This window comes from Chenopodium album, chromosome 7, assembly GCF_948465745.1.
Source record: "Chenopodium album chromosome 7, dcCheAlbu1.1, whole genome shotgun sequence".
Classification (NCBI taxonomy): Eukaryota; Viridiplantae; Streptophyta; class Magnoliopsida; order Caryophyllales; family Amaranthaceae; genus Chenopodium; species Chenopodium album.
In genome coordinates this window covers 64,521,092-64,592,818 of record NC_137840.1, presented here as the reverse complement: position 1 = coordinate 64,592,818, position 71,727 = coordinate 64,521,092, and the positions used below count along the sequence as shown (strand labels likewise).

The 71,727-nt window shown below is 35.3% G+C and overlaps 6 protein-coding genes and 1 non-coding gene across 7 annotated transcripts in view; 2 read left to right on the top strand and 5 right to left on the bottom strand.

The window, feature by feature from the left end:
• The window catches only part of LOC145638084 (putative UDP-glucuronate:xylan alpha-glucuronosyltransferase 3), a 5,122-nt gene extending 4,961 nt beyond the window's left edge, over positions 1-161 (bottom strand). The window contains exon 1 of the mRNA XM_081689043.1: positions 1-161. This exon is cut by the window's left edge and continues 144 nt beyond it. The gene's annotated coding sequence lies outside the window, so the exon portion shown is untranslated.
• A 1,787-nt stretch (positions 162-1,948) lies between these two features.
• LOC145638083 (uncharacterized) lies at positions 1,949-2,837 on the bottom strand. Its single transcript, XM_081689042.1, has one exon. The coding sequence runs from the start codon at positions 2,700-2,702 to the stop codon at positions 2,127-2,129; it is 576 nt and encodes a 191-aa protein (XP_081545168.1). The 5' UTR covers positions 2,703-2,837; the 3' UTR covers positions 1,949-2,126.
• An 11,087-nt stretch (positions 2,838-13,924) lies between these two features.
• Positions 13,925-28,359, top strand: LOC145639176 (putative LRR receptor-like serine/threonine-protein kinase At1g56140). Its single transcript, XM_081690346.1, has 24 exons — positions 13,925-14,255; positions 17,258-17,447; positions 17,540-17,611; positions 17,730-17,801; positions 17,903-17,974; positions 18,186-18,257; positions 18,366-18,437; positions 18,568-18,639; positions 18,767-18,838; positions 18,985-19,056; positions 19,171-19,242; positions 20,644-20,715; positions 20,844-20,909; positions 21,122-21,187; positions 21,314-21,358; positions 24,780-24,844; positions 25,120-25,493; positions 25,578-25,776; positions 25,863-26,012; positions 26,383-26,495; positions 26,592-26,799; positions 26,903-27,134; positions 27,229-27,379; positions 27,669-28,359. Exons 1-24 carry the CDS (start codon positions 14,102-14,104, stop codon positions 28,029-28,031), a joined length of 3,096 nt encoding a protein of 1,031 aa, XP_081546472.1. The 5' UTR covers positions 13,925-14,101; the 3' UTR covers positions 28,032-28,359.
• Positions 28,360-29,177: 818 nt separating this feature from the next.
• Positions 29,178-34,246, bottom strand: LOC145638082 (putative UDP-glucuronate:xylan alpha-glucuronosyltransferase 3). Its single transcript, XM_081689041.1, has 4 exons — positions 33,933-34,246; positions 32,408-32,617; positions 31,514-32,148; positions 29,178-30,359 (listed from the first exon to the last, which is right to left on the bottom strand). The coding sequence occupies exons 1-4, from the start codon at positions 33,995-33,997 to the stop codon at positions 29,326-29,328; spliced, it is 1,944 nt and encodes a 647-aa protein (XP_081545167.1). The 5' UTR covers positions 33,998-34,246; the 3' UTR covers positions 29,178-29,325.
• Positions 34,247-36,854: 2,608 nt separating this feature from the next.
• LOC145639175 (putative cinnamyl alcohol dehydrogenase 1) lies at positions 36,855-41,198 on the top strand. Its single transcript, XM_081690345.1, has 7 exons — positions 36,855-37,096; positions 37,842-37,942; positions 38,032-38,145; positions 38,236-38,466; positions 40,096-40,381; positions 40,468-40,618; positions 40,720-41,198. Exons 2-7 carry the CDS (start codon positions 37,854-37,856, stop codon positions 40,914-40,916), a joined length of 1,068 nt encoding a protein of 355 aa, XP_081546471.1. The 5' UTR covers positions 36,855-37,096; positions 37,842-37,853; the 3' UTR covers positions 40,917-41,198.
• Positions 41,199-56,085: 14,887 nt separating this feature from the next.
• Positions 56,086-59,446, bottom strand: LOC145640478 (uncharacterized). Its single transcript, XM_081691749.1, has 6 exons — positions 59,117-59,446; positions 58,025-59,035; positions 57,023-57,531; positions 56,858-56,945; positions 56,544-56,763; positions 56,086-56,459 (listed from the first exon to the last, which is right to left on the bottom strand). The coding sequence occupies exons 1-6, from the start codon at positions 59,444-59,446 to the stop codon at positions 56,086-56,088; spliced, it is 2,532 nt and encodes an 843-aa protein (XP_081547875.1).
• A 9,431-nt stretch (positions 59,447-68,877) lies between these two features.
• Positions 68,878-68,984, bottom strand: LOC145641223 (small nucleolar RNA R71). The gene has a single exon (XR_014115282.1). It is a non-coding gene; the product is annotated as a small nucleolar RNA R71 (small nucleolar RNA).
• Between the last annotated feature and the right edge of the window lie 2,743 nt (positions 68,985-71,727).

Genomic DNA, 71,727 nt, shown 5'->3' with positions numbered 1-71,727 from the left:
TGCAACAAAAAGCAGTTATAGCATAGTAGTAAAATTGAATGCAAAATGGGGAAGATCACAACTGAGAATTGAAGGAGGAGAGAGAAAGTGAGAAGAATGAAATGGAATCTTGGTTTATTTAGTAGGGAAGTAATAAGAAGATGAAGCAGCAGAAATCTGTATGCCGGGAATTTGTCAGTAATTTGTAATTTTTTTAATTTTGACGGCTGAATGACCAAGTTGCTTAAGAGGTGGGTAGTGTTAGAAGCAAGAGGAGAATGGTAGTCAGCCTATAAGCTTTTTGTTTTGCTAACGGCCCGTTCCGATTTATTGAAAATCTCTTAACAAATCTGAACTGATTGGGGCTGAATTAAACTAAATTGAAATTAAATGAATTGTTTATAATAGAGGAAATTATGAGCTGAATTGATTGGAGTTAAACAAAACTAAAATTAAGCTGAACAGAACAGACCCTTAAGTTTTAACCGTCTCTATAGGGCCTATGAGTAGAGGGTGATAATCGGGTCATTTGAAATTTGTACTATTTTGTATCTATTTTTAAATATTTGTTCTATTTCTTTCGGGCACGTATATATCTTTAATTATCAATAAGTATATATTATATTCTTACAATTGAAAATTAATAATCTATTCATTGAGATGATTTCAATAAGTGTTTCCAACACCATCACGACGTGGCCTAACCTTCCCCCTTCTAACACTAAAACCCTGGTGAAAATCATTGTACTATAGCCAAAGATAATTCTCTTAGCTTGATTTGATCTTTGCTGAACTTAGCTTTTTTATTATTCTTGTTTAGTGAGCCTTTTTCTTTTTTGTCTAGCAGCTATTTTTTAAGCGCCAAATTAGAAATAATAATAACATTGAATTTTATTGAATTTTAGTGAGCCTTTTGCTTCTTTGGTTGCAACATATCTATGATATTTGGTTGTAGAAATCGTTTTACAACTTTACAAGTAATGTATCATCAACTGTATTTTGCTTTTTATTATGTTTACAAGTAGTTTGCTTACCCAACTCTTTGTTTAGATTCTTATATGAAACTTGTTCAAAATCGCAATGATCAACGAAAATATAAGCACGAGTTTAGTGATATATATCTTTATCCGTATTACATCTATAAGCAATGTAATAATCAAGAAAAGAAAATTCAACTATTTTTCTAATTGTTTCATTGATTATTTTAAAGCATACAAACGTAATATAAAAAAAACACGAAAATATAAGACCTTTAAAGCTTTAACGCTCCAAAAAATATAATAAGCAAATTCATCATATGTGAATGGAAACTAAATCTTTTGCATTTTGACAATAGAATATTCAAAAATTTATGATACCCCAATAAAGATTATTATTTTCATACTTTTACTTTCTAATGTAACCGGAGAATGGTTTTACAGCTTTTAGACTCCAAGTTTATATTACGGACTACCAAATTTCGTAACATAAAATTGGTTTTTATTGAATATATTTTTTGACGAAAATCATGTATGCCAAACACTTGGGGGCAGTGCCCGGGCTAACAAACCTAGTTTTACCCTAAATTGTTGTAGTTCTTACCTCCCAATATGCATTAAGTTGAATTTGCTTTTACAAAAAACATAGGCGTGCATTACACTTGATTTAATCAGTCATCATGAATTCACGAGTACTATGCAAAACCTAAGTAAAATTCTAATAGCAAACAACACATAATTCATGTACAAAATTAGAAATAATAATAACATCCACTTTTTTAATATTCTTCACATTGAATTTCCAAATTGCCAATAGTTGAGATCATTCAACAGTTTTTTTTTTTACTCATCTGTTTATATTTGCCCAAGTATACAATTAGAGATGATCAATAATAGCCCGGTCCAAACCCGCCCGAAAAAGTAATGAGTTACTAGACTACAATCAACAAGATATTCAAAATTGGTAGAATAGGAGTAATGAGTTACTAGTCTTAGCAATGAATAATGAATGATGTTATTGTTATAACCATAAATTATGGGTTTCCCAAATTACAAAAAGCAGAACAGAGTATTCTGCACTTAATCTGTTACTCCATATCTATCCCCAAAACCAATTAAAGGAAAAATAAAATGAAAACCCCTCAAAATAAAAGAAAACAGATTTCGATTCTAATTACATAAGATTACCCTAGTAAGAGCAACAGCAAGACAAGAAAGAAAGAAGAAGAAAAGCGAAACGAAATCTCTAGCAGACCATTTCCTCACAGCTTTAGCTTCGATCCTCATACTCTTGGCCCTTCGAAGCGCATCAACCTCCTTCAACAAATCAAATTCAATCCCTTTTCTCTTCAACTCTTCAACACATTTCCCAAGCAATTTCCAGTCCTCCTTCTCCCTCTCCAGAAGCTTCTCCAGATGCCCCTCCACATCGGTCTTATATCGGACAGCCCAGATCACTGACATCGAGAACACCAATGAGCAGAGAGACGGCACCCACGATTTCTTACAAGCAGAGGTGATGTTGCTAAAAGAGGTGTTGAATAGTAGAAGCAGTGAGAGTGAGTGGAAGAGGAAGAAGATGGTGTAGAGGTTGGTCATCTCTTTACGGACACCGTCGATTTGGGACTCTTTTAGGGAGATTCGACCGAGTATTAGGTCTTGCTCTTTCAGCCACTGCTTTACGAGGAGTTTGTGAGTTGGGGTTTGTGCTATTTGGTCAAGTGGATGCTGGGGTTTTGAATCCATTACTGGTATTTTGTTGTTTGATCCGCTATTCCGATATTCGAGAGCGAAACAGAGAAAGAGAGAATTGTTGTTTGAAAAATAGTTTTGGGGGAGAATTGTTGAGATCTCAGTTAAAGAATGGAGAAAGGGTGTAGAATGTAGAGAGATGGAGCGGGTTTTGCAACGGTCATGTCAAATTTCGAGTTTTTAAATCTGACTAACGGTCGAATTTTGGTGGTGTAAGTAACGGCTTACTTGCTGCTTTTTTAAATTCAAGTAGATTACCATTTTATCCTTGAAGGGATTTTTGTTTATTAATCGGCTAATAGGTTACTTTTACAATGCTCCCCCTAGAATTGTAGTTGTTGAAGTTCATCAGTTGAACTTTGATTTGGAGAAATTCTCCAGAAAATTAGAGAGGAAAATAAAACTTGACGAAGAAGATAGAAGTTTATTATTATTGAATAATTAGAATTACAGCAGAAGAAAAGCTTTTATACTAGAGTTAGTTACAGACTCTAACAAACTCTAACAACTTTTCTAACAAACTGAAAGCTGAGCTGTAATACTAATTGCTGAGGTGTAAGGCTGTTGCTGATGTAGCTTCATTGTGCTGAGCTGGCTGCTGATTCAAGCTATATGCTCCAACACCCCCCCCCCCCTCAAATTTGGCAGGGGAGAGAAAAACATGCCAAGTTTGTATAACAAATCCTGCTGCTGAGAACAAACAATTGCTTAGTAAAGACATCAGCAAGCTGTTGTCCTGTAGGAAGATAACAAAGCTCAATTAAACCCTCTAGGACCTTGTCTCTGGTAAAATGGCAGTCCACCTCAATGTGTTTAGTTCTTTCGTGGAAGACTGGGTTTTTAGCTATGTGAATAGCAGATTGACTGTCACAATACAGCTTTACAGGCTTCAAGTCAAATAAACCCATTTCAGTGAGAAGTCTGACCAACCAAACAACCTCCCCTGAAGCATGAGACATAGCTCTGTATTTAGCCTCTGCCGAACTCTTAGAAGTAGTACTTTGCTTTTTGGATTTCCAGGAAATAGGAGAGTTACCTAGAAGGAGTACATAACCAGTGACAGACTTCCTTGTGAAAGGGCATGCTGCCCAATCTGAGTCACAAAAAGCTCTTAGAGTTAGCTGGTCTGTAGCTTGAAGTAAAATACCTTGACAAACTGTACTAGCAACATATCTCAATGTATGATGAAGAGCATGAACATGAGGAAGTCTTGGAGAGTGCATAAACTGACTCAAGGATTGAACAGCAAAAACAAGATCAGGTCTTGTATTTGTGAGAAAGTTTAGTTTCCCAACATAACATCTATATAGAGCAGGATTGTCATACAAATCACCTATTGATCAGAATAAAGCTTCAAAACAGAAGGAAATGGAGCACTAGCAGGTTTAGAAAGATCAAACTCACAATCCTGCAGAAGTTCTTTTGTAAATTTATTCTGAGTTAACACATAACCATTGTCACATTTGCAAACCTCAATGCCAAGGAAATAATTCAGCTCTCCCAAATCCTTGATGCTGAATATCTTGTGCAAGTGAGTCTTTAAATCAGAAATTGATTGTTCATTAGATCCTGTGATGATAATATCATCAACATAAACAGCAACCAAAACAATATCATCTGCATCTTTCTTCAGAAAAAGAGAATAATCATTCTTTGATTGAGAAAACCCTTGAAACTGCAATTCTTCCACCAATCTGGCAAACCATTGCCTAGATGCCTGTTTAAGGCCATATAAGGATTTTTTAAGCCTGCAAACATGTCCTGCAGGAGCAGAAACTCCTTCTGGTATCTTCATATAAACTTCTTCATGAAGAGTGCCATGTAGAAAGGCATTATTGATATCTAGCTGAAACAAATCCAACCTAAAAGAGATTGAACCTGCCCTAATAATAGGCCTCTACTTTATTCTGATCGTATTCATGTGCGCTTTCTGGCTAACATGTAATCAATAGGATTAACCCTAAACCTGTTTATCTATGTTGGTTGAATATTAATGAAGAAATAAATCTATTATTGGCGATCACTTGAATTATAATCATAATTAACCCTAACAAGATTATTAATTATCTTATTAAGCGTGATTACAAGTACAAATTCCCTTTAAACATGCATAAAAGGTGTGATCAAGTAATTACAATAAATATCAAGCAACATAATAATAATAAATTATAATTATAATCATAATCATAATTATAATAATCATGTTAAAGCATAATATTAATAGCAAGATCCTAGGCATGATACTAACAAGATTAATAACAAATCCTAGCATGTCACTAAACAATAAAGATCAAAACTTTAACCCTAACATGATACTAACAATGATAAATATTAGGAAGAATATAGGAAGCATCATACTTTTAATCATACTTAATATTAAAGTTACCCTAGACATGATACTAGAAATCATAATAACAATCTAAGCATAATTTCTATATCATAATATCAATTAAACCATTAAAGTACTTACTTGGATGCCTCGTACCTCTTTCTAATAACAAAATACACACGTTAGTAACTTCAAGGAAAATAATAAACAAACAATTAAATTAAATAATTGAAAGAGAGATTAGGGACCAAACCCTCAGAAATTAAACCTTTCACGTCTAGGGCGAAGGCAACTTCGAACAATGCTAGGTGTTTCTAAATCTAATGAATGCGGAATTTTTATATTTGTGAAAAGGCTAGTTTAGAAAAGATAGATAGATAGATAGAGAGAGAGAGAGAGAGAGAGAGAGAGAGAGAGAGAGAGAGAGAGAGAGAGAGAGAGAGAGAGAGAGAAATCAAGAGAATCTTGATGAGAGTTGGTGAGAACTGATGAAAATTGATTATTGCTGATGAGAATTGATGAAAAACTGATTTAAAACGGAGTTTTTAGAACGCTATTTATAAAGAAAATCAGCCAAAAAGATAAAACATCAAAACAGAGTTCTGACGCAGATAAAACAATGTTAGCGCCAACGCTGGCCATTGGCGCCAGACACCAACATTAGCGCCAGGCGCTACAGCTGGCGTTTGGCGTTGACTCAGAAATTCACGCGTTTTCTTAAAATCAGATAGAAATTGCCGTACAGGAGGATAAAATCGTATTTTTCCTCAAAAATATTCTTTGATTTTAATTAAAACTCTAAAAATTCAACAAAAGTCAATTTATCAATGCTAATTGAATTAGGAATGAAAAGAACCTTCTAGAAGAATCTAGAAGACTAAAATCATTCCTAATTGCATTAGGAATGATAAATCCATATTAGGCCCTCCTCTAGATCATTGGGCCGCATATAAGGCTCAAACCGGGCCCAGTTCAGTAATTTGGCCATAACTTCCTCAATATTCATCGGAATTAGGCTTATAATATATCGTTGGAAAGGTCTTTTCAAGCCCTATCCAACTACACTACTATTGGACCCATATCATGGGCCAACCAAACTGGATTGGCTGTTTTCTTAAAATAGGTTTTCAAAAACAGAGAGAAGAGAGAAGAAATTAAAACTTTCCGCAACACTAAACTTTCCACACTTTCACTTCATTCGATTAAGATTCGACGTGAAAGGCACTCATCACTGGGTTTGGTTTTGGGGAGACACAAATGGGTGTCTACACTTAGTTTTTAGATTAGTTTCTCTCTCTTATACTTTGTTCTTAACTCTATTCTTAATTCCAGATTTTCTTTGGTAACAATTTATCTTCTCTTAATCTTAGCTATTTATTTTATTCCTTTGATCATGTCTTGTTTTATTGCTTTGATTAGTTTAGTTTTTATTATGTGTGAGTAGTTCTATTTCTAGGGTTTGTGGGGGATCCATATATAATATGAAAGGGTAATTTATTGTTTTTAATTGTCAATGCTAGATTAATTTCCTATTGATTGATTTAATGCTCTATGACTAGATTTGCGCAGATCTTTTATGCATGATTTTAACAATATTGATTCGAGATTCGACAGATGAGAACTGATGTTTAGGTCTAGTTTCAATAGGCATGTTAATTTATAAATGGTTAAGTCGAGATTCGAGAGATGAGATTTAATACAGGTAAATTAATTGTGTGATTGTAATACGTAGCGAAAGCCCTTTATGATCTAATTAATGTATGCATTGATGATTGATTATTGTGTTTTACCCTGGAATATTATTTATTGGTGAACCTATGCCCTAGATCCTTTTATATATTGTTTTCTCCTTATTCTTAACCTCTGTAGTTTAGTTTTATATCCAAATTTACATATTGGTTACTTTATAATTTAGATTACTTTAATTAATTAGGAATATAAAGACTCGTTTCTCTGTGGATTCGACCCTACTTCCCTATCTACATTAGTTAGAGGATTTAGGAATTACTTTTGATTAGGGGATACGACTTTACCCTGTCACTTACCATTATAAACTTGGATATAAGCCCTTGCCAATGTAACATTGTTATCACAATGTATCACTATTGGTAATATCGGTTTTGGCAACAAAGGAATCTCAAACATGAGATCCTCTAACCATTCGGCTCCTTTACCAGCTGAATGCAAATCAATGAACTCCGATGTCATTATGGAGTCCGCAATACAAGTTTGCTTCTTAGAAGCCCATGAAATGTTACCTCCCCTATATAGGAAAACTCATCCACTTGTGGAGGAATGATCTTTGTTAAAGATTCAACTTGCATCCAAATACCCTTTTACAACCGAAGGATATCCACTATAAGACAAATCAAACTCCTTGGTTTTCTTCAAATACTCCAACAAGCAGGGGCGAAGCCAGGAATAAAAATCTATTGGGGCTAAGAAACGATAAAGTTACCCAAAAAAAAAGCAATAAAAAAATGCTCAAAGTAGGGAATCGAACCTGAGACCTCTCTCTCACCAAGTTATTACAACGAAAAACTCCAACAAACCAATTGGGCTATCACTAACATCATGATATGTAGGACAAATATTAGCTATTTATTAGTTATTCTAGGGGGCCATACTATATATTACATATTTCACTAGTTGGGCCACGGGGGTAGGGCCTCCACTAGCCCCCCCCCCCCTGGGTGGCTCCGCCCATGCCAACAAGCATCTAACTTCTCGCCAATGTAGCATACTAGGATTACTAGTGTATCTGTTTAGTTGACCAACTACATAAGCAATATCTAGTCTAGTACTTGTCATGGCATACATCAAACAACCTATTACTTTAGCATATTCAAGTTGTGAAACTGCATCACCTTCATTAGGTATCAACTTTATAATAGGATCCATAGGTTTTGAATAAAGAGAAGTATAGTCTTCACTCACATTGAATTTCTTGAGCACTTTCTCAATGTAATAAGATTGTGACAAGATTAACTTTTCTTTTTCCCTCTTTATCACTATGTCCAAAATGACATCCGCTCCTCCCATATCTTCCATGGAAAACTTTGAACTAAGGAAACACTTTGTCATTTTAACTTGTGGCAAATCCGTTCCAAAGAACAACATGTCATCTACATATAGACAAATTATGACACATTGACCGCTGTCATCAAATTTGCTGTAATACACTTGTCTGAATTGTTCAACTTAAAACCATTAGACAACACAACCTCATCAAATTTTTGATTCCATTTCTTAGGTGCTTGTTTTAGCCCATACAAAGATTCAATCAACTTGCAAACTTTTCCTTCTTGACCTTCCACAACAAACCCTTCTAGTTGTCACATGTAAACTTCTTCCTCTAGATCTCCATTCAAGAACGCTGTCTTGACAGCCATTTGATGGATCACAAGATTGTGGATTTCCGCAAGTGCAATCAACTACCTTACAGTTGAGATTTTAGCAATAGGTCGGTGCATATGTATCAAAATAATCAATACCAGACTTTTGTGTAAAGCCTTGTGCCACTAAACGCGCTTTGAACTTTTCAACCGTTCCATTTATCCTCAATTTCTCCATCTATACTCAATTTCTTTTTGAAGATCCATTTGCATCATATTGGTTTACATTTTGGTGGTAAATTAGCTAATACCTAACTATTGTTTTCCATGAGGGATTTCATCTTATCATTAATAGCTTCCTTTCAAAATGGAGCATCACGAGACCTTATAGCCTCATCATAGGTTAAAGGATCATCTTCCACATTAAAAATGTATGGAAATTGTGTCGAAATAGAATCCCTTGATCCTTCAACTTAGTACAAATGAAAGTCGGGCCAAAGGATTTTTCATTCTTTCCCTGACCTCTTACTTCTCCTAGCTTAGGCTGCAATGATGATGTAGATGCCTCCTATAAATGAGTTTGGTCATCCACCTCTTGATCAATGACAACTTAATCAAAAAACTTTGAACATTGGTATTTGGAGTTATATCTTTTGGTCTAGGAATTGAAGAAAATTGATTTTCATCAAACAATGCATCCCTTGACTCAATGGTGGTGTGAACCGACCAAAAGTCATTTTTCTCTTTTACATAGAACCTATAGGATTTGCTATGATCTACATATCCTATAAAAATTCATTCAACTCCTCTTTCACCTAACTTTGTACGTTTAGGTTCCGGCACTTTTACAATTGCCCTACAACCCCAAATTTTGTGATGACTCAAGTTTGGTTTCCTTTTGTAACATAGCTCATATGGGGTAATATATTTCCCTTCCACGGGAACACGAATTAACACGTAACAAGCCGTTAAAACGGCTTCACCCCAAAATCCATCACTTAAACCTGAATATGACAACATAAAATTTACCATTTCTTCTAGTGTCCTATTCTTCCTTTCGGCTACTCCATTTTGTTGTAGTGTATATGCTGCAGTCGTTTTATGTACTAAACCTAAAGATTGGAAATAACTTGGGGTCAAAGAATTCACTTCCTTTATCGGTTCTTAACTTTTTAATCTTTCCATTAGTTTGCAAAACTTCACTTTTTTAGATTTTAAACTTGTCAAGGGCTTCATCTTTAGAGAATAACAAATAAATGTAACAAAACCTTGAAAAATCATCAATAAAAGTTACCAAATATTTCTTATTCCTTCCCTAAGGAAGATGTGTTGTGAAAATCACACAAGTCACTATGCACTAAATCAAGCAGTGAAGTATTTTTATCAACACCTTTAGGAAATGGTTTCTTTGTGATTTTGGTTAACATGCATGTCTTACACTTCTCTATTCTTGAATCAAACATGGGTACCAAATAATTCTTAGACATTATATATAACTTTTTATAATTAACATGACCAAGTCGCAAATGCCATAGAGAAGAATTGTCATTAACAACATACACAACATCATTCAAAGTATTAAAAATACTTAAACATACCATTACACAAATAGCCAAGTCCTATAAATTGACCTCCTTTAGACAAAATAAACTTTTCCGACTCAAACACCATTCTAAAACCTAATCAATTCAAGATCGCACCGGATACAAGATTCCTCCTAAGTTTGGGAGCAAACAGAACATCTCTTAAAATAAGATATTTTCCCGAACTAAAGACTAGCTCCACTTATCCTTTGCCAAGCACCTTAGCCGTAGAGTCATTGCCCATATAGAGAATTTCTCCACCATCAACCTCTAAGAAGGTCTTGAACAACGATTTATCCTTACACATATGCCTCGATGCACCCGAATCGATATACCACGAACAATCAGCCTGTACACAATTGATTTCAGAAATCATACACACATAATCCATAAATGAATTTAATGAAATTTGTGCACATGATTTACCTTGTTTGTCTTGGGATTGGCTAGCATTGCCATTCCCACCTTGAGCCCTTTTTTGCTCAATTTCTTCTTCCAGACTGTGCAATTCTTCTTGAAATGTCCGGATTTTCCACAAACCCAACAAGCACATGACTTTGCACCATCACCGCTAAATTTTGGCTTCTTGCCCTTATTTTTGTTCGAGTCATTACCCCTCTTCCTCTCATTTGGCCTGGCTTGGCATCCTCCACTACATTTACTGTAGTGATTTACTGTAGTGGAAGTAGGATGTGCATCCTTATTTCCCTCTTGCACCCGGATTTCTTCCTTAATCCGAATGTGAGAAGCTAAACCCTCAAGATTTACATCATCCTTTATATGCTTTAAACCACTTTTAAAGTCTTTCCAAAAAGAAGACAATTTGTCTATTATAGATGACACCACAAAGGTCTCATCAAGAATTATGTCATGTTGCCTAAGACTTCCTAATATTCTTTGAATCTCATAAAACTACTCCATAATTGGCCTACTATCAACAAACTTGTAATTGTTAAATTTACTAACAAGAAATTTCTTGCTAGAAGCATCTTTAACTATATATTTAGCCTTTAATTCATCTCAAAGAGACTTAAACATCAAAGAGTTCATTAGACATAACAATGAGAATGTGGCCACAACAAATGTACTTGTCATTCTCCCCTTTGTTGCGTTTCCTAGTTTCATCCAATAATGATTCATCCTCCTTCTCCGTAGGCTTCAGAGTTGCGAGAACATAAGCCACTCCAATTGAAGTCAAGAAGAAATGCATCTTCTTCTGTCATCTTCAAAAATCAACTCCCTCAAATTTGTCCAAGTTATGAAAAATGGTCATCAATTCCTTCACATTTTCCATCTTTGTTGAATTTATACTTTTGGATTGTTGGGGATTTTATTTGTGTTTACAAGAGTCAGAAAAAAAAATTGTAAATGAAATTAACAGAAAAATCTTTGAGGCGTGAACGGGATCACTTTCCCAAAAGTATAATTCCAACTCTATACTACAACTGGGTATCACGGAAATTTACTCAGAAGATACAACAAAGAACAATTGCAATCACAAGTAGGATGATTACAATACAATGTAAATAATCTTTTGTGTTTATGATGATGAACAATAACTTGCAAAAGGTTTCAAGAGAAAAAGAAAATAAAACTGATTTCTTAAAGTTTTTTTTTTCATCAATATGAACTCTCATATTTATATCAAGAGCAATAAACCAAGCATAACTGAAGAATATACCGTCAATATTGCCTCCCGCGCCCTTTCGGGCGAGAAAAATCAAGAAACGCAGAAAAACTTGGATGCTCTCGCGCCCTACCGAGTGGAGACGCGCCCGACTGGGCGGTGGCTCTCGCCCTAGCGGCGATGGTTCTATCGGGTGGTGACAACGCTTAATTTTCCTTTGCTCTCGCGCCCTACTGGGCGATGGCTCGCCCTGCCGGGTGCGCCACTGGGCGGACTATAGGGCGGAGGAACACGTCTCTAAACCAAGATACAAATTGCTCTTTTACTTGTTCAATTGAATTATAAAACATAATAGCTCAAAAAAAAAAAAAAAAAGAAGAAGATGACATCATCTTGCATTTCGGCGGAAATTTTTTTATCATAAGAATGACATATTGACAGTGATGACGTCAGCAACTTTTTGTTTTAGTAATAGTTAATAGAATATTATTATTATTATTATTATTATTATTATTATTATTATTAAAAAGTGAAATATAGGGCGAGTTGGTTTTATTATTTTGATATTTTTTAAAAAAATTCTAAGTGGGAGTGGGGAGGGATGAAGTGGAAAATTATAAATTCTTTCTTTTTATTATTTATAATTTTAATTATATAGATATTTAAACACTATTTTTTGTACAAAAATTTCACAAATACTTTTGTTAAAACTGTGCATTGGTGAACTAATCTAATGACTTGAATAAAGGAAAGTAAACATAAGATGCAATAAAGGAAAGTAAACATAAGATGCAATAAAGGAAGGTAAAGGCTTGTTTCCCTCAGCTTATTTAGCTCAGTTGTTCCTTATTTTCTTTTCTTATAAACAATTCATTTCATTTTAGTTGCTTTTAGTTAATGTAAACAACCCTAAGTGCATTGTAATAAAAAAAAATTAAAAAAAAAGAAGAAAAGTGCATCAAGGTAAATTAGCAACTTAACATGTACACCATACCTTTTTTTCTTTTTTCTTTTTTCTTTTTTTTTTTTTCTTTTTTGGAGCAAATGAACAATTAGGCCACGCTAGCTTGTGATGGGGTAACGTATGAAGGGGTAACGTATGAAGGGGTAATAAAAGTCAAACATAAGAAAACTAAGGTAATTAGAGGTGTTAATAAGGGTATAAAGTGATGTTGGAGAGAATAAACGGGTGTTGGCATGCAAGGTATACATGATGGGTATAAATAACAAGAGTTAGTCATATGAGGGGTAATAGTTACCCACCACCACCATAGGGTAATAGTCACCTTTATTTTGGATAATAATTATTCAATATATATCTTTTATTATCACAAAAAAATGTCAATATTTCTTTTTCACCGTTTTAAGTTATATTTTTTCTTATTAGTTTGACTTTTATTAATTACCCACTTATTATTTCTCTCATCTCAAGTGTGACCTTAGGAGCAATGACGATCTTAAGGTTTAGTATCACCTCTAAAAAACCTTAACCAAGTAATTTTACATCCAATAATAAATATCGACATGATTACAGGAATACATAAGGACATACCCACTTTTCATTAACAGCAAAAAAAATAAAAAAAAAATTACCGTTTTAACTTACGTTTTTTCTTATTAGTTTGACCTTTATTAATTACCCACTTAATTATTACCCTCGTAAAGTGTGATCTTAGAACACTCACATCAGTGACCATTTTTTTCCTTGAGCAAAATTAATGAGCAAAAACTAAAAAGGTACTACATCAATGAGCAAATTAGAATATGCTCATAAAATGAACAAATTTAACAATGAACAGTAATAGCGTGGGCCCTACTCATCAAACTAACTTTATAATTGTATTAATTTAAATAATAGTATAATTGTAATTAGTAGCGCTAAAACTTTATTAATCAAAACATAATTAATAATAATATGGTGATGTGTAAAAGAGAGAAACGTTGGTGGGCTATGTGAAAAAGTAGGAGAGAGAATGATGAACATTTTTTTTTTTCACTAGTGGGATAAAATATGCTCACCGTAAAATGCTCATGAGCAAATTAAGGTAGAAAGAGAGAGAAAGTGGCTAGAGACAAAATGAGCAACTCATTTTTTGCTCACTAATGTAAGTGCTCTTAGAAGCAATAATAATTTTAAATTTTAGTACCACGTCTAAAACCTTCACTAAGTAGATAAGTAATGTACTTAAATCCAATAAATATTGACAAATATACATAAGGACATACTCACTTTTCATTAACAGAAACATAACCAAAACACGGCGAACGAAATAGCATACAATTAAAATAGAGTATACTTGCATATAAGAAAAAGGCAATAGGATCTAGATGTTCCAAGACGACTTTTGTACATAATTAGACTACTTTTATAAGAAACACATATTACTTAGTACATATAAAACCCACCACAACACCAACTACATTCATCGGTCCATTTTTGTTTCCCCCTCAAAAATAATGTCATAGCCATCATTTCCTTATACTCTCTTTTCTCTCAAGTGACGATATCTTGTTCAAAAATGGTGGCTGCTGCTTTGAATAGGCTCAGCCTCAGCAACCTTCCTCGGCTACCATGGTGGTGCTGTTACATGGTTCTGGTGTTTATGATTGCCTCGTGCTCATCTGCTCAATCGCAGAATACTATTCGCCGAGCTACCACCGCTCCTATTGAAGGTTCTTTCTCTTCTTGTTTACTCACTATTATTTACTCCACCCTAACTAAGTTATAATTACAATTCATATTTGACGCATTTGAGGAAAATTTGTTAAAAACCATCTTATAATAAATACTGATTTTGTTGAAAAGCCGTTTTTTTTTTTCGTCAAAGCACACCTGTTTTAAAATGTTTTTTGTAAACACCCACCTCTCCTCGGATTCCGACGGTTGACTTGATTTTTTTATGAGAGATTTGAGGGTCTAAAATGAATTGTAGTTATTACTTTGATAGGGTGGTAGTAATATGTAATTGATTTAGTTATAAAATTAATCTGTTTTTCATATGCTTATGGATCACAACTTTAACTATTTCTTCTGTTCTTTTTTATTGCAACATTTTTTGTACTTGAAAATTGCAAATTACTTGAAGTTTCTTTTGGGCAATAAATTGTCTATGTTAATACGTATATCAGTACATGTATATAGTTGGTATAAATAGTGTCAAAAGTCGAATTTAAGAGGAATTATGAATCAATTGTTTTGAGTTTCATCTTGTACGAGCCTATATAAATATTGGATTATTAAATAACATTATTTTGGGTATCTTTTGTCATTATGATGAGTTTGTGATGATTGATTTATTTCCTATCTTTAGTAGTCACATGGACACCACAAAAAGGGCTAAAATGCATTTTGGGTTCGTTATGTAGATCAAATAATAATGCAATTTTATTATACACATATACTAGTATATACATACTTGTATTTGTTAAATGATACTATTAATAGGACGGAGACAACGTTCTAACTTCTAAGTATGGTCCTTCTGTGTTCTTACAATGTTTAGAACTTCATTCTTTTTTATTTTTATTACGTAATATCACAATGTTATAAAGTCTAATTAAGATGGGATTTGTGGAAATAATGTAACGATAATGTTAGTTGATGTGATTGTCAATAATAATTTAATATCACAATGTTGAAAGTTTAATTAAGATGTGATTTGTGGAAGTAATGTAACGATGATGTTAGTTGATGTGATAGTCAGATTTGTCACTAATTAAACATCATTTCATTTCATATTTTGGTCAATGCCTCAGTCATAAATATATTCTCCCACCATCTCAATGACTAACTAGGGCCTGTTCGCTTTGACTTAATTTCAATTCTGTTTAGTTCAGTTTAGCTTAGTTCAGTTCAGCTCTAATCAGTTCAGTTCAGCTCTTAATTTTCTTCTCTCATAAAATATTCATTTCAGCTTAGTTTAGCTCCAAGTAGTTCAGTTCCAATCAGTGCTCAATTCAGTAAATGTAAACAGACCCTCAATCAATTACATTATACTAAAGGCGAATCTGATATAACACTTGTCAGGTTTTGATTAAAAAAACTCCCGCCACTTTTACTTTCCTTTTTTTAACAAATATTTATGAACATTACATTATAGTATCCTATAATATTTAACTTTCAATTTGACAACTATATATCAAGTATATTCTATATGCATTCAATAAAAATATTTTGACATATAATATTTTATAATAGGTATTTTATGGAAAAGAAAATCAAGTATTTGTTTCAATTAAAAATATTGATTTTTATTTTTAATTAATTATTAATTATTGTTAAATTAACATTATAATTTATAAATATGCTAAGTAAAAACCGTGCCATGCACGGGACTTAAATTAGTAACTAACTATAGTTGTTTATGCCCATCATGTATACAATTATGATTTATACGTTATTCATGCATGTTACATACTTACATATTCATCATACAATAAATCAAGTAGGAGCTCATGTTCATCTTTTTCCTTGTATGATTAGTATTGAATTTTTTATCAGCTTTCGATACGGGCTACATACTTTAATACTTTATTCTTATGTGTGACACACCTACACAAGTTGTCATGAGAAACGATATTGGCACTCCAATTGGCACCCCACAAATAATAATTCAATTAAGATAGTACGAGGCCAATAGTGAATTAGAAAGCGACTAGTCCAGCAGTGCCAAAATTACTTGTAGGGACTAGGGAGTACTAGTAGTGATTAGTGAGTAGTGGCTTTTACGTCGAGTACCTGTATTTTTCAACTTAATTTCAATCCAGCTTATAATTTTCCTCTCTTATAAACAGTTCTATTCAGTTTAGTTTAGTAAATCAGGATAGGCCAAAGTCATTTCATATTTATAGGAAAATATATAAAGTAGTATCATATGAGGACACATGAGCAAGACATTGAGATCTGTACTAGATAAGTAATGAGTGGCTGCTCGAGGAAATTAATAATCATATCCATCCATTATTAAAAAGTCTAAACATAGAAGATAGAACAGTTGTATATAGAACTAGATTTAAAATTATGCTTTAACCTTGACAATATTAAGTAGAGACACTTTTAACCTTAACAATATAATAATATGTAAAAAATGTGAACAGTTGTATGTTTAGCCTAACTCATCCATTATTGGGATGCCAGCAGACCGACAAATTAACAACTGTAGCTGTCATATAGCGTAGCAACAAAAATGGATTAAGACTTGGAAATTAATGTACTCCAAAGTCTTCTTCCTTTTGGCTTTGTTCGAGGACTCATACTATCTTATAATTGTAAATAGTCAAGTCAAGTCAATGTGATAATCTTACTCAATATCTTTATTATTAAGACTTATAAATGTGTGGATATATAGGGTGTACAGAAGGCCGACACATATCCATGGTGCGTTAGATATCTAAAAATAAATAATACCTCCGTTACATATTAGTTGTAACTTTAAAAAATTTATGTCTCACAAATAATACCCCAAAGTTATAATTAATATATAACAGAGGTACCTTTACAGAGCTCAAACAATATAATATTGTCCGCTTTGGGTACCTTTACTAACGGTCTCATACTTGAAACAAAGCAATCTTTAATTTTCTTTTTTTTTGGTTCTTGATCCAAGTCCAACTAACTGTTTTGCTATATATGAACTTACACTAGAATATGAATCCATATTATTTTGAATGTGCAGTCCAAGCTTTGAATACAATTCTAGAGCAGTGGCAAACTCCTGCAAACACTGACCAGTGGAATACAACAGGAGATCCTTGTTCGGGTGCAGCCCTTGATGGGTCTATTACTATTGATGACACTAACTACAACCCCTTCATCAAATGTGATTGTACTTATAATCGTAACACTACCTGCCACATTACTGCTTTGTAAGTTGTTGCTGCTCCTCGTACGGTTCAACTCATATATATATGCTCCATATACAAAGGATCAACTGATATATTGGGTCAAATTATGACAGCAAGGTATATGCACAAGATGCAAAAGGCGTGCTACCAGACGAGCTCTGGAATTTAGTCTACCTCACTAACTTGTATGGCTTCTCTATATAATTTGGCACTATCAGCTCTGTTTAAACTTTTAAAGAAAGCGTCGTCTCTTTGCCTAAGAAAACCCATCATAAATAATGCATATGTCTTCCTGTCATGTAGGAGGCTGGGACTAAATTACTTGACAGGCCCTATTTCTTCAGGCATTGGAAACTTAACTCGGATGCAATGGCTGTATGTACATCAGAAAATTTTCAAGTTTTGTGAAAGTCTACCCTTTATTTGTTTAGTTTTTCTTTCTCTATCTTTTCTAATCCAATTTATATTGATTCTAGAGATTTCGGTACTAATGCATTCTCTGGACCAATTCCGAAAGAACTTGGTAAACTTACTGATCTGCGATCACTGTAAGTTTTCTGTATCCAACATGCTCACTTTACATTCCTTACCAGTAGTTTTAAAAGGAGTCTTTAAATGAAAATGTCTCCCTATAATTAGCATCATATTTGAATTAATAGGGACTATGACCGCTAATTTCTATTCATAAACGTGTGTGGATTCCTGTGTCGATTCTTTGAAGTGCAATAGATGTGTTACGTAGTATGCTTACTTTTGCAGGGGTATTGGTGCAAACAATTTTTCTGGTTCCTTGCCATCAGAGATTGGAAACCTGAAAAAATTGCAACAATTGTAAGTCCTAAGTCTTGTTTATTGAGTGATGCATATTGAGATTGTTTGTGGCACAAAAAATTGCAACAATTGTAAGTCCTAAGCTATAACCTTTTTTTTCCTTAACAGGTACATTGACAGTTCTGGTGCAACTGGTGTAATCCCATCAACATTTGCAAATTTAATAGACCTGCAGACTGTGTAAGAGCTCACAGTGACTTGACCCTCCCATCCTGAACTCATTTCCAAATACTTACTTAAAAGAGTTCCTTACGGAGTTATATGCAGTGTTTTTATCGCTTTTACTAAGTGGCAACTTTTGATCATTCAGGTGGGCATCAGACATGGACTTAACGGGTCCTATACCTGACTTCATAGGGAACTGGAGCCAACTAACAGAACTGTGAGTAATTCACTCAGAAAATTCCGATTTTACATTTTACCTGTTCTTCTTGTCAATTCAATAATAAATATTTTTTTACTTTGTATTAATATCTGGTGTTGTATGACACTATAAATGTTTCATGTAGGAGGCTTGAAGGAAACTCATTCCGGGGACCAATACCATCATCATTTTCCAAACTAACCTCATTGCAGCAGTTGTGAGTTGCTCCCTTAGTTGTTTTTATTCTGTCTTTCTTTCTAGTCTCTCTATGTTTTTGTTTGTGACTTGTTAATATAAAGGCGCATCTGCATTCTCAAGAAGACATTCAGGCAATTAAGTTTTTCAGCTGTATCTGTCATGCAGGAGAATAAGTGGCTTGTTAAATGGGAGCTCTTCTCTGGATTTTGTAACGAGTCTTACATCCTTAAACATCTTGTAAGATCACATGATTCTAGCGTACATATGAGCTTTTCTTAGCTCTCATTTTACTATGCCTTTTTTATTTTTTTTTATTTTGATATTTTGAAAACTTTTTTTGTTTTCTTGCAGAGTTCTGAAAAATAACAACATCACAGGCCCCATACCTCGTGGTATAGGAGCACTGGAAAGTTTGACACAATTGTAAGTTGTTATTCAACTAATTCTAAATCAATGTTGTTGGATTACTTTATGTAACTGGATGTGTAGAGCCAAAGATATTATTACAGTATGAAATTTGCAGTGGAAAGTTATCTTTTTTGAAATAAAATTGATTCATAAATAAGTCATACGACATCTACAAAGAGATTTAGATCTAACAAATACATAATAATTAAATCAAATAAAAACATTCCATAAGCAAAGCTACGATCGTTGTTGCAAATCGTACGTTCTAAATACCCTCTTTCATATCGCTGTGATTTACAGCCTTCTTTGGCGAGGGGGTCTATCGATCTGTTGTAGCCGTACAGAAAATTTCCGTCTGATTCGCTCAATTGTTGTTGAAATATTAATCTCTTTTTCAATCCCGCACAAAATTTTACCCATGAAACAACACTATAGCAATCCATGAAATAAAAAAGCGATTCCTCCCTCAAAAGAGAGAAGAAAAACCCGGTCTTTCGAAGGAGCCAAATCCTTCTAAAGAGGAAGAAAAACCCTGTCTTTCGAGGGAGAAATATTCCTCCTAGAAGAGGAAGAATTATTATAAACCTAAAACAAGAGAAAAAGCACAAAATAAACGAGAAATTAAGTTTGGAATTTATAAATAAACAAGAGAATAAGATTCTTTGGATGCATGCGGATCTAGGGTAATACATTAAGGCTGTATTGATTTACTGAGCTGAGCTGAGCTGAACTGAACTGAACTAATTGGAGCTGAATTGAACTGGACTAAACTGAACTGAATAGAGCTGAAATGAATTGTTTATGAGAGAAGGAAATTAGGAGCTGAACTGAATTGATTAGAGCTGAACTGAACTGAAAAATGCCGAAGAGAACAAGCCATAAGTCAAACTAAGAAAAATTCTCATTTTCCCTTCTAATCACATCATCACTCCATCATCCCTTTGTACCACCTTAATTCACCTTCATTTTCCGAAATGCGAATCCAAGCACGCCTTGAGTCTTAAACAAGTACCAAATGGAGCTCCTACATAGATAAGACTTCCTAATGGTCTTTGTACTTTTATAGTAGGCTGGGGACAACGAAAATAGTTGTCCTTATGACCACACGGAATGATCGCTTTTGGTTCATGCACAATCATGGGACTAAGGCTTGGATTGATTGATTAAAGGAATAACATGAATTTGGACCGACCTATTAAAGTAATGTCCTTAGTATCCATTGAAGTGTTCAGAAGTGGTAGGTTGGTAGCACTTTGCTTCACTCTATTGCAGTAGCTAGAATCATTGAAAATGTTGATGTCGATTTTATCTACATGGACATAAAGACTTACTTTCTTTAGTGACTATTGTTCATATTTATTGTCTGTTGGCTTCTATTTTATTTCCTTTGGCATTGACGAAAGCGAATGACATCAGGGACCTAAGCTTCAACAGCTTAACAGGACAAATTCCAGACTCTATCTTCAGTCTCAGCACTCTTGCTTACTTGTGAGTATTGTGCCTTGTTACTCTTCTGGCAATATCTACTGTTAATAGTTTGGGCTGTCGTTTCGTTCTCTTATCTCTGCAAAACACATAATTCAGAAATTTAATGAGGTTTCTTTCTTTGTGCTCAGGTTTCTTGGAAATAATAGGCTTACCGGGGCTCTTCCTTCTCAGAAAAGCTCATCTTTGACTACTATGTAAGCTATGTTACCATGCTGAAATCATTATCTATTACAATCTTGTAATTACTTCTGACAACTCTGAATTGTGCAAAATGTTTCCTACAACTGTAGGATTTCGAATATCTATTACAATTTTTTCCCACTTTTCTATTGTCTTTTTTATTAGATAATACTTTGACAAATTTTCTTTGTATATAGTAACAATATCTTGTCTTTTTTTAATACAGAGATTTGTCCTACAATCATCTATCTGGGAGCTTCCCTTCTTGGGTCAGCCAACCGAAACTACAACTGTATGTTTTGTCTAATCTTCTATGAATTGCAAAATTGCCATTAGTATCATGTTTCATATGCTGTATACTTTGTTCTGTTTCGTGCTTCACCTTTTTCTTATCAAAGTTGTTTGTTTGTGAATGCAGTAACTTAGTTGCAAATAATTTCTCGGTACAAGGCTCAAACAGCAGGTTAGAATTTTTGCTAAACTCAGAAAATTTTCTAGATAATTGCTTGACTGATGATTTTCTTTGAATCCAAAATATGTTTACCTTTATTAATAATGATTTTTTGGAAGTACAAGTTTTTTAGAGTACTAGTACAAACGATCCTTATCCTTCCAGATTCTAGGATCAGAAGGCTTTACATTTGATTTTTATTACCCAGTGTCGATAACTTTAGCCTCGAAGAGTGCATGCTGCTCTAGAAGCATGTTAAATTCTCACGTATTTCATTATCTTATGAGAAAGAATTGTAGCAGCATTCCAGCATCCTTACAATGATTATTTGGGAATTGGCCAACAATGTCTGGTGTTCCTGTAGTATTTCTGTTGTTTCAGAATCATGGTGAACAGTTACTGTTATAAAAGTTACTTGAAAATTGAAATTAAAAATAAGCCAACTTTGTTTCAATGCATTAGATGTGGCTCACACCTAGACATGGCTTCAAGTTGTGTTGTGGCTTAATTCATGGTCTTGTGGAGTTTAAAAAGGCGTATACTATGCAGTCACGTGTAACACCCCAATAATTCTCTCTTAAAACCTGTAAATACCCTGAAGAAAATCCAAGAGAATTACTGGCGTGCTACCGCCACGTGTTCAAACGTTAAGACTTTATCAGAAAATAGCAGCGGAAAAACTAACTCAGTTATAAATAAGTTTCAAAACCAATAACCAAAACCAAATTAAATCATACAACTTGGAACCATTAAGGCCCTTATTCAAAACCTCACAAAAGTAGTAAATAAATAAAACCAGAGTTTAAATAAATTCAAACTTATGAAAAGAAATAAACTGCGAATAATAACCAACTCTCCACTCAAAATCCCACAACCATGATGCGAATGCTGCATATGTAAGAACCTGTGGTTAATCTGCTCCCCAATATTACAAGTGTAAAAATTGGATCGTCACATGGTCATTGAAAGACGAAGGTCATGACCAAAGAAAGAGACACACTAAAGCACGCAATCAGCAAAGCTGAGTACATACTAGCTGCAAAACATAAAAGAAATCCCTAACATGCTACTAATAATCAACCATTACGCATCATTAGTTTATAGACTCGGCACATGACTCAACCATCAAATTTATTAAGACTTCACTAGTTAATATCAACTAACTTATTTATTTATTTCATTGGATTTAGCAATAGACAAGGTTGTCCAACCATGTCCCATTTGGAACATCAATAAAAGAAAAACCCCATGCCTCCTTTCGGAAACATCAATAAACATCCAATGACCACGGGCGCGACTCCGTGACCGTAGTTAGTATGAGATCTCACCTAACTCCTAGTTTTAAAAAAATATATTTGAAATAAGAGACTCGTAGATCAGACGGCCTCGAGAAAAGTACACGGCTAATACCCTGTGTACCCCAACCCCTATTGTCATTACTCCAGAAGTGCACCAATCCAGAGTTTTATTGCTCATCCATCTTGCACTTTACGTGATTTACAGGTTTAGACTTGGTGATGACTCATATACATAACAATACAAACATTCTAAACACAATTCAATCAAACAAGACAAGTTTCCAATTTCAATTCTTGATTTATTAGTGACAAACAATACTTATTATTTAATCCTTTACTACGTCGGTATATAAACACCTTGAGTGCATAAGGCACCCCAAAACCTTAACCTCGTCTTATAAGACTTAAATCCTTCCTTTACTCATCCTGTTTGCATAATCATGGATGAGTAATAAATTAATCTTTACACCAATCACATACCTTTGCCTCTAAACGCACCTTGCATAATTAGAGCACAAATAATACTTGCATTATAAAATAGTGCACATCATTTGAAATTCACAATGTATAACCAAACAATTTAACCCAGTCAATCCTATACATGATACTAAGTTCTCGATCCGTCGTCCTTAAACATGCACCTAAAAGAAAGGTTTCGTAACTTGTACGTACCTTGAATAATAAACGAATTGGTATGCCACTTTACTATCTAGAAATCACCTTCAATAAACTCCTCTCCTAAACCAAACAATAACATCTCAATCAATACCCAATCAATCAAATTTACAGCAATACTAACTTACTTTAAAACATTCAAAATCCAAATCAAACAACACTTTAAAACCTTCCCTTTAGTTAAAATTAAAGGCTTATATATAGTTCTTTAAATTTTCTTCATAAAAACCTTAAAATACACTCTTATATATGAAATTACAGCAAGTTTAAAGTTTAATAAAAATCTTTAAATTATTTAAAAACCCCTAATAATCTCCCTTTTTAATGGGTGATTAAACCCTCTTTATAAAACATCAAAAGTAGTACTTAGAAACTACTTCTAGCACTTAAAACTTCAATAAAAACATATATTTATGCTTAATTAACTTTAAACATAATTAATTTTATCAATCAAACTCAATGATAATATTTTAATTATAAAAAAACTTCGTTAAAATAAAAAAACTGCCCGAAAATCATATTTAGAGGCTGAATTTGGCCACGAGAGGGTGGTACTCACTACCAAAGGTAATGAGTTTTTCTTAAAACGTTGTTTCCCCATGGAAAACACTACTTTTTCATCAAAATTGGATGAGTTCAGAATCTGATCGGAATTTAAAGGGGATTAATATTAACGAACGAAAATCTAAAAATTAAAACAGGAATCTACGTGTTCAAAATAATCTGGAATTAAGTTAAACTAATCAGTAGTTATAATCACCAAAATTTCAAAACATCATTACTATAAAAGCCTTAAATCAATTGTTCATAAAAACCCTAAAATAATGATTTTCAATAAATTGAAACCCTAGGTTTATAATTCATAAAATATGAAATTTATAACATAAATATAATCTGAAATTTATAATCTTTATACCATTAAAATATAATTTGATACTAAAAATATAATCTTTATACTAAAATCAAAACCCAAAAAACAAAGGAGGATGAAAATAAGACTAACCTTTTTGTGTGGGAAATTTTTGGAGATTCATGGGGTATTTATGGGAGAGAATTATTGTACGGTTAAAAGAAAGATTGGGCCTCATAAAAATAATGGGTCGATTAAGTAAACAAATGGGTTAGGATTGTGTGATTGGACATAAATTATAAATTGTAGAATAAAGGTGCATAAAATAATTTGTTCAAATAATTTTCGACGCAGATTAATAATTTGAAACTTTTGAAATTAAATTATGAAAAATAAAAAATAAATATTATAAATAAAATAAATTTTCATTTATAAAATATTTAAAAATACGGGGATTACATCACGATGCAGCAAATATTTAACACCCTGCATCTACTACAAAAATCAACCATGAAGTTGTACTAATTTGTAGCTTGCAATATAATTCGTCGTTGTCTTAGTTGTAATGTAATAGCTTGTTTATGCTTAGCATCTAATATTTTGATTGCAGATCTTTGCCATCAGGGTTGAACTGTTTGCAGAACGGATTCCCTTGCAATGCTGGTGCTGGACGTTGTAAGTATATATTTTTACTTCCTTTTTGGCCTTTGGTTTACCTGTTGTTGGGAAATTTCAAAAACTTTATGTAGTGACTAAAGCTTATCAAACATATAGACACTAGACTGTAAGACGAAACATTTCTAATTCAGTTGGCGGTCACAAATTTATCTGTTTTCACTTATTATTACTGTCTTAGGCATCAATGAGATATCCAGGTAGCAGCTGCTCTTGATATATTTCTACTTATCTGTAAGAAGAAACATTTCTAATTCAGCTGCTCTTTTGTGCAGTTTCTGACTTTGCAGTTAACTGTGGTGGTCCACAAATTAGAGCATCAAATCAAGTTGTATATGAAAGTGGATCGCAGACGCTTGGTCCTGCTACTTATTTTGTGCCAAGCAGTGATAAGTGGGCTGTCAGCAATGTTGGATTGCCAGCATCAAACAACAATGTCACTTATACATTTGACAGTCCGCGCCAATTTATTAGCCAAGACTCTGAATTATTTCAAACAGCTAGACTGTCAGCTGGATCCCTACGGTACTATGGACTTGGGCTTCAGAATGGTAATTACAGCGTGCTCCTACAGTTTGCAGAGAATCAAATTGAAGACAGTGGTACATGGAAAAGTCTTGGAAGGCGTGTGTTTGATATTCTTATTCAGGTAACAGTTATAACTTGTGTTGTTTAAGAGATTGTTCTGATTACATTGTTTCTTGTAGCCTAACTTATTGTTATTGTAAACCAGGGAAATCGGGTGGAAAGAGATTTTGACATACGCAAGGCGGCAGGGGGTCGTTCATATAGACCTGTTCAGAGAAACTATACTGCTCGGGTGACTGCAAATTTTCTTGAAATACATCTTTTCTGGGCTGGAAAAGGAACATGCTGCATACCTGTCCAGGGAGCTTATGGACCTATGATATCAGCTGTCAGCGTAACTCCATGTAATTTAATGTTTATTTAGTAGGATAGTATTTCTATCTGTTTATTTCAATTTTCATGAAGTAATCAACTACATTCTGATTTTCAGTGTTTCAACCAAGACCTATAAGCTCATCAACAAGTCATACAGCTGCTATAATTGTCGGAATAGTTGTTCCTGTTATTTTCCTTGTGCTTCTTTCTTTGGGTGCGTGTTGGTTTTTTAAAAGAAGAGAGAGATTGCGTGCAGCACAAGATGGTATGTCGAGTATAATTTCTATTTTACTAATCTATCTCTTTATAATAATGCTACTATCATATGAACCTTGAAGTAGTAAGTTATTACTCTAAACTTTCTAAGCTAAGGGCATGTGCTCTTCAGCTTAATTTCATTTCAGTTCAGTTCAGCTCCAATCAGTTCAGTTCAGCTCCAATCAGTTCAGTTACTAATTTCCTTCTCTCATAAAATATTCAGTTCAGCTCAGTTCAGTAAATCAGAACAGGCCCTGAGAGTCCAAAATAATGTCATGCCTTACTGAATTTTATGATTTTATATAACTTGCATTGGCCAAAACATCTGCAGTCACTTCTCTTTGGTGCCATTTTAATTTTTTCTGTTATATTTGCAGAGTTGGCAGGCATTGATGCGAAAGCATATAGTTATGCTGAACTGAAGTCAGCAACTGGAGATTTCGACCCTTCAAACAAGCTTGGTGAAGGAGGCTTTGGATCTGTCTATAAGGTAAACTGTTAATAATGAACATGGGGCGCTTCATCTTCTGTTATAAGGTAAACTAATGTAGCTGTTAATAAACTTGTGCTATGTCTGTAATTACAGGGAGTCCTGAATGGAAATGTAGTTGCAGTCAAACAGCTGGCTGTAACATCTCATCAAGGGAAAGACCAATTTATAACAGAAATAGCTACGATATCTGCAGTACAGCACCGAAACCTTGTAAAGTTAAATGGATGTTGCATTGATGGGCAAAAGCGTTTGCTTGTTTATGAGTACCTAGAGAACAAGAGTCTTGATAAAGTCTTGTTCGGTATAACTCTTTCTTAATAAGCTTCTGTATGTAGAATATGCAACGAACTCATGATGCAGGACTCGTTTTAATTATCTGCATTCATCTTTTATTCAAATGACAGGAGAGAATAAATTGGAACTTAATTGGGCTAAGCGCTTTGAGGTGTGCCTGGGGGTGGCAAGAGGTTTGTCTTACCTTCATCTAGAATCACGCCTTCGAATTGTGCACAGGGATGTTAAATCCAGTAACATCCTGCTCGATTCAGATCTGAATCCCAAAATTTCAGACTTTGGTCTAGCCAAACTTTATGATGAGAAAAAGACTCACATGAGCACTGGTGTTGCTGGCACAGTGTAAGATCCTCGTACCAAGCTAACTTACTTTGATTGTTAATAATGCACTTCTATTTACATGCTCTAATACAAGAGCGCGTACAATCTCTTACAGTGGATACCTTGCACCGGAGTATGCCATGCGTGGCCATCTTACAGAAAAGGTCGATGTGTTTGCTTTTGGTGTTGTTGCTCTAGAAATAGTCAGCGGGAGATCCAATCATGTGCCCACCTTACCCAAGGAAGAGATGTACCTTCTTGATTGGGTATGATTGATGATACTTCTTTTGTGTGTTTTGACCAGAGGATGCCCCGGTTTCTCACATGACATTTTTGTAAATAAACCAACAACTTTATTCAATTGTGGAGCCCGCCGTAATGAAAAAGTTGTTGATTTATTCACAAAAATGCCCTCATGAGAAACAAATTTCGTTTCTCAATATGAGAAACAGGGAATTTCCCTTTTGACCATCTATTGTATGTAAAATGTAATAAATTAAATGACAGTAACATGCCATTGACAACTGATTTCTTGTATATACCTTGCTAATGTAGGCATGGCATCTATATGAGAGCGGATTAGACATACAGCTTGTTGACAAGAGATTGAAAGTATACAACAAGGACGAGGTGAAAAGAGTGATCGAAATAGCATTCTTATGCACCCAAACATCACCAGGGCAACGCCCTACAATGGCTCGTGTGTTGGCGATGCTATCTGGGGATGTTGAAGTGGGAACTATTCCATCAAAGCCAACATACTTGACTGATTGGGCATTTGATGATGACTCTAGTTATGTTACCAGTGAAGCTTCAGAGTATTCAAGACCTGCATATTCTTCTACAACTACAAGTAATTACACAACTAGTCGAGGTCTGAATTCGCCTGCTGATAATGTCAGCCTTGTTCTCGATTGATACTCAAGGACGGATCTATCATTTCAGTTATTTGTATAGCCATTTTAAGTTTGACAATCTCAGCTCAAAGTGTCATATAAAAACAGCTTTCTTATATGTAAACCTCAGTAATTTTGTTAATGACTGTTTCAGTTTCAAATTTTGGTTTGCTTGTTCAGAAATTTTCAGTCAATAGTCTACATGTATTTTGGTTTGCTTATTCAGAAATTTTCAATCAATAGTTTATCAAGAGTTTGAGTGTGCTCTCTGGTAGTGATCAAAGTTTTGTCAAACTAAAATTTAATTTGATCCATTTTGATATGTATTTGGTTGTTTCTCATTTCTAGTATAGATGTATGACTTGCCATCAACGAATTAACCTTCCCCCGATTCAATAATAAAAATACAAAACAAGCACACAAATAAGTACACTCTCTAAAAATGGGTAGGGGCAACGCCCAGGGCACGTCCTAATCAATAATAATACCCTTTCTTGTAAGTTTTGTGTTTATTAGTTCTTAGCATTTCAAATAGTCTTTACTTGGACATGGCATCATTCATTATATGGTCAAAAATTTACCTTAATTACAAAGAGTCATAAAATGACAATGATGTAGACAAAATTTAATCTAGAGTCTTATGTGACATTGCAAACACAACGAAACACTACATACAGTTTGTTAATGGAAACGATGAGCATTCATGAAGGGCTACGCTAAAGATAATCAGAGAGAAGAGTTTGAAGTAGATATTGTATCGAATTGCAAAATACTATAGAGATGCTAAGCTGTAAGGTGGTTCCTTGTGATTTGTTTTTCAAATTTTCAATGCAAGAAGCTGATTTTTTTTTATTTTTTTAATTTTTTTATTTTAAGTGATCTTCATTTTCCATAAGAGAGGAAAATTGGATTACAGGTGCAATTATAATGTGCAATTGTGGAAGACATTAAAGTGTAATTTGGACGTAAGTATGTAACTAGGTTTTTGCAGCAAGTTCCTAGTTAGTCATAACATTGATCTATCAGATTGAACAGGCCTAATGTTGAATCAGACTCGAGACCACTAGTGATTCAAACTTCAGAGGGTTTAAATGTTGAATCAGACTCGAGACCACTAGTGATTCAAACTTCAGAGGGTTTAAATCGGCATATGCAATCAGCATATTCAGCATACTCTTTAAAATTTTCACAGGAAAAATATGTTGTTTTTGTTTTTTGTTTTTTTTTTTTTAGAGTAAAAAAAAAAATATGTTGTTTCTGTTTGCTATATCTCTGAGTCTTATGTATTTCTGATGGACAAAAATCAGACCCTGAAACTACAAAGAGGGAAGAGAAGCTGTTTTAATCCCTGACACCGGTGAAGATGAAGTAGTTGCATTGTCGGTCCAATTCTTCTCACCCCAGTGCCACAACATGCTTTCCCAAAAGCAGAAGTTTTCAAAGCATGTTTCCAATCTTGGATCCTTGATCTTTATCTTCCAGTGGCCGTCAGTGAAATTCGCTTTCTCAGCCTGCCTTCTATCCCATTCCAATGATGCCTTCTGCTTAGACCTAAGCAAACAGTATTTATGCAAGTTTTCAGGCATCGCATCATGCACCTTCCACCAAGTTTTATGAGCAATATCGCTGGCAAACTCATGCAATAATTCATTATTCCAGTTGCAATCATAATCACGAAAGCACAGCCATGGTTTCAAGCCTAGGTAATGGATCACATAAAGTATTGGTGGATCTGCACCAAATAACCTGGTTTTCATTTCTTTCTTTTCAGGCTCGTCACCCTCCCAGTAATGCTTTAAGAAATTCATTCTCTTGGGAATCCGATGCCACCAGGTGAAGATCTCATTCAAATAGCCTTGGTCCCCACCATTGTACGATTCAATCTCATTAATGTGGTCCATTAGTAATTGAAATGTACAATTAGATGGCTCAATTACCATAACCCCAGAGTTGAAAAGAGTAGCATTGTTCCCTATGGCAGAAATCTCTGGCAACCCAAATAGGAAGTCGAGATTTCGGAGTATAAGAAGGTCTGCATCTATGAAAATGATCTTGTCATAATCAGTTAGCTGCCAGAGACGGAATTTGCTGTAGTTCCACTCATTATAGGCTTCTGGTTCAGCTTTTGGGTTCCTGATTCTTTGGATGGTATGAATTTTCCAACCTGCAGCCTCAAGGCCACCTCGGTGATAATCACTGATTGTGTCATCAACAAGTATGACTAAATCACGAGTTGAACCAGACATTCTAATGCTTTGTGCTGCTGCAATAGCTCCACATACATACACGTGTGCTGAATGAAGGATAGTAGCATAAGCTTCTCGATGTGCAGTTCCAGAAGATAGATAGGCTGATATAAAAGTTCAAGTTAAAATTTTAATCGTTAGTAAATATCATGCAGCATACAGAGCATTTGGTCATGCGCACAACCATACTAGGAGGTTGAAAAGTATGAAATAACAATAGATGACGTAATGACACCATTATTCACAGGTAATTCAGGGCTGAAGGAAAGTGCATTTAATAATAAACTATTGGTACTCGTTAAAAGGAAAGGCATATAAACAAGCTAAAATAGTACATGACTATCATTCATGGAAATTTGGACATCTTATTCTAAAATTGTCCAAAAAATTGTTCAGTACTTCAGTTAGCTCTGAAGGATTTAACCCCCTCACCCTCCCCAAGTAAAGGGGAAAAATTCAATGGTTTCTCCTTGCATAATTTTATTTGGTCATAATTAAGAATTGTGAAAAAAATTTATAACTTATTCACTACATTAATCCAGCTTTACATAATTGTATATAAACTTTTAAATCAAATAAACGATAAAATGACAGGAAATGATTTGCAGGGGCATAAGTGCACTCTGCACACTTCCCAGATCCAGCATTTTGCCAGCATTTTTTTTTTTTCTATTTCAATATTTTGTTCCGATAGAATGTTTTTCAAAATGCAAAAATCATATTAAGAAACTTTTATCACCTCAGTCAATGAAATACATTTATCAAAATGGAATTGCAGGTACTTATGTATAAGTCTAACTGAGCTTTTATCAATATCTTGGCTTGTAGCTTTTCTTTCTCATTCATAAGAGCGATACATCTGTGTGTCTGACTGTCTGTGTTAAAGTTGTCAGCACAGGAAAAAAAAAATTACCAGTATGAAATTTAATCGCCAAGCAATTTATTGTTTAACAGCATGCACCCTTCCACACATCTTGTGCACATGCTAAAGTGGGCCAACAAGGACTAACAGCATCCTCACCAAATTGAGTGGTGTTCTGGTGCAATAGATTCTTGTAGGCTGAACTAAGTATAAGCAATGCAGCTAAGAGTCTAAGATTACCCCATACGAATGCCACAACATAAATTCAAATAGAACCACATACACATCCAGAGTTAAAACAAAACATTTCAGCACAACAAATATATATCTTTTAGATCTTAAAAACACAAAAGCCAGACATGCACCAATAGAATAACATCTACAAAGACATAATACCTTTTGGATTGAGAGGGAGCGCAAGTTCACATGATCCAACAGGAAGCTGAATCTTTTCTCTTAGGGTATTGAGATTGGGCTTGTACAGCCATGCATTCCCAGCACGCGACACAAGTTCCTTACAGGGGAAGAGATTTGGGATAGGAAAGCAATCAGAAATCAACAGTATATGCAGATCATAAGACCCCTTAGTAGATGCAGCAAGCTTTGCTGCAGCAAGCTGTAAGTGCAGCCGTGCAACATCTCTCCACCATTTTCCTAGCTTGTTGCAAGGCAACTTCACAGCAATAAGATCCATACGTGCATTTCTAGGAGCCTGAATACTGGGAAGGGAAGGACAACTAGGTATCTCAAAGTCTTCTTCCTCATCAATCCACTCAGGATACAGCGTTTCCCAAGTCAAACTTTTAGGAACATGGTCCAGATGCAAAATCATATGCTCAGGGGAAGGTAACATTTCCTGCCAACTATCAACTTCATTTTCTTTGAAATTTAACAGGCCTATAGCCTTATAGTCATTCTTATCAATAAGAGTTTCCATGACTTCTGAGATTTGATTCCAATCAATAGCTAGATCGGATACATAGCGCTTGTCAACATGACTATCCCCTCTCCATCTATCTACAATGCTCATCCTGCATTCATAAAAAAATCCGTATTAAGCAAATTGCATAGGATAAATGATAGTCACTACTATAAAACTCAGAAATTAAACACAGGAAATGCGTAAATTTAAAAGAAGAAACCGGCAGAAGTGGTCACTGATTCAGGTAATGCAAAATATAGCAGGAAATTTGAAACCTTGAATTAATTTGGTATAACAAGCTATAAATTGAAATAAATAGAGCTAAAACCTCAGGAATAGCTCAAAGAACAGTGAAAGATGAAACTTACTGAGAATTGGATTTCGATATATGTTCTGTATGCTTAAGGGATGGAGAGTGAAGAAGTGTCAAAAATGTTACAATCAAAACGACAACTAGGATGAACTTTAATGGGGTAAACTTGCAGTTATAACTTCTATCTTGGAAGGGAGTATATGATGCCTTTTCTACATCTCTACTATCTCGATGTCTTACAGACCTTCTTTTGCTTGATTCTTCGCTGAAAGAAATCAAAGAGACGGAGAAACATTAGCAAGCAAACTATTTAGACTGGCAAGGGCAGTGTTGAGCCCAATTTTACTAACAGTGCTCACATTCCCTTATACTGAGAATTAAAATGTAAGGAATAAGATAAACAGGCTGCTAACATGTGTGATCAAAGAAGATAAATGCTAGATCCTAACTGTCAGAATTTCTTTCTATATCTATAGAACATATTATTGCTCAATAAACTGGTTCAATGAATCCTACTTATACTAAACTTTATTACCAAAATTATGAAAAGTATACTAGCTCCTACACCCCATTGTTTTGGAGCTAAAAGTGAAGTTAAATTAGCTTCAAAAGTTAGTTAATGACCGGAAAGCATTTATATACTATTACTGGGTCGTAATTTGTATACTATTAAACTTCATAAATGACTAATTGCAGCTTCTCTCCCAATTCCCCACAGCCCCACCTCCACCTCAAACAGACACATAAACAGTCACAAGAAGTAGAGCAGCTTATCTCACTAAATACAAGAAATATAAATGACTGCTTTGTTTTGTTCGGTATAAGTCCTACATCATCCCCATATTCAATACCTATGTTACTTGGACTCTTCACTAGTTCATTGCACCTCAAGTACCCGTGTCAAATCCTCAACACTCCAGCTTGGGAATGGATTCTTCAAACCTTCATTTTAGTCCAAAACCATGGATTACTTGCAGATAATAGCCGAGTCAAACAATGGGAGCACAAACCTATACCTGACATGAGTATCCGAGTCGTAATAACTTAGCAATCCTTCACCAAATAGTTAGGTTAGGAACCTAAATGGGGAAGCCAACATCCCTCTGCACAACCCCCCCCCCCCCCTCCCCCTCAACTCTCCACCTTTGCCTAACTTTCAAGTCCAAGCCTAAAATCTCATTAAAAATGACTCCCCAAAATCCCATCTACCCTTGATGAACAAGGTTAAATGACTACCCCCATCATCATAGAACATTCATATACATTGTAAAATAATTCGAAACCTCGAAAAGCCAAAACCATGAAAATTCAAATGCCAATTTAATCAACATCAAACAACACAAAATTATAGCATTCTTCACATCAAAAACCCACAAAAATGAGCATTGTAAGAACCCACAAAAATGAGCATTGTAAGAACCCACAAAAACAATGAAATACCCATTAAAATTAAACACCCCAAAAATTGAACTTATACTTAATGATCAAACAATGGTAAATTCCACCGACAAATAACACACATTCAAAATCATACTACTCTAAGAGCAAAACAGAAAGTTAGAGAGAGAAAGAAGACGAACACTGAAGCAGAAATACGATGACGGGCTTCTGGGGCTTTTGGGGATGAAGCAATTGAACCTCTCATCTTCTACGTTTCTTGGGATTTTGATGAAAATCTCCCAGCAAAAAAAAAACTTACATCTGATCAAATAAAACCCAGAAAATTGCAACAAAAAGCAGTTATAGCATAGTAGTAAAATTGAATGCAAAATGGGGAAGATCACAACTGAGAATTGAAGGAGGAGAGAGAAAGTGAGAAGAAGGAAATGGGATCTTGGTTAATTTAGTAGGGGAGTAGTAGGAAGATGAAGCAGCAGAAATATGTATGCCGGGAATTTTGTCAGTAAATTTTTTAATTTTGACGGCTCAAGGACCAACTAGCTTAAGAGGTGGGTAGCGTTAGAGCATCATTTTTTGTGGTCCCATTGAAAATGATGTCATCAAATTCTTGTTAAAACTCACTAAGATTTACAGAAATTTATCACTTTAGCCCTAAGATTTAAATATTTGACATATTATATGTAGAAAAGTGTAAAAAAAATAATAATAATAATAAAAATAAAAATGAAGTGGGTCCCAATCTCAAGTCTTAAGTTGAGTCTTGAAATTTCAAGACTCAACTTGAGACTTGCTTGAGATTTTTGAAGAAAAATGGGAAAAGTATTAAGTACAAATCTTAAGACTCAAAATGATGATGTCATCCCAAGTCTTAAGACTTGGGGCTAAACTTGCTCTTAGAAGCAGGAGACGAAAATAGTGAAGTCAGCCTATAGGCGTTTTGTTTGTTTTAAGTTTTAACAGTTCTTTATGGGGCCTACGAGTAGAGGCCTAGAGGGTGACAATCGGGTCTTTTGGAATCTAATACGGTATTAGATTCAGAATTATGGGTTTATTAAAGTCGGGATCAATTTGAAAAATGTTTTTTTTTTTTTTTTAAATAAAATCTTTTAAAAAAAATTAGTTTGGTTTGGAATAATTTAGGTCTATTTGAAACTAATGTCAATTTGCTCTTAATGCATTATATAACTCTAAAATTTTCAAATTTGACTCTTTGAGGGGTTTCAAAGGTATTGCAGTAACAATTGGTTAATTGAAGCAATTTAGGAAACCTTAAGATGAAAATTTTTGGGGTTAAACATAAAACAAAGCCACAAAGTGTAAACATAAAAGATTTGAGAGTAATTTCCATACAAAATGCGCAAAGTTATCAAAATTCCTTAATTAGTCTCTATTTTTACAAAATTTCCAATTTTCTGTTCACATAAGGAAAAAAAAAAGGGGCTTTTTTAACAATTTAATACCGCAAAAGTTAAAAAAAAAAAATTGATATTTGTAATTGTTGACATGGATAATAGATTGAGATTTTAAATTTGAAAAAAGGAGGGGCATAATTGAGGAATTTTGATACATTTGGACATTTTCTATGGAAATTGCTCAAGATTTGATCTCAATTCAGTAATTTTCTGTGTTGTTGTTCACAATATCTTTAAATATTTATCTCTCAAATCAAGATACGAAGTAATTGAATTTGTAAAAACTTGTATGTACTCTTTACAAAATATTTAGTGGTTTTATGGTTTTTAATGATAAAAAGTGATTTGACTTGATTCCAAGCACACGCATAACTGCTTAAACAATAGAGAAACATCATTATGTTACACTAATACTCACTCAATGGACACCACAACTAAAATCTGCATAACCAACAATGGTAAATTGGCAATCGATCTAAATTCGATTTTAGTATATGTAGGCAATAAGTATTCCATTTACCATCTGTATCAAATTAGATAGCTTTCAAATCTATTGATAATTATGAAGTATAATCATGCAAAATGCATCAATTTCTTTCATATTTGACATCAAGTAGGGTCAATTCAAATAATCTAACATTGAATAAGAGACATATATGAATAGGATAACTCCACTTGCCTCCAAAAATTAATTTAAATCGAGTTGGTTTTACCCGGTCCATGCCTAGAGATGAAAATGGGTCGGGCCAATATGAGGGTTGGTTAGACACGACATGAAAATAGCCCAACCCAATACAACACAATAGGCACACTGGTGAGTTGTGACATGTAGGGTGTGAAGAAAAAAAAAACCGTAACCGTTAACCGGTATAACCGACTAATTTTATAAGTCAATCAATCGTACAGTTAAAAATAAACAGCTACAGTTAACCGAACCGTTAAATATAGCGGTTAACTATTATGGTTACCATTATACTTTTGAGTAAACGGTTAATCATCGGTTAACCGTTAAAATAAAAATATATATTTTATATAATATTCTATTTATTTTTTTAGGAAAAAGATATATAATTAAGTTAACTTTAAAAGAACCTTTATTGATTTATAATCAACTAATTCGAACTTATAATTGTTTATATCAAAATATGTATTAAACTTCAAACTCTGAAAAAGGCAAAAAAAATACCGAGTTATAATTATTTTATTGTTTAGCGGTTAATCGGTAACTGTACCGCTAAGAAATGGTTAACCGTTGTGGTAAACTGTTCCTTAACGGTACGGTTACGGTTTGTGTTTTTAAGTAATCGGTCTAGCTGTTAACCGTACTGTTAAAGCACGATTAACCTAATGTGAACAACCCTAGTTGCATGAGCTTCAATATCAAATTGTTGCACGATCACAACATGCCGATTTGACCAATTTACCCAAAAAATATTAAGTGCCCCATAAACATGACATGACATGACATACAATCCGGACTGTACATGGGCCTTGTTTATAAAAACCAGCATAAACTCACCCTTAGCATGACATAAGGTTTTTATAACTTATAAGCATAACCTGCTTGAGCACAAGATAATGTAGTATTGACCCGGAGACCTATACGGCACAACCCGTGCCCATCTTTACCCGAACCTAATTTTAGATCTAGCCAATCCCAACGAAGTATCTAATTCGTTGATATTTCTCGTAACTCGTAAGAGCTGAGCACATCAAATCAAATCCAGAAGAGTTGAAAAGTCTTTCTATTGACGAACAGAGTAAGCGACTGAAGCACGACAAAATTGAACCATTGACGCCATTGATGATTAATCGAATGCTCTTTCTCACCAACCCCATCTCTATAATTATCAAGAATTAATCAATTCATTTCATAATTATATAATTTATCTCTGTAACTTCTCACTTCACTCAACCCCACTAAAATTCAGGTTCGTTTCAATTTGTATTTTTGTTAGCAATTCATTCATATTTTCTGGTGATAATGTGGTCAATTACTTTTTTTTTTTTCTTTTTTTTGGGCTTGTGATTCTGTATAGTTTTCTTCATTTGATTGAAATTTCATGTTTCAAAATTGTATATGAAGTATTAATTAGTTGATTCAATTTTACTTAAACTTTCAATTGTATTGTCCTGTTCTTTTTTAATTAGGAAATTATTTTTGCTGGGCATATTTTAATATCATGGTATAGGAGTAATATTGAATTCTCTGTTAAATTTAAATTCTTGATTATATTTCTCATGATATCAAAAGTGTGGAATCAAATTAACTATAGAATTAGAATATGTAATTTAGATTTTGTAACCAAATATAAATAAAAGTCTGAATTTCTCATTTAGATTGTATTACAGCAAAATGACAATAATAAAACTAAAAAAAAAATCTCATTGTAGGGAGAAAGTTTTTTGATTAGGTACATGTTGATGTTTTACTGGAATTATACATAACATATTAGGATTGAGGGAGCTTAAATTCGTCGAATTTATAGTATCGTGTGAAAAGAGAGGTGCCGAGTCAGTAGGATCCTTTTTGGTCATCCTTACCTACCTTAAGTAATGTGTATTGCATTGTGAATGTGACCCTCCTTGTTAAATAGGGAGGTGAGCTCAATTCATAAGCTGTGAAAAAGCTTCTCATAAACTTGACATTCATTTACTACTTATTGCCATTTACAGAATCAGCTGAGTATGGCTTCTGAGACTGCACACGCGAATTGCCTAGGATGGGCAGCTAGAGATCCATCAGGGGTTCTATCGCCTTATGAATTTAATCGCAGGTATGATGAAGGGTATTGTACGTGTTTTGCATACTTGGATGCGCCTTTTATGAGGTATTTATGTACTGAATCATAAGTGCACTTATTAGGGCTGTTGCACCGGATGATGTGTCAATTAAAATTACACACTGTGGAGTGTGTTATGCAGATGTGGTTTGGACAAAGAACCTTCATAGAGACTCCAAATATCCTGTGGTGCCTGGGTATGTAGCTTTATAGTGGAATTGTAAATGAAATGTATAATACTGAAACTAGCCTTCTGGATCTGATGAAATTGTGTTTTCTGTGTTAAGCCATGAGATAGTTGGAATAGTGAAAGAGGTTGGGCCGAAGGTTGACCGTTTCAAAGTTGGGGATCATGTTGGAGTGGGAACTTATGTCAACTCATGTCGAGATTGTGAGTATTGTAATGAGGGGATGGAGGTGAATTGTGTGAAAGGTTCAGTCTTCACATTTAATGGAGTAGATGCAGATGGTACAGTGACAAAAGGAGGTTACTCTAGCTCTATTGTTGTTCATGAAAGGTAATTATCATACAATTTAATTTCCTTCTTTCTCATTGAGATCACAGAGACACATTAATAAATATTATACACTTGTACACAAGAGCATTATGGACCTATGGCTATGCCTCATCTTGCTACTTATGTATAGATTAAAGCAATTTTTTTTTTTTTATATTGTAGAGTAGATTTGGATGACTTGTTTAAACTGATTATAATCAGAAGTCTAGACAAAACCTCACTGTAGAATCCTGTGTTAAGTTTCCGTCTTGATGTAACTTTAGTTAGCATCTTTGCAGACTAGAAGAAGATGTTTGATATCTGATTAACATTGCAACCCATATTGACACATTTAGCTATTCTATTTGCTGGATGCAGTAATTGATAGTTTCTATTGCTTTTAAGTCCAACTATTTTTGCTGTTAGCCATTTCTATGCATTTTCATTTCCTTCATTGCTCAGGGGGTTCATTCCTTCCCATTGGATATAATAGAATTAGGTAGCTGATGGCTATTCAACAAAGTGTCTGAGCTTTGTTACAATGTTTTCCATGCGCTAATTATAGCTGGCTTTTTTTCTCTCAACGTGTCTTGAAAGTTTGTTGTATTATATCAAAATGTGTGCAAAAAAACCTTTTCCTTATGCTTACCTTCACTTGTTTTTAGCATGCCAATGTTTGAATATTTTAAGTAAAGAATGATCTAGAAACCAGTATATTGTCATTTCATAGATAGTTGATATGGGGTTCAAAAATCGCTGGTTTAGTAGATGTGTTATTTTTCAGGTACATCATTGTTTCTTCATGCTTATTCTATGTTTAGAATTCAACATGTTATCCTATTATGGTTCAATTCACGGACACTAACACACTTCAGTATATTTGAACATAAAAAGTGATTAAGATAACCGTGAAGATGACTAACAAAGTAACAAGTTGGAGTAGTACACCTGTAAATCTGTAAGGCTGCTATGCATAAATATTAAGGGGTGGGGCACTTTAGGTAGCAGCATAATTATGGCGTTATTAGTGGCTTGTAGAATTGTAGTAGTTTTTTTTACTTAAATAGAAGCTATATAATTACAGCAAGTCTGGGAGAAAGATACAGGTTGAATATCGATAGTAGTTATGTGTTAGATTGTACTCTGTATTAAAAGCTTGCAACTATCCACATTTAACTGTTTTCCAGAAATTAATCAACCAATCTTCATCCTCTTCCCTTAATCACACATAACTTTTCATAGTTCTATCCAAAGCTAAGTCAATTATTAGCAAATGCTTACCTTGTGCTATGCCTTATAAATAGTAGCTTATAACAACAGTCAATGATGATTCATCCCTATTTCCTGATAAAGGACCTGTATTTTGGAAGTGCATAACTTGTGGGAATATGAACCATAGTTTTTATATTGATTAGTATCTCACCACTTTCACTTTAGTTTTTTCTTTTCATTTGGTTGGATGATGACAGAGGACTCAAGACTCCATCCTAAGTCCTGTAATGGTTGCGTTTGTTTCTCCAGTAGTTGACTTGATCAACTGAAAGTAGAGCGAATTCACCAGTGTCATATTGAACAAGAATTTAGTGAATGTGCTATTAAGAAATCTTATACAATGAGGCTACTTTAAAATTTTCCCTGCTGAATTTTCAGATACTGCTATCGGATTCCTGACAATCTTCCCTCGCACTTAGCAGCACCACTATTATGCGCCGGAATTACTGTTTATTCTCCCATGATTCGCCATAATATGAACCAACCTGGTAAAAGTCTTGGGGTGGTTGGGCTAGGTGGTCTTGGACATATGGCCGTTAAGTTTGGTAAGGCTTTTGGACTGAAAGTTACTGTTTTTAGCACCAGTATATCAAAGAAAGAGGAGGCCTTGAGTGTACTCGGGGCAGACAATTTTGTTATTTCATCTGATGAACAGCAAATGAAGGTGATTATTGCTTAACTTATAAGTATTACTATAGCTCTACTCTCTACAGTTTGTTGTTCTTGACTGATCTGATACGTTTCTTCTAGGCCCTCACTGGATCATTGGACTTTATAGTAGATACTGCATCAGGAGATCACCAGTTTGAGCCATATTTGTGGCTTCTAAAGACATTTGGTGCTTACGTTCTGGTGGGCTTCCCAAGTGAAGTGAAATTTAGTCCTGCGAGTCTTTTATTAGGTTTGTCTACTAATTGAACTGGACTGCTGAATTTCATGCAAATTAGATCCTATATATGCAGCTTCCATCACTTTTCTCTATATCTTGTGATTTTCTGGCAGGTATGAAGACTTTCTCTGGTAGTATAACCGGTGGTACTAAAGTCACTCAAGAGATGTTGGAGTTCTGCGCTGCAAATAAAGTATACCCGAATGTAGAAGTTGTTCCAATTGAATATGCAAATGAAGCTATTGAGAGGCTCATTAAGAGGGATGTGAAATATCGTTTTGTGATCGACATTGAGAATTCCCTCAAGTGATATCCTTTGGAGAACATAGTAGCCTAAATTAGGCCAAACGTCGAAATACTGAGTAGGCTTTACAGTTTACACATCATAGAGCACCTTCCTGGTATTCAGATTTATAGCGAAGCTAGCTTACGAGTGGGTGACATGAATTTTTTTTCTTCTTAGAGCATTTACACATGAAAGCTTATTATGATAGGTCTTATACGTAGTTTGCTGCCTTGTTAAAACACTACAATAAACGATTTTGTATGTATTGTGCAGATTCATTCTGCTATAATTATACATTACCCTTCACCCTTGAAAGTTTGATTCTTATTAGTTATGCTAATTAGCTTGTAAACATTTTTTTTCATTTAAGCCAATTTTAAAATGTCAAAATGTAATTGTCAAATTAAAATCGACTAAACGAAAACCCAATTAATTTAAACCAAACCGTAGAAAACTTGAACTAAATTATCTTGAAATGTTAAGGGTTCATAATAAAGGATGTTTAGGGGACTTAAAACTTGATTTTCATGTAGTTTTGAAGAATTTTAGGAAATTTAACAATTAACATTGCAAAGTTGCAATATGTTACAAAAGTGTTTATTTTTAAGGAAAAAGATATATGCAGCTCTAAGGCTGCATATAAGAAGCTAAAAGTGAAAAGAATTGACAATAAATAAACATTTATTACACCGATTTACTCGTGAATTGTTGATAAATTCACAGCTTAATACTTCCTCTGTTTCTTTTTAGTTGACACCTTTATTTAGTCACGTTTGCCAATGCACGATTTCAACCATTAATATCATTAATTATCGATAGGTAAAAATTATAAAAAGTTGATATTTTTAAAATATATACCATGCATGACGAATCTAACAAGACCTCACATGATTATATTTTTCATTACGTATAAATCACAAAACATGATCAAAGGAAAGTGTGTGAATAGTGTGCTAAAGTCAAAACGTGTCAACTAATAAAAACGGAGGTAGTACTAAAAAAGGAAGTATATTAAATGCTTATAAGCAGCCTTAAGAGCCGCATATAACATTACCCTATTATAAATAGTAGTGGACGGAGGATGTTTGGTTCATGAAATTTTGGTGGTACGGATTTAAAATGGCTAAGATTTTCTCCATATGCTTGTTTGAGAAATTTATAAATTTAAAACCCATGCCTAAACAACTAAACCCCCAAAGAATGGGATTTGGACACCCTAGGGGTGGATGAGATCAACTATGGCTCAACTTAATTTTTTTCGAAAATAGAACGGGCTTGGGCAAGCAAAAAAATAAAATAATAAAAAAGTTAAAAACCCAACTCGGTCGAAAAAAGCTCATTTTGGCCCAACAAGCCCGTCACTTTTTTACGAATTTAGGCATGACATTTGATGTTAAAGCAGGCAGGGTCCGACCTGAATTATTTATCACCTCTAATGTGGGTAGCTTTGCAGTTGTTGATAAGGGTGGGTGAGGGTTGGGTTTCTAGTCTTTGTTTGGTATTCAGTCATTGCGGGCCGGGGTGGGTGGGTTTTGTTTGGGTTTCTGATCGATGTTTGGTGTTTGGTTGTGACTACGTGGTGGGTGGAGTGGGTGTTTCGATCAAGATCCTATTGGTGGTAGGGTGGGTGTTAGTGGGGTTTTAAGGAGAGGCGGGTAGGGTGGTGGATAGGGCTGTACACCGGTCCAAAACCGGACCGGACCTGACCCGGACCTAAATGGACCGGGACCTGAATTCTTGATTTTTAAGGACCGGAGACCGGACCTGAATCAACAGGTCCGGTTCCGGTCCAGACCTGAAAAATCAGGTCCGGTCCGGGTTTGGACCTGAATAGACCTGATTAGTTTTTTTTTTTGATTTTTTTTTAAATAATATGAAAGTGCTGACCTGTTTAGACCTATTTGGACCTGATTGGACCTGTTTGGACCTGTTATGGACCTGTTTGGACCTGTTTATGGGCCTATTTAAACTTATTAATTAAAAAAAAGTAGTTTTACCGGTTTCAGGTCCGGACCTGAAAGTTCCGGGTTTTACCCGGACCGGACCTGAAACCCGGAATCCTTGAATTTCAAGGACCGGGACCGGACCTGAATCTACAGGTCCGGATCAGGTCCGGTCCCAACAGGTCCGGTTCAGGTCGGTTTTCAGGTCCGGACTAGTTTTTGTACACCCCTAGTGGTGGATATGGTGAATAATTAATCAACCCACTTTCTCCTCCACTTAATCACATATATTTGTTAAATTCAAGCATAGAGATTAGAGAATATGTGCCTATGAGTCCATGAAGAGCTCTTTGTTGCAAATAAATAGTAACAGAGGTAGTAGTAAGTTAGTTACTATCCTTTTATACTTCTTAAAACTCCGTAAGATAAAATTAAAAATATTTATGGTTAAAGTTATGTATGAATTTGTCAAAGTATTGCGATATTTATGAAATGTAGGTATATAGTATTGACTTGTTAGAACACCAATCTATCTATAACTTTATACTAAAGGCGAAACCAGGAGATGGTTAAAAATTTTCCCTCCATTTTTTTTTTAATTTTTATTTTTTTGGCCAAAACTTCTTAAAGAAGTTTTTAATATAAACTATGGAATAATATTTCATTTCTTATTTGATAAGTATATTCTATTTGTACACATTCAAACAAAGATATTATTTTTTTATACAATAATATGCAATAATAGTTTGCTATCTATAACTTTGTAATGTAATTCATAGTTATTTTTATTAGTCGTGCATATATTATCTATCTATCTATCTATCTATAACTTTATACTAAAGACGAAACCAGGAATGACACATGTCATCTCCTGGTTAAAAATTTTCCCTCCAATTTTTTTTTTTAATTTTTATTTTTTTGGTCAAAGCTTCTTAAAGAAGTTTTTAATATAAACTATGCAATAATATTTCATTTCTTATTTGATAAGTATATTCTATTTGTACACATTCAAACAAAGATAATATTTTTTTATACAATAATATGCAATAATAGTTTACTATCTATAACTTTGTAATGTAATTCATAGTTATTTTTATTAGTCGTGCATATATTATTCTCTCTGTTTTCTTTAGTGTAATAAATTTTTAATTTTTTTTTTTTTTTGTAATTATAGAACTTTCATCCTATTTTGCAATTAGGTATAATTTTTTATAATTAAATAATAGTGTTAAACTAATGATAAGTATTAAGTACTCCCTCCGGTTTCAATTATCTACAACAATGGTACTTTTTACGGACTCCTAGGCAAAATTTCTTAAGCATGATTATTGAAAATTAAGAGGAAAGGAAAGGGATAATTAATCCAACACCCACACAACCCCCACCACGCAACCCCACGAAACACCGATCGACACCCACGCAACCCTCACCACTCACGCAGAACCACTGACCTCAGACCACCGAAACCACCACGCAACTCCCACTGACGGACGCAAAACCACCGAACTCAGACCACCGAAATCACCACACACCCCCACTCACGCACCAGCCCCACTTACTCAGACCACCAACACCCACCACGAAACCCTCGACCCCAGGTCTTGAATCGAAACCGACCGCCCAACCCACGACCCCAGATCTTAAATCTAAACCACCGCCCAACCCACAACCCTAGGTCTTGAATCGAAACCGCCGCCCAACCCACGACCCCAAGTCTAGCCACGAAACCCACCGCAAAACCCACGAACTCTGATTAGTGGTTGTGGTGGAGTAGCGAGGTCTGGTCTAAGGTGTGATGGGGTCTGGTCTAGGGTGCGATGGGGTCTGGTCGGAGAATGGGGCAGCGAGCTAGGGTGTGGTCGGAGATTGGCGTGGCGATGGGGTATAGTCACGGTGGGGGTGGTGCTCTGGTTTCGTCTGGTGGTTGGGGTGGTGGTAGGCAGGGTTGGGTTGGGATAAGGTGGTAATTAGTTGGTAAGTAAGTGTAATTATAAGATGTTAAACAAAGTTTTAAAAATAAAGTAAGGGTAAGGTGGTCATTTTATTGTATAAAATAAAGTAAGGGAAAGAAAAAAAATTTGTTGCAGATAATTGAATGCGGAGGGAGTATTAAAAATTACCGTGCATGGCACGGGACTTAACCTAGTTAGGTATATATACATAGATATTGTGGGATATTAAATGACATATTGGTTAAAATTATATTTAAAGTTTAGGAGATGAAAAGATTATTTTATTGTTTATGTAATGTAATGTGCATTAATTAGTTTAACTTTAATTTATAATGTTATAAAATGAAATACTTTATTTTCTTATTTAAATTTACAAGTTTCAAAATGCATAAAGACTTATTATTTATCTAATTTTTTTATATTAAAAGGAAATACAAAAAAGGGAAAAAGAAAAATATTAAGGAAAGTGACATGTGGCATATGAGTGATTGTGATGACATGTGTTTAGTATAGATTTGTAGTTTGTGTTTTTTAATAATAAGTATAGATATAGATTTGGTAATCTCCAATTGCATTGGCTTTTCTATTTGATACTCGTAGAAAATTAGGACATTTATGTATAAGTCCCACCTGACAGTATTTGATGAAATGTTAGAGTTAGTGATAGCCTATAGGTGAGACCGTGAGAAAATGTGAGATGTGGGCATGAAAGTTTCTTAACACGATGTGGGCATGAAATTTCGTAAGGAGTAAATTGATTTACATTCATTATATTATGAGACCCAACTTTCCTACTAAAATAAAAAGTACAATTACAAACGTACATGCTACAGTTGGCTACTAACCCTATAGGAGTATAGGCTATAGGAGGAAGTTGTAATGCATAACACTTATGCACAACTAATTTTACATAACAAACTTTTTCACATTTCTCATGTGACTAAGGATTGCTTTTGGTGACCTCACTAACCATGAGAGAGAATCCTAGTGAGAGAGAGTCCTCCCCTCCTTCCAAACAACAACCTCCCACACCACCTCCATTGTTATCGGCATTGCTTTCTCCAGCTACAACTGATCCTTCTACAAAGACTCCTCCCCTCCTCCCCACCCCACCTCTTTCTTCTTCCCTCCCCCTGCTATTCTCCCTTCCTCCTCTGCTACACCCCTCAACTACTCTGTTTCTACTCTCACCTCCTCTGCTTCAAATCCCGTCTCCTCTGCTCCATCTCCCACCCCCTCCGTGGCTACTGCCTTAATCCAGCCCCATCAACTCCAACCAAAAGCTCCAAACCCTCCGATTTCCTACCTGGGTGCAATTAAACACAGCAAAAATCACATCTTGGCTGACTTTCAAGCTGCCACGAGTCCTCCGGACTGTTTCAATCCTGACACGGAAGTATTTATCCCAATTGATGCAAAGGAATATGAAGCGCTATGTGATGATTGGACATCCTCAATCATATCCAAAGCATGTGGGAAGTCCTTCTCAACGAAATTTTATGCGCAAAATATTGCCAGATTATGGAAACCAAAAGGCAACATCAATTCTTACCCAATTGGAAAAGGGTATTTCCTTTCGAAGTTCACAAACCGAGAGGATTGTGATAGAGTATTGCAATCGGGTCCCTGGTTCCTCAATGGAACAGTAATTTCAGTAGAACGTTGGAAACCAGGCTTCAAACCATCATCAGCTCCTCCGAACAGAGTGGCTACTTGGATTGAACTCCCAGAACTACCTGTGGAGTTCCACTCCCCAGTCTTTTTAGCAAAAATTGGCAATTCGTTAGGTTCCTTTGTTAAAACAGATCTGTCACGAGGTGTCAATTCCCTTAGAGCGGCCAGAATCCTGGTTCTAATCTCCGAGGTCCAACCCAGAAAAAATCACATTTGGATTGGTAGAGTCAAACAAGAGATTTGCTACAAAGAATTGCCCACCAAGAAACTAGCCTCCGCCTCTGAAAAATCGAAACCACCCTCAACCTCTTCTTCTAAACCTTTTGTTCCAAACAATGCCACCCCTTCTAACTCCATTGGCGGGAAAGACTCCATTCAGAGTAACCTTCAGTTGGAAAAAAATAAAGACTGGCAGTTAATAGGAAAAAGCAACTCTTTGTCTTTGTTAACCGTTGAGTATACGACTAATAAAGGGAGGGTCCAACAGAAAAAATCGAACTCCTTGTCTAGTGCCAATACGACAAACTCTTTTCAATTACTCCAATTGGAAGAGAATGAGAGTGGGTCCCCCCTACTCTCCACCCACTCTACTCCACCCCTGACTACTCTCAGAAAAAAATCCTTCCAAAATCTAAATTCCTTAGTTCCAAAGCTCTTTTCAGAATTCAGCCGCCTAAACCCGCCCTATCTCTTCCGATGTCACCTCACCATGCCCCTAACCCCTCTCCCAATATCCGGCATCTTGCAAATTCAAAACAACTCCTTTTCTCTCCTCCCCCTCCCCACAGAGCCACATCAAATCTCCCAAAATTTACCTCTCTCTCTCCAACAAAGCAAAAAGCATGGAAAACCGCAACCAAAAAAGGGAAAAAACCCAGGCTCTGATCAGAGCAATTCAACAGATACGCCCTCAAAAAAACCCGGTAACGGTGGTCCTCTCGCCGGAGAGGAACATAATTACCTACACCAAACCCCAATTCTCTCAAACCGAGGGTCTATTCAATCTCCAGACCTTCTATGCTCAAGGTATTCTGGGAAGTTGGAATGCGCTAACCCCGGGAATCGTACGCCAAATTCTGCTGGAACCCGCGGCGGTTGCTCCAATGTTCACGAATCTGAAAGCAGGGGATCCGATCGATCCCAGGGTCCTAGTTCCGGCTCACGTTCCTTCGCTGACGGATGTGACTTTGATGTGTGAACCATGGGGAATTCTCCTGAAATGGTGGATAAACGAGCTCCAGAAGAATTACTCCGGTCTAGTGATGCCATGGGAGCTTCAACTCTTCTGCGACCCGGAGCCCGTTCTTCCAAAAGAACGAAAGGCTTTGTCGATTACAGACGAATGGCTGGTGGTTCAGTCCGTCGCCGGAACCAACAATGTCAAGTGGTTTCATCTCACGAGGGAAGCAACCCAACTTCAACTTCATTGCGGATGGGGCAAGAAGAGGAACTCGAATCTGGAAATGTCGGGAGTCAAGGTGAAAAAGAATACGTTGGAGAAATACAGTCACTACTTGGGCCAATATGTCACGATAGACAACGATGCGGCCTACGAGACAAAAGTGGAAATGACAAAATATCCAGTGATGAAGCCGGGTCTCTCGATGCTACTATGGAACGCCAGAGGAATCGCTCGCCAGGGGTTTAAGAGGAACCTCCGACAACTTTTGAAGGACCACGACCCTGAGATTATGATCCTCACTGAGACTAAAGTTAAAAAATCAGGGGTGGAGGAGCTGATTGAAAACCTCCCTTTCAACTCCTTTGAAGTTGTTGATCCAGTTGGGCTCTCCGGGGGGATTCTTATACTTTGGAATTCTGGGGTTAATACCGTCACTACTGTCACTAAGGACAGGCATTTCATCCACGCGCGTTGTTCAGGTGAAAAACCATCCTCCTTTCTTTCTTTCTGTTCTTTATGCAAGTACTTGTTTTAAAGCACGTTTAGAAATGTGGGATGATCTTGTAAAGAGTCAGTGGGCTGTGATCCCCTCTTTTTTGCCGCCCAAACTTGAGGATATTTCCAAATCAATTACTAACTGGGCCTCCAACCATTTTGGATCACTGCAAAAGAAAATCAGAAGAGTGAAGGCTAGAATGGAAGGGGCCCAATTAGCTTTTCATAACGATCCCACAAACAGTTTCTTCTTCGATTTGGAGGAATCCTTAAGTAAAGAATTACATCTCCTCTTAGAGCAAGAGGAAATGTACTGGGCAGCTAGAGCAAGAACTGAATGGATTATAAATGGAGATAGAAATACTCAATTTTTTCATCTCAGCTCTACCATTCGTAAAAAGAGGAACAAAATCTCATTACTGAAAAATGAGGTGGGCATTTGGCTTGATGATCCCACCCAAATCCAAGATCACATCATCTCCCATTTTTCTAACCTGTTCACGTCTGATAACATCGATCCCCCACCTCATATTACCTCTGAAAACCTCATCAATTGTGTTGCTATTCCCTCCCTCCTTGAATTAAAACAAGCGGTCTTTGCGGTTGGACCTCTAAAAGCCTCGGGGGAAGATGGATTCCATGCCCTTTTTTACCAAAAATTTTGGGAATCCATTAAATCTGATTATCACAGCCTCATCTCTTCCATTTTCCAAAATAAAAATATCCCTCCCTCCCTCAATAAAACCGTGATTTGTCTCATCCCAAAAATCCAAAATCCTACCAAAATCACAAGCTTTAGACCAATTAGCCTTGTTAAATCGTGTTATAAATTTGTCTCAAAGATTTTGGTTGATCGAATTAAACCCCATCTAAAGTCGTTCATCTCACCTAACCAAAACAGTTTCCTCCCGGGGAGAGGCACTGATATCAACTATATCATTGCTTCGGAAATAATTCATTCAATGGGAAAAAAGAAAAAGGGGAGAAAGGGTGTTTTTGCTTTCAAAATCGACCTTGAAAAGGCGTATGATCGTCTTGAATGGCCGTTCATTCGTCATTGCCTTAATTTCTTCAACTTCTCAAATGATTCTATCGACCTTATTATGAGTTGTGTCACATCCGTCTCTTCATCTATCCTCATAAATGGTAGACTCTCGAGGTCCTTTACTCCCTCCCGGGGCCTTCGACAAGGAGACCCTCTTTCCCCCTATCTCTTTATCATTTGTATGGATTACCTTTCTAGGATGATTCACAAAGAGTGTGAGAGAAAAAATTGGAACCCTTTTCGATTTAGGGGAGGGAAAAATTCGATTTCTCATCTTCTTTTTGCGGACGATGTCATTCTTTTTGGCCAAACCAACAAGAAAACTCTACATTCCCTCTCAACCACCCTTTCCAAATTCTTCAAATTTTCAGGTCAAAAAATGAATGAGCAGAAAAGCTCAATTTTCTTTTCCCCTAACACCCCTCACTTTATGGTGGATGAATTTGAACAGGAACTAAATGTTACAGCTACCTCTGATCTTGGTACTTACTTAGGATTTCCTCTCTCTCCTAAGAGACCAACCAAGAAAAATTTTCAGCTCCTTTTGGATACAGTAGGTGCTAAGCTAGCATCTTGGAAAAGCAAAACTTTAACAAAGGCGGGGAAACAGATTCTTATTCAATCCACCCTTCATTCTATTCCAAGATATCTCATGCAAGCTATCTCCTTTCCAAAATACATTTGCAGCAACCTTGATTCTATTTGTTCAAATTTCTTTTGGGGAGGTTATGGGCAGGAGAAAAAAATTTCGTGGATCTCCTGGGAGAAAATATGTAAACCAAAATCTGAGGGGGGATTGGGTTTTCTAAAACATGACCACCTTAACCTTATTTCTTTAGCCAAACTCTGCTGGTCTATTTATAATGGTAAGGGGTGGGCTGCTCAAATAATGAGAGAGATATATATTGAAAATAAACCAAATCCAACCCCCTTTAATAAAGGCTCATTCATATGGAGTGGGGTGGGTAGAGCCTGGCCTTTGTTCCAGGAGAGTCTTGTTTGGGAAACTGGTGATGGCAGCAATATCAAACTTTGGGAGGATAGGTGGTTAGTCAATGGAAAGCTTAGAGAGTACCTTATTGGTCCTTTAAACAACCATGCTACTACCCAAACTCTTAATGTTCTAAAAAATACAAGCAGACATCAGTTGGAGCTGATTCTTTCCTTTCAAATTTCTGATCACCTCTTTGATCTCATTAGCTCTATCCCATTCTCAAACAACCCTGACTCTCACTTTTCTTCTTGGACTTTTAAATCGAAATTTGACTCCAAAAAAGCAAAATCTGCCATCCTACATAGGCATGATAGTGGAGTTCTTGTTAACTTTGATTGGGACCTAGTTTGGAAAGCTCAAACCCATCCAAAAATCAGATCATTCATTTGGCTTTTGGTGTGGGACATAATCCCTCACAGGCTAAACCTTCACAAAAGAATCCAGAACATCCCTCCCAAATGCTTATTCTGCCCCCAAGAGGATGAATCCTCATCCCATTTGTTTATCCATTGCATAAGGGCTAAGGAAATATGGAACCTTATCCCTTGCCCTTCTCCCCTGCCTTTGGACCAGAATTGGAAATCTTGGCTCTCTCAGAACTTGTCTACCACCTCAGAAACTACTTGGGATCTGCCTTGGAATGTTATTTTCTGCTCCACTCTATGGCAGATTTGGCTGAGAAGAAACAATTGGTACTTCTCAAATAAAAACATCCCCCTCTCTTCTTCAATCCAACAATGCCGTTGGGCTGCTTCAGAGTATCACTTCTCCAAGCCTTACTTTGAAAGTCAAAAGCCCATCTTACAGCATTGGACTCCCCCTCCTCCTTCCTCTCTAAAAGCTAACTGTGATGCTTCTTTTGTTGCCTTGACAAAAGAGGTAGGGTGTGTTGTTGTGGTACGCAACAACTTGGGTGGTTGGGTGACAGGTTTAGTGTGGAAAGGTTATCTCCCTAGTAGTCATGATGCTGAGCTAAAAGCAATTGAACTTGCTATGATTCTGGCTAAAGATAACGGGTGGAACAATATTATTATCTGTTCTGATGCGAAGAGAGCAGTAGAGGAAATCACAACTGCAGAAAACTTTCCTAATCTTCCATCTGTAACTAAAAATTGCAGGGACCACCTACGGGAGCTCCATCTGGATATGCACTATGAATCGAGGGATGGAAATGCTGTGACAGATGTTTTGGCAAAGGATGCGAGGAAGAACCTTAAAATGATCAATGAGATTTGTATTTTGCAACAACCACCAGCAATTTGTAATGATGCTTTTGTTAGAGATCAAACTCTAAGTACTGAAAACTTTATGTCTATTTGCACTGGTGATGTCCCAGTTGAAACTAGTGGTTGTAATATAACTATTACTTAATGCTGCACTTCCTTTGCTAAAAAAAAACAAACTTTTTCACCTCTCATTAATACTATTGTTACTGTTCAGTAGTAATACTGACATGTGTTTTATACTACTAGGAGCATGAAAAGTACTACTAATAATGTTAGTAGTACTTTTTATTTTATTTTATTTTTTTTTATCTCTCATTAGTACTTTTAATTTGTTATTTCTTACAAAATGACCACTGATATGTATTTGTTTTGTGCATAATTTTTACTTTTGAACTCCGATCCCTTAGGTTATAGTAACTACTCCTTTCGGCTCTTTAAGTTGTGCCTATATTTTATAACTAGGTTAAGTCCGGTGCCATGCACGGTAATTTTTAATACTCCCTCCGCATTCAATTATCTGCAACATTTGCCATAAATAGGTGCTACCTATTATTCGCAACAATTTTTTTTTTCTTTCCCTTACTTTATTTTATACAATAAAATGACCACCTTACCCTTACTTTATTTTTTAAACTTTGTTTAACTTCTTATAATTACACTTACTTACCAACTAATTACCACCTTATCCCAACCCAACCCTGCCTACCACCACCCCAACCACCAGACGAAACCAGAGCACCACCCCCACTGTGACTATACCCCATCGCCGCGCCAATCTCCGACCACACCCTAGCTCGCCGCCCCATTCTCCGACCAGACCCCAACGCACCCTAGACCAGACCCCATCGCACCTTAAACCAGACCCCGCTACTCCACCACAACCACTAATCAGAGTTCGTGGGTTTTGCGGTGGGTTTTGTGGCTAGACTTGGGGTCGTGGGTTGGGCGGCGGTTTTGATTCAAGAACTTGTGGGTTGGGCGGTGGTTTAGATATAAGATATGGGGTCGTGGGTTGGGCGGTCGGTTTCGATTCAAGACCTGGGGTCGAGGGTTTCGTGGTGGGTGTCTGTGGTCTGAGTAAGTGGGGCTGGTGCGTGAGTGGGGGTTGCGTGAATGGGAATGTGTGGTGGTTTCGGTGGTCTGAGTTCGGTGGTTTTGCGTCCTTCAATGGGAGTTGCGTGGTGGTTTCGGTGGTCTGAGGTCAGTTGTTCTGCGTGAGTGGTGAGGGTTGTGTGGGTGTCGATCGGTGTTTCGTGGGGTTGCGTGGTGGGGGTTGTGTGGGTGTGGGTGTTGGATTAATTATCCCTTTCCTTTCCTCTTAATTTTCAATAATCATGCTTAAGAAATTTTGCCTAGGAGTCTGTAAAAAGTACCATTGTTGCAGATAATTGAAACCGGAGGGAGTACTTAATACTTATCATTAGTTTAACACTATTATTTAATTATAAAAAATTATACCTAATTGAAAAATAGGATGAAAGTTCTATAATTACAAAAAAAAAATTTAAAAATTTATTACACTAAAGAAAACAGAGAGAATAATATATGCACGACTAATAAAAATAACTATGAATTACATTACAAAGTTATAGATAGTAAACTATTATTGCATATTATTGTATAAAAAAATAATATCTTTGTTTGAATGTGTACAAATAGAATATACTTATCAAATAAGAAATGAAATATTATTGCATAGTTTATATCAAAAACTTCTTTAAGAAGCTTTGGCCAAAAAAATAAAAATTAAAAAAAAATATTGGAGGGAAAATTTTTAATTAGGAGATGACATGTGTTATTCCTGGTTTCGCCTTTAGTATAAAGTTATAGACATAGTTTATATTAAAAACTTCTTTAAGAAGCTTTGGCCAAAAAAAATAAAAATTAAAAAAAAAAAATTGGAGGGAAAATTTTTAACCAGGAGATGACATGTGTCATTCCTGGTTTCGCCTTTAGTATAAAGTAGATAATATATGCATGACTAATAAAAATAACTATGAATTACATTACAAAGTTATAGATAGAAAACTATTATTGCATATTATTGTATAAAAAAATAATATCTTTGTTTGAATGTGTACAAATAGAATATACTTATCAAATAAGAAATGAAATATTATTGCATAGTTTATATTAAAAACATCTTTAAGAAGCTTTGGCCAAAAAAATAAAAATTAAAAAAAAAAAAAATTGGAGGGAAAATTTTTAACCAGGAGATGACATGTTTCATTCCTGATTTCGCCTTTAGTATAAAGTTATAGATTAAATTCCAAAACAAAACCGACTCATATTACACAAATATATATATATATATATATATATATATATATATATATATATATATATTCAAGAAAATTAACCTAAATATCAACACTACTAGAAAATAGTTCATCTACAACGAGTTTTCCAGTTGCAAATGAGCTTAATCTGGTCGTAAAAGGGCTTTTACGACGAGAAACGCATATGGTCGTCAGTCGTCGCTATAGGCTTGGTCGCGAAAAGTTGACGACTGGTTTTGAAGACTCGTCGTAATTAAGTTTTTTGCGACGAGGTACAAAACTTGTCGTTATTGTACACATTCACGACCAGATTACTTGTCGTAATTATTGTTTCCGATAATGTTATGCTAATTACTTACGACAACTAAATTTTATAATTACGACCAGATTTCTTGTTGTTATTGTACACATTCACGACCAAATTACTTGTCGTAATTAATGTTTATGATAATGTAATGTTAATTACTTACGACAAATAAATATTATAATTACGACCAAATTTCTTGTCGTCATTTTCCTCATAGACAACAATTGTACACATTCACGACCAGATTACTTGTCGCGATTATTTTTTCTGAAAATTTAATGTTAATTACTTACGACGAATAATTTTATAATTACGACCAGATTTCTTATCATCATTTTTTTATGTATAAATTTTAAATATAATTTCTACACAAATAATATACTCATCAAAATAGTTATAAAGTTGCAATTTAGCACACCCTTATAATAACTCCAAACTTGCTCATTGATATCATATATAGTTTAACACAATGTCAATTACAAATATTCAAAAGTAAGGATACACATTCTTTAATCGTCCAAAATAGCAAAAATCATCATATATACGATGTGCTTAGAATATTTCCAATAAACTTAAGTTAGAATATATCAAAAGTATTGATCTAACTAAAATTAGTGGATTCGATCAATCACCAAAATAGAAGCTTCCATGAGCATGTTGAGCTTTGTCGAGTCTTCAAAAGTTGTTCCAATAATATCTACTATATATCCCTGCAATCCATTGAAACACAAGTAATATTTATCATCACTTGAGGTTTCAAGTTCAAAAAGAAAATCATCAATAGATAAGTATAGACAAAAAGGTTAAAAAAAAAAAGGCAAATAAAAAGGAAGATAAGAAGAAAATATATATATATATATATATATATATATATATATATATATATATATATATATATATATATATATATATATATATATATATATATATGTTTAAAAGTCATCTTACCTTAGTTTCAATTAGCATTAGGATTAGCTTGATCACCACCACTACTAGCTTGTTGCATATACATTGACATGAACATATTGAGTTTCTTTGCTAAATCGTCCATCTTTTTGTTGTTGGCCTCACTCTCCTCTTGATGAGTTTTTTCCATTTCATCCATTCTCTTTTGAAGATCATTATTCTCTATCTGTTTCTCGTGGAGACTTGCTGTGAGATCTGCTCTAGTAGGTAAAGGGCCTCGTACATCCTTAGGTCTTACACCAAAGCCAAAACAAACTACACTACCACGATCTTGTGGCCCAAAGCATTTTTCAACAACGTCAAAGTGTGAGAGTGATGGATTTTCTGTTTCCACACTTACTATCTCATCCTACAGAAATTTTTAGAAAAAAATCATTATACTAGTTCCACACATATATAATGATGTTAGTTTTTTTAAAACTACAAAGATGACATACATATTTTGCAATTTCAGGCTCTTTTAAGTTCCTTGACTTCCCTGATCTAGTCTTCTTGAAAATAGCAGAAATAGGAGGTGGATCCTTTTCTTCTTTTCCACCCTTCAAAGTTAATCAGATCGTCACAAGGTGTCTTGCTCAACATTCCAGGAAGAAAAGATGCTTTTAACCTTGAACCACGTGATGAACCAAGTTGTCCAGGTGCAAGATATGTAGGCTTCTTCCCAATTGGTGCCATTTCCCTACAAAAGATAACTTTCATCGTACAATGCAAAAAATTAATGGGTTAGTTTTAATAAAAAAAGCATAATAATCTGGTGTGAAATTGAACAGAAAAGAAAATAAAGCCAAAAAAAAAAATTAACAGTAACACAAAAAACAGCAATGTCAAAAGGAAATACAATAAAAAAATAAATAAAATTAACTAATATAAGAACTCAACCACATTAAAACACAAGTAACTAGTTTTTTTATTAGTTTCTTTTTCGTTTTTTTGTCAAAGTAGAAGCATCAACGATCTCAGGTTCCACATCAATCCTATCTTCAATGTTCATTCCATTATGTGTGTATTCTGATTCATGTGTAACAAAATTCAGCACAAAAGATTCCCCTTCCTGATATGCAGCATCATCATCATCAGATACTTGTTCCCCCATTGACATGTCATAAGTAGCTCGAGGTTTGGTCTTAACTGCAACTCGCCAACTACCTTTGTTTACAACATCGGCTGCATAAAATGCTTGTGATACTTGACTTGCTAACACAAAGGGTTCATTTGTTTTCAGGAATCGTTGGCTATTAACATTAACATACCCAAATTTATCCACATTAATGCCTCTTCTAGAATCTAGCACATCAAACCAATCACAGCGAAAAAAGACTATATAATTGCCTCCCAAATACTCCAATTTGATCACTTATGTCAACACACCATAGAAGTCCAAGTTTTCGTGGCCATCACCTGTATCACCTAATACCACTACTCCACTATTTTGTGTTGCTAAAGATTTATCACGCTGAACTGTATGAAACCTAAACCCATTAGCAACATATCCACTATAAGATTTAACATATTGAATAGGACCACGAGATAAGGACAAAAGCTCATCCCCATAAGGACAATTATTGTTTTCTTCATGTAACTTCTCAACCTGAAACATACAAAAAAAATATATATGATAAACATCATAAAAGTTACATATAAAAGGGCAAAAAATATTTAATTCTGCTGGTACAAACACATACTTTTTTTCTGAACCATACTACAAAGTTTGCATCTTGCTCTTGTGCAGATAGTTCAACACCCTCATTTGATATTATATCAGCATATTCCCTACATTGCAAATTGATCGAGTTATTAAGAAATTACACAAATTCAACAAGTTAATAATTTTAATTTGATACACTTACCGTAAGAATGGTTCAACTTCGCTACAATTTTTCAAGGCATAGATGTGTGCTTGTTGCCTTTCTTCCACATCAAAATTGTTATTCTTTGCGGCTCCTAATGATCTTCCCGAGTGAGAAAATATAGAAATCTTTTTCAAGCTACTGTTTTCAGCATCATGGTTTCTCTCAAGACGATTAAACCTTGTTTCAACATCATTTAAGTACCTTGAGCATAAGGTCATACACTCATCCACCAGATAACCCTCTGCTATTGAACCCTCAGGACGGGCTTTGTTACGCACATATAACTTCAGTGTATGAAGATATCGTTCTCCAGGGTACATCCAACGAAATTGTACAGGCCCACCAAGAATTACCTCATCTACTAAGTGAACACTTAAATGCAGCATTACATCAAAACAAGAAGGTGGCATCCATGCTTCTAACTTAGAATGAATCAGAGGAATTTGGGATTTAATTTTTTCAAGGTGCTCAACTTGTACAGATTTTGCACACAAGACACTGAAAAACTAACATAACTCAATTAAAGGCTCAGATACATCTTTTACCAAAAGGCCACGTATTACAAGAGGAAGTACACTTTGTAACAAAACATGACAATCATGACTCTTTAATCCTGTAATCTTACACTCTTTCACATTCACACAACGAGAAATATTAGCAGCAAACCCATCTGGAACTTTCAGGTCTTTTAAAAATTTACACAATATCTCTTTTTGACTCTTAGTTAATGTATAAGGTGCATGAGGCAATTCAGTTTTATCACCCTTAGATATAGGATGAATTTTTCCATAATACCCAATGCCTCCATATCAAGACGAGAGTTAGTTGTATCTTTTGTTTTCCCTTTGATATTCATGATGGTTCCCAAAATAATATCACAAATGTTCTTTTCAATATGCATTACATCTAAATTGTGTCGCAACAAAAGTGTTTTCCAGTAAGGTAACTGAAAAAAATACTTTTTTTGTTCCAATTATCCCCTCTAGTTTTGTGACATACTTTAGTTTTCTTAGTAGGATCCTTAGAAAAACAAACACCTTCAAGATCTCCTACTTGCTCAAGCACTTCGTTCCCGGACAATGGCTTAGGTGGCTCTCCTTTTTCCTTTTTCCCAAAAACATCTTTCTTCCTTCTCCACGGGTGATTAACAGGAAGAAAACGTCGATGACGCATATAGACATGCTTAGAACAATTTTTCAACCTCAAAGAAGTAGTTTTTTTGTGACAACAAGGACAAGCCAATTTTCCCTTTGTACTCCATCCAGATAATATTCCATAAGAAGGAAAATCGTTAATAGTAGAAAGTAAAGCTGCATGTAATTTGAAGTTTTCACCTTTGGATGCATCATAGGTTTCAACACCCACTTCCCATAACTCTTTCAACTCTTCTATCAAAGGTTGTAAGTAGACATCAATTGCATCCCCAGGACCTCTTGGACCAGGTATAAGCATTGACAACATCATATTAGATTGTTTCATACAAAACCAAGGAGGTAAATTATATGGGACTAGCATAACAGGCCAAATACTATATGAATTTGCAATATTAGAAAATGGGTTGAATCCATCACTAATTAACCCTAACCTGACATTACGAGGTTCTGAAGAAAAGGTTGCATGTTGTTCATTAAAATGTTGACATGCTTTACCATCAGCAGGGTGATTAATCACACCAATTTCAATATGTCTGTCATGATGCCATCTCATATCAGAGGCTGTCTTAGAACACATGAACAAACGTTGAAGTCTAGGCTTTAGTGGGAAATAACGAAGTACCTTCTGGGGTATTCTCTTACCTTTTTTGTTTGTTCTAGTTTCTCCACTATGCTTACCTTGCTTCCACCTAGCAGCCTTACATACTTTACAACATTCTAATTGTTCATCATCTTTCCAAAAGAGCATACAGTTATTAACACATGCATCTATCTTTTGATAAGAGAGACCTAAATCTTTAACAGTCTTTTTAGCATCATAAAAACAATCAGGAAGGGATGACTCTTTTGGTAGTAGCTGAGTTTTCAAAAATTGCAGCAACATAGTAAATGACTCATTACACTATCTACCAAGAGTTTTAATGTGAAGCAGATTAACAATTGCAGACAATCTGGATGAGTTTGAGCCTTCATACAATGGTTTTTGAAAATCATCAAACAATCTATAAAATCTCATTGCATCATTATTTGGATTTTCAGGTATACAAGTAGGTGAATCCATATACATATCATTTTCAGGAATATCACAATTAGGAAAAATATCCCTAAGCATTGTTTGTATCTCTGCTTCGTTATCACTTTCTAATAACTCATCACCATGATTTCTTGTTGGTGATTCAAAGAAATTCTCACCCACCCTCTCCCCGTGATGATACCAAAATGTATAACTTTGGATGATGCCAAAGGTCAGCAAATGATCTTTAACCATATTTTGAGAACCAAATGATGAATTTTTGCATTTTACACAAGGACATTTAATCTTCTCTTTTTCACCTGTCCTCTCAAATGCATATTTAATAAAATTTTCAACTCCAGTTTCATATTCATTATTCAAACGATCATCTCCTGCTAGTTTCATCCATAGTTTACAAGGTGCCATAATCTGAAATTACAAATTTACATCACCCTTAAAGATTTTTTTACCATGATTTGTTGAAGACAACATATAAGCATATAGTACAATAAAGTATAGTTAATCCTAGGTACCAATAAATATTTAACTTAGCAATTTAATTATAATTTTAATATGTAACAGTCAAAGGAATGGACTTAAAAGGAAAATGGACAAACAAGAAAGATCCAATATCATCCATAGCTATACTATGTGCACCTTATAAACAATATAGTTAAAAAAACCAACAAATTGAGAATTACTATAAATTTTTCACCAATTAATTAGCATATAAGACAAAAATACCAATCACAAGAACCAAGAGCAAAAAGTTTAGTGTCATACGATTAATGTGAGGCAAACATATGAAACATTAACAACATATATTCAATAATAAACAAAAAGAATTACTATAAGTTAATCACTTTATTTTCAATCTATTCTTTATGATTAAATCGAAAGACCCACTATATGGGATCACTCATACTTCGTATAAAAGTATGTGGCCTACATATAAAATACATAAAAATAAAGAAGCAGAACAACTATCTTACTTTACTACATAATCATTTACAAAGAAGACAAGAAAAAGTTAATCTCTAAAGACATTGATCCAATTTTGCCTATTCTGAAGGTATGTAGATGCATATTCTTGTTAAAAAAAACTGAATTTTTCTTAAAGACGTCATATCACATATACTCTGCTCCTACTAATATTTTACTCTTTGTTCTTCCCACTACAAAACATAATTGGTTAAATTAAGGCCAAACTATTTAACAAATGAAGTAATCTTTTGGATTCCTCAAACTATTATTTAATTAACTTTCACTTTCTTTTCTAAAATTCCCACTATAAAAACCCCATTCTTCCATCTCTAGTGATAATTTTTAGAACAAAACCCAAAACAACGACAAATTTGCTAACCCTATACCACCTAAAAAAAGCAGTTAAACCCATAGAAAAAATTATACCTTAGAAATGAAAACAGAAAAATGAATAGAAAATTAAATCCATATAAAGATGATTAAACGAAAATAAAATTGAAAAGATTAGGCTTACCTCAACAGGTTTTTCCCCCACAATCACAGTTCAACACTTAGCAACTAGGAACAAATCGAATAATTGAGCGAATTATATCCAAATTTTGGGCCTTTGGAGTATGAATCTACTAAAATACTAACCAAATTTAAGATTAGTGAGGAAAATCCAAGCTCAACAAGTAGAATCACTTTTGACAATTATCAAACTTGGAAAGAGAGAATGAAAAAGTGACAGTGAATCGGTGATGAAATGACAAAGGAAACAAAGGGTTTATTTCATGACTTTTCTTTTTCATTTTGAACTTTTATTTTTATTTTTAATTGAAGTTGTATTGTCATTTCAAGCATTTTTTTAAAAAAATAAAGTTTATTTGACAAACACAACCACTAACTATTCGTAAATAAATTTCATATGGTCGTAATTGTTATTGCAAACCCGGGAAGAATCCCGCCTTACTTTTGGCGAATTTTTGGTATTTTTGACGACGAGAATATTGACAAAGTACAACGAGATTCGTAACTGGTTGTAAATAACTATACTATTCGCGACCACTTAATAAACTCGACGTTGATACTGATTTATTGCGACAAAAAATGCGTATGGTCGTGAATTTTGGTCGTAAATAGACCTTTTTCTAGTAGTGCAACCCGTGCATTGAACGAGTTAAAAGACTAGTTAAACACAAAAAACGAATGCATGTAAATTAATGACTACCTGAATTTCAGTGTGAGTGACAGGCTAAAGTCGTATCACCTAATCATACGTAATTCTTAAATCCTCTAACTAAAATAGATAGGGAAGTAGGGTCGAATCCACAGGGAAACTATTCTTTCTATTCCTAATTAGTTATTATAATCTAAATTATTAAGTAACCAAAATATTGTAATAGAAGGATAACTAAATTACTAAGAGTAAAAGCGGGAAAGAATAAAAATAGAGAAAATCAATGAATAAAAGACCTAGGGCATAGGTTCACCAATAAATAACATTCCAAGGTAAAACATAACAATCAATCATCAATGCATATATTAATCAGATCATAAAGGGCTTTCGCTACGTATTACAATCACAGAATTAATTTACCGGTATTAAATCTCATCTCTCGAATCTCGACTTAACCATTTATAAATTAATTTGCCTATTGAAACTAGACCTAAATATCAATTCTCATCTCTCGAATCTCGAATCAATATTGTCAAACTCATGCATAAAAGATCAGGCCTAATCTAGTCATAGAGCATTAAATCAATCAATAGGAAATTAATCTAGCATTGACAATTAACAACAATAAATTACCCCTTCATATTATTTATGGATCCCCACAACCCTGGAAAGAAAACTACTCGCACATAATTAAATCTAAACAAAACAAAACAAAGAAAGAGAATAAATTACTGAAATTAAATCAAGAGTTGTAGAGAGAGAAATAAGAGAGGAAGTAAGACTAAGGGCATGTTCTCTTACGTTGAAATTCAGTTCATTTTAGTTCAGTTCAATTCAGCTCAATTTAGTTCAGTTCAGCTCAGTTTAGCTAATTTCTGTCAATGAGAAACAGGCCCTAAGAGTTTAATTAAAAGGAGGGAGAGAGAAAAGTTAGACAGAGAAAAGTTAGAGAGAGAAAGAGAAAAGAAAACTAAAACTAAAACTAATAATAAATTAATAAAACTAAACTAAACTAATCTAAGGCTAATCCCCCTAACCTACGTACTACTATTCCTTTTATTTCTAATGGATTAATAAGAAATTGAGTTTGATAGAAAGTCAAACTACAACTCCTAAACCCACTAAAACTAGTTCCTAAACCGACCCAATCATCAGCAAACGAAACCAAGTGACCGGCCAAAAATTGCATAAGCTCAAGAAGTAAGACGCCCGAACTGTTGTAGCAGCCTAACGTGTTGCTGGACACTTCAGCCCGATCGGGCCCATCTGTCTGGCAGCGAGATGGGCTTCTTCACGCGCGGGCTCGAGTGTTCTCCTTGGTATTGGATCCTCAAGCTTTGAGCTCAATCTCCTCTTTTTAATTAAACTTGATCATGATATTAATTTGGGACCTCTTCACTTAATTAAGCCCTTAATCACCAAATTAAATTTCCCTAACTCGGCCTTGGGCTTAAAATATCCGGTCATAAAATACGATCCAACTCCAATATCTTTGTAGTTGCTCAATAAGCTCAGGAATTATTATAAATCTGCAAATTCCTACAAAATAATACCAACATTACAAAAACACTAGGAAACGAATATTAGTAATAAAAATAGCTCCGTAGAGCTCAAATAAGCACAAATATGACTGTGGGACGAGGAATAAAAATATATATAAAATAGACTCATCAGTGAGCAATTGAGTAATTATCTGATTTAAAGCTTAGCAATTTTATGCCTAATTCATTGTTATACAATAGGGTTTTGTAAGTATCTTGTATTGCTGATTGCAGCATATAATCTTTCTGACTACATCGGCAGATATTCCCCTCTGGTCAAAGTGATGAAGATGGAATTTCGAAAGGGCCTGGTGATCTTGGCTCTTTCTCGATTCCTTTTTGTGTCCCTCTTTTACTTCACTGCACGATATGGAACTCAAGGTTGGATGTTCTTGCTCACATTCCTATTGGTATTCAGTAATGGTTATCTGACTATGCATGTAATGAATTTGGCTCCCATAGGTTATGGGGTAAGTACTCTAATTTAGTTTTGAATTTGCATGATGTAGTTGTATTATGGTATTATTAATTTTTTAAAAAGGATATAATAACTCTGTTATATGATTTTTTATCCATTACAAGTGATGACTAAGTTATGGTTTTAATTGATGTGTAAGGACTAGAACAGAAGGCACTAGGGAATTTGTTGGTGCTTTTTCTCGCTTGTGGTTTACTGAGTGGTATCAGTCTTGATTGGTTGTGGATCATTACCTAAATAATGTTTACTAAGTTGTCATGTAGTTATACTTTTGTATTGTATGTTTGTAAATTTTTGAAAAAGTTCCGCCAAGTGTCGCACCACATAGACAACAATCAATTATTGATTAAAAAGGTGAAAAAGTAAACTTTTTTTTGGTAATCAAGATAGTGATATAGTGTTGTTAAAAAAATTTAGTACGTTATAGTAAGTGTTTTTCAATTGGTTTTCTAAAAAAAAAAGAAGTGAATTTCAGTTGAGATATAATTTTTTTTTTTCCTTTTTCTTTCTCTTTGGTATAGTTAACCCAAATGTTGCAATATTGAAGTATAAACGGAGAATTTTTAGGGCAGCAGCGAACCGGTTAATATTTTCAAATGGATTCAAATAAATTATATATACTAAAATTTAATTAAACTTAAATATGTTTATTATACTATTTTTGTACACATATTATACATATATTGCACATATATCATATATATAGTACATTTACATATATGACACATATAGCATCAACACATTAATTGACTCATATAATTAAGTTTGAGTACCTTATATTTGTCGATCGAACTTGCACATTCTTTTTTCAAGATAAATAATTTAATTGATTTCTCATCTTATGTAGCAAACTTTTACAAGAGTAAGTTAATAAGTAAGACTAATTGACCCCATTATCTTGAACATGGTTTCACAAATGTTTTGGGGGAATATGAGTGGTTGAGGTTGAAGAGAGCAGAGTTGACTACATGAGACGTGAAATATCGTTTTGTGATCGACATTGAGAATTCACTCAAGTGATATCCTTTGGAGAACACATTAGCCTAAATTAGGCCAAACATAAAAAAGCTGAGTAGGCTTTACAGTTTACACACCATAGAGCACCTTCCTGATATTCAGCTTTATAGCGAAGCTGGCTTTCGAGTGGGTGGCATGAATTTTTTTTCTTGAGCATTTACACGTACATGAAAGCTGATTATGACAGTTCCTATACGTAGTTTGCTTCCTTGTTAAAACACTACAATAAACGATTTTGTATGTATTGTGCAGATTCATTCTGCTATAATTACACATTACCCTTCACCCTTGGAAGTTTGATTCTTATTAGTTATGCAAATTAGCTAGTAAACATTTTTTTTCATTTAACCCAATTTTAAAATGTCAAAATGTAACTGTCAGATTAAAATCGACTAAACGGAAACCTAATTGATTTAAACCAAACCGTAGAAAACTTGAATTAAATTATCTTGAAATCTTAAGGGTTAAGAATAAAGGATGTTTAGGGGACTTAAAACTTGGTTTTCATGTATTTTTGAAGAATTTTATGAAATTTAACAATTGACCTTACAAAGTTGCAATATTTTACAAAAGTGTTTATTATAAAGCAAAAGGATATATGCAGTCCTAAGGCTGCATATAAGAAGCTAAAAGTGAAAAGAATTGACAATAAATAAACATTTATTACAACGATTTACTCGTGAATTGTTGATAAATTAACAACATAATACTTCCTTCGTTTCTTTTTAGTTGACACGTTTATTTAGTCATGTTTGCCAATGCACGATTTCAGTGTGAGTAGTATGTGATTTTTAGCATTTCTATGCCTCACTCAATTCATTTTTATACAATATGGTTTTGTGTGTATATATCATGTATTGCTGATTGCAGCATGTTACTGACTTCATAGGCAGATATTCCTCTCTCGTCAGTTCAAAGTGATGAAGATGGAATTTCAAAAGGGCCTGGTGATTGTGGCCCTTTCTCTGTTCCTTTTTGTGCCCTATTTTACTTTATTGAACGTTAATTTGGAGAACAAGGTTGGATGTTCTTGCTCACATTTCTATTGAGATTCAACAATGGTTATCTATCTAACTGTAAATGTGATGACTATGGTTCTCAAAGGATACATGGTAAGTATAGTGTTGGTAACTAGTGTGTTATAATTTTTAGATTTGAATTTGAATTAAAAAAACCCTAATTTACAAATCCTAAAATTTGGGAATGTGATGATTTTGATTAGAGTTTGACCTTATATTATTGTGGTTGATAAATTGATTATTAGAATACGTTTTTAATGAGATTTAAATCCATCAATTAATGTTGAAAATTGATTATACACAGTACTCTTTAATTATGATGTTAGGGTTTTGATTACCCATAAAAGGAAAAGGGTTTTCAATGATTTAAATATAATTTTTTGATTTTTTAGTGATGTTATTATAGCCGGGGGAAGGTCGATGAATTCGGTCGTCGGCAGTGGGCATTCGGCACCAATACCTATCTTCCTCCAGAATGCCGTAAAAGATCTCGATTTGCTCGGCAAACAGATAAGTGGCATCATTGTTTACCCACCAAGGTGATGTGTCTATTTTATATAGTATTTTACCCCCGTCCCTTGGTCATAATTAGTAGTGTTTTTGGCTCTTTAGAGCCACTTTTATTACTAATTGGTGCTTTCTAGTGTTTTCGTAGATTTTGTTGACTTTTGCAGGGATTTATACTTTTGGAGTATTTTCCCGAGATATTTTGGAGCAATCACGAGCATTGGAGAAGCACGACCAGATTTTATAGCCCAGGACCGGTTAGAGCCATCGAACCGGTAATTAAGGGCTCAGTATAGATGATACCGGGGCAATTGGACCGAGTATTCAAGACCGAAAGAGGAAACCCAGATTGGCCCGAAGAATTGGGGCCCAATCGTAGTCCAAATAGTGGCCCAAGAGAGCCGCCCGGCCAAAGAGGCTGGCGCCCGGAGGCGCGCCTGGCCGGGCGGGAGAAGCTAAGGCTGGCGCCTGGTGACGCACCCAGCCGGGCGCGAGATTATTATTGATGAGCAAAAAGGCGCGCCCGATCGGGCGCGTGTAATCATTAAGAGACGATTAGCGTCGTTTTAGTTTAGGATTTGTACGGAGTATAAGTACTCCTCCGTAATACGTTTTTAGGATCTCTCTCTCTCTCTCTCTTTTTACTCTTTCTTTACTGTCTTAATTGTTTTCTTAGATTTTCTCTTTCTTATACTTTTGTTCTTAATCCATTCTTAATTCCAGATTTGTTTGGTAACTTTTTCTCTTCTCTTAATCTTAGTTGTTTATTTTATTCCCTTAATTATGTCTTGCTTTATTGCTTTGATTTGTTTAGTTTTTATTATGTGTGATTAGTTTTATTTCTAGGGTTTATGGGGATCCATAAATAATATGAAGGGGTAATTTATTGTTGTTAATTATCAATGCTAGATTAATTTCCTATTGATTGATTTAATGCTCTGTGACTAGATTAGGCCTGATCTTTTAGGCCTGAGTTTGACAATATTGATTCGAGATTCGACAGATGAGAATTGATGTTTAGGTCTAGTTTCAATAGGCAGGTTAATTTATAAATGGTTAGGTCGAGATTCAAAAGATGAGATTTAATACCGGTAAATTAATTGTGTGATTATAATACGTAGCGAAAGCCCTTTATAATCTGATTAATATATGCTTTGATGAATGATTATTATATTCTACCCTGCAATATTATTTATTGGTGAACCTATGCCCTAGATAGGGCTATGCACCGGTCCAAAACCGGACCGGACCGGGACCGGTATGGACCGGAACCCGGAATAATCTATTTTTAAGAACCGGAAACCGGACCGTATTCTGCCGGTCCGGTCCCGGTCTGGACCTGTTTAATATGGTCCATTCCGGTTTTGGACCGGTTGGGACCGACTGTACCTTTTTTTTTCTTTTTTTTTTTCCTGCATTTTAACCTGTTTTTTTTTAACCTGTGTACTTTTTCTATCATTTTTTTTAACCTGTGTACTTTTTCCCCAAAAATATATAAATCACAAAATAAAAAAAAAGCCAAACATCATACACACTCAATACATCCGATTGAATTTAATTAAACAAAAAAACAAAAAAAAAAACGAAGAGAGGCTAACAATCGAACTAGAACATACCTGGAGGGCTGGAGGCTGGAAGTCGAAGAGGAGGGCGGTGCTGCGGCCTGCGGAGATGAGGGCGGTGCCGTGGTCCGTGGACCGTGGTTGAGAACAGGGGCGGAGCCGCGGCGGCGTCGGGCAGAGAGTGAGAACGGGAAAGAGGTTAGAGGAGGACAGAGAGTGAGAGTGAAGACTGAAGAGGCGTGATTCGTGAATGAGATTGATAGAAGTTAGGGTTTTTAGGAAATTAAAAAAATAAAAAATAAAAATATACATTTTTCCCGGGTTTCCGGTCCAGCCCGGAATTTATCGGGTTTTACCCGGACCAGACCGGAAACCCGGAATGACTAATTTTAAAGGACCGAGGACCGACCCGGAAGGCTACGGTCCGGGCCGGGTCCGGTCGGTCCCGGTCGGTTTTATGGTCCAGATCTAAAAGTGCACAGCCCTAGCCCTAGATCCTTTTTATATTATTTTCTCCCTATTCTTGATCTCCGTAGTTTAGTTTATTATTCAATCATAAATATTGGTTATATTACTTAGATAATTTAGATTATAATAATTAATTAGTAGTAGAAAGACTTGTTTCCCTGTGGAGTTCGACCCTACTTCCCTATCTACTTTAGTTAGAGGACTTAGGTAATTATTTTTTATTAGCGGATACGACTTTACCCTGTCAAAATTTGGCGCCGTTGCCGGGGAAACGGTTCTATTTTTATTTCTGATTATTTTTGTAGTCTAGGTTATTTTTCTTTTTGTCTTAGAGAACATTAGTTCTCTGAGGCAAATCTCATATTTGCTTCTAGTTTTTTTTTGTTTATGCCCTGGTGTTCCAGATCAGGGTACATCCCATTCGATCCTGAGATCGAACGTTCCTTCCATAGACAGAAAAATCTCTACAACCAAATCCTGGCGGATTCTGGTGATAATAACAATAATCACCGCGATCCTCCGACTGGTTCTAGCGATTCAGAGGTATCATCAGATCCAGAATCAGAGATGACGGCTCCAAAGAAGCTTAGTGATTACTCACAACCAAAGCTTATAGATTTTCCACATCTCACCCCCACTCCGGCTCTTGATGGGGTTCAATTTGAAATTAAACCTCAATTTATAACGATGATAGAGAGGAAGCAATTTAGTGGAGCTAAGGGTGAAGACCCGAATCTTCACATTGTCGACTATTGTCAATATTGCTGTAATACCATCAGGCAAGCCGGGATCACTCAAGACTAAATCAGGGAGATTCTCTTTCCCTTCTCTTTAACTGGAAAAGCTAAATTGTGGTTTAATGGCTTAAATAGAACTACACTTGGTATAACTGACTGGGAAACTCTTGTTTTGAATTTTTATAACAAGTATTATCCTGCAGAGAGAACAACCGTACTACGGAGTGCAATTCAGAACTTTGCCCAAGAAGCCGATGAATCTTTATATGAGGCTTGGGAGAGGTTCAAAGACTTACAAAGAGAATGCCCCCACCATAATTTAGCACAATGGCAGTTAATCCAAGCCTTTTACAATGGCATTGGAAATTCTTCTAGAATAATTTTAGATACTGCAGCTAGTGGGAGATTTATGAACCTTAATGTTAATGATGCAGGTTAGGTTATTGAAGATATGGCGATGCATAATTCCCAATATGGGAATCCTAGAGGATTCGCTAACAAGGGGAAACATAATGTTGACTCTGTATCCTTTTTGCATGCTCAATTGACCTCTATCTGCCAAAAATTAGATAATCTGAACACTGATAATGTAGCCAATGTTTATGCAATTTATAATAATTCTAATGAGGCTTTCTGTGAAAATTGTGGTATTATAGGTCATTGGGAACAAGATTGCAAGAGTTCCGTGGAGCAAATTAATGCCTTTAAAGCGTATAGGCAGAATAACCCATACTCCAACACCTACAATCCTGGGTATCGGAACCATCCGTACCTTTTCTACTGGAGTACTAATGTTCAAAATCCACCACCACAAGAACCACATGCGCCACAATAACAACAGCAGAAATATTATCATCCCAATGCTAGCCAGAAGAACCAACCACAACAAACCTCCTCATCTTCCGACCCTTCTCTAGTGGAAATTAGAGCAATGTTGGTTAATATGCAAAAGCACATGGAGAGTAGAGATGCGACAAATTGATCAAATTCTAGCACATAATAAAATTGTAGATAATCAAATTGCGCAACTTTCGGCTACTCTACAAGCCCGCCAACAGGGAGCTCTACCAGCACAGCCGACCAGGCCTACGGATCAAGCCTATGCAATTACTTTAAGGAGTGGTTAAAATTATGAAGGGCCCTCTATGCCCGAGTTGATGAACCTGATTTATTAAATAATGCTAATCTTGATTCCGTTAAACCAAACAATGTAGTTAATAGCCCTGCAGGGCTAAAGGATAATACTAACATATCTAATTCTACATTGCAGGGTACGACTCCAGAGAAGGTGGCTACTCCAGACAAGAGCAATAATGCTCCTAAGCCAATTATTAAACTTCCATTCCCCAATCGTCAATTGAAGACAAACTTGGATAAGCAATTTGGTAAGTTCTTGGAGATGGTGAAAGATTTGAAGGTAACAGTTCCCTTCACTGAATTAATCACACAAATTCCTTCATATGCAAAATTTATGAAAGAAATATTGACAAGGAAAAGGTCTATTAGTGAGGTAGATACAGTAGCTTTCACTGCAGAGTGTAGTGCCGTACTTCAAAATAGGTCTCCACCTAAATTAAAAGATCCGGGTAGTTTTTCTATCCCTTGTCATATAGGCAATCTAATGATTGATAATGCATTGTGTGATTTGGGTGCTAGCGTTAGCGTCATGCCATTATCTGTGTGTTCCAAGTTAAATATGGGTAAATTAAAAGCTACTAATATTACTCTACAAATGGCCGACCGTTCTTTCAAATACCCCTTAGGTGTTTTAGAGGATGTCCCCGTTAGAGAAGGTAAATTTTATATACCTGTTGATTTTGTTGTTCTTGATATGGCTGAGGATGTGCAAACCCCAATTATTTTGGGTAGACCATTCCTTAACACTGCAAGAGTAATCATAGATGTGAGAAGTGGTAAGTTAACACTATCAGTAGGGGATGATAAAATTGTTTTTAATCTGAATAATGCCCCTAAAAGCTCCATGACTGAGGAGAAATGTTTCAGTGTTAATGTGGTTGAGAATTATTCTAACAAGCCTCAAGTTCTTGAAAAAGATCCCTTGGAGGCGGTATCTTGTGTTGCATCCCTTTTAGATGAGATAGACAAATGGCAGAGGGAAGTCGATGCAATAGAAAGAGCACTTTACACTGTTGGTCTTGGTTTCGAGGATGAAAAGGGGGAACTGATCAAGCAAGTTGTGCGTTTTGAGCCTGCGGTTAGTGTTCCGCCAGATCGAGTTGCAAGTGTTGAATGAAATGACAATTTAAGGCAACCCTCGATCAAAGAAGGATCTTTAGTGCGTAGAATTGAAGATCCCCCAGTCCAAGTCAAGGAGGATCCACCAGATAAGGTGATTTGGCGTCCCACAGGGTATGTCAAGAAGCCGCGTCGTAGCCTAAACACCGCCAGACCGGGTGAGAAACCACCCGATCAAGCGTTAGGCCAAGGATCCTAGTTATTTTACTTGGTAAGAAGGTCGTGCGGGACCTATATAAACCAGAGCTTTGCGGGAGGCAACCCGTATTTTTAATGCTCTTTAGACTAGTTTTTCTTTCCTTTTTCTTATGAGAGGAGAGATGAGGGAATTTAATGAGTTTTATGAGTGTTTGTACAGGTTTGAAGGAAAAGAGTTAGCCAAATTTTGGAGAAAAGAAGAAAATAAAAATTCGACAATTTAGCCTCGGGCCCGACCGGGTGAAGCTCGCCCGATCGAGTGCGAGAGCAAGGCTTCAAAATCAAGTAATTTCGCCCGACCGAGCGCGAAATTCGTCGTATACGGACTAAATTGTCCGCCCGATCGTGCGACTCTCGCCCGTCCGGGCGCGAGAAGAAGTGGAAATTCGAGCGATAGATCGCCCGATCGAGCGATAGATCGCCCGATCGAGCGAAGGGTGCCCGATTGGGCGCGAGAGTTGGAGAAAATCAGGCATTTAGATCGCCTGATCGGGCGAATGCTGCCCGACCGAGCGCGAGAGCACAACAGAAATTACACTTCCGATTGCCTGACCGGGCGAGCCCCCGCCCGACCGGGCGCGACGCCCCGACTTCCCCTTCTTCTTCTTTC

What these genes read in the sequence shown, in the direction of transcription:
- LOC145638083 (XM_081689042.1), bottom strand. Translation starts at nt 2,702, where the DNA reads ATGGATTCAAAACCCCAGCATCCACTTGACCAAATAGCACAAACCCCA.
- LOC145639176 (XM_081690346.1), top strand. Translation starts at nt 14,102, where the DNA reads ATGGTGGCTGCTGCTTTGAATAGGCTCAGCCTCAGCAACCTTCCTCGG. An exon ending in TACCACCGCTCCTATTGAAG is followed by an intron (nt 14,256 to 17,257) that starts GTTCTTTCTCTT and finishes TTGAATGTGCAG; the next exon opens with TCCAAGCTTTGAATACAATT. An exon ending in AGCTGTCAGCGTAACTCCAT is followed by an intron (nt 25,777 to 25,862) that starts GTAATTTAATGT and finishes TCTGATTTTCAG; the next exon opens with TGTTTCAACCAAGACCTATA.
- LOC145638082 (XM_081689041.1), bottom strand. Translation starts at nt 33,997, where the DNA reads ATGAGAGGTTCAATTGCTTCATCCCCAAAAGCCCCAGAAGCCCGTCAT. An exon ending in CATCGTATTTCTGCTTCAGT is followed by an intron (nt 32,618 to 33,932) that starts GTTCGTCTTCTT and finishes GATTTCTTTCAG; the next exon opens with CGAAGAATCAAGCAAAAGAA. An exon ending in ATATCGAAATCCAATTCTCA is followed by an intron (nt 32,149 to 32,407) that starts GTAAGTTTCATC and finishes TTATGAATGCAG; the next exon opens with GATGAGCATTGTAGATAGAT.
- LOC145639175 (XM_081690345.1), top strand. Translation starts at nt 37,854, where the DNA reads ATGGCTTCTGAGACTGCACACGCGAATTGCCTAGGATGGGCAGCTAGA. An exon ending in AAATATCCTGTGGTGCCTGG is followed by an intron (nt 38,146 to 38,235) that starts GTATGTAGCTTT and finishes TTCTGTGTTAAG; the next exon opens with CCATGAGATAGTTGGAATAG. An exon ending in TCCTGCGAGTCTTTTATTAG is followed by an intron (nt 40,619 to 40,719) that starts GTTTGTCTACTA and finishes ATTTTCTGGCAG; the next exon opens with GTATGAAGACTTTCTCTGGT.
- LOC145640478 (XM_081691749.1), bottom strand. Translation starts at nt 59,446, where the DNA reads ATGGTTAAAGATCATTTGCTGACCTTTGGCATCATCCAAAGTTATACA. An exon ending in ATCCTACTAAGAAAACTAAA is followed by an intron (nt 57,532 to 58,024) that starts GTATGTCACAAA and finishes GAGTTATGTTAG; the next exon opens with TTTTTCAGTGTCTTGTGTGC. An exon ending in CGAAAACTTGGACTTCTATG is followed by an intron (nt 56,460 to 56,543) that starts GTGTGTTGACAT and finishes TTGATGTGCTAG; the next exon opens with ATTCTAGAAGAGGCATTAAT.